Source organism: Ailuropoda melanoleuca, chromosome 6 (assembly GCF_002007445.2).
Source record: "Ailuropoda melanoleuca isolate Jingjing chromosome 6, ASM200744v2, whole genome shotgun sequence".
Taxonomy (NCBI): domain Eukaryota; kingdom Metazoa; phylum Chordata; class Mammalia; order Carnivora; family Ursidae; genus Ailuropoda; species Ailuropoda melanoleuca.
In genome coordinates, this window is record NC_048223.1 from 108,311,474 (window position 1) to 108,383,562 (window position 72,089).

Genomic DNA, 72,089 nt, shown 5'->3' on the forward strand with positions numbered 1-72,089 from the left:
TCCCATTTTTGTCTAAGAAGCTTATTTGAATTTAAAATCATCTTGGGTGACTTCAGAGTCCCAATTTCAGACTTCTATCCTCTGCTGAGATCCAGGGTGCTGGTGTCCAAGCTATCAATACAAATGAAGTCTGATCACATCAGAGGGGAGGAAAAACACTTTTCTTCTTTCCTGCCTCGACATTCTCTAATTTGGAAGCTCAGGAGATTTTCAGGTCCAGAGATGACCTCACCATTGCTGAGACAGGAGGGGAGAGGTCTGAAAACTATGTCCCAAGATTACAGCAAACAACTGGCAGGGGTGGACAAATCTTCCCATCCATGCAGTTGTCCGGTTATATGATCACCCCCAAACCTGCACCACTGAGGACCTCTCTGGAAGCAGCATTTTGTTACCCATCTTCTCATCTCAGAAGTCTGAGTCCCATCAAATCGGGACTAATCCTTTGATTTTTTTTCTCCCATCCCTCCTTCATCTACTCCTTCACTCCTGCTCTGCTCCCTGAGATCATCTATGTTTTTTAAAACAGATTTTATTTATTTATTTTAGAGAGAGAGCGAACAGGAGAGAGAGTGGAGGGGGGGTGCAGAGGGAGAGGAGAGAGAGAATCTCCAGCAGGTTTCCTGCTGAGCATGGAGTGCAATGCAGGGGTTCTATCCCACGACCTTGAGATCGTGACCTGAGACAAAATCAAAAGTCAGACACCTAAACGACGGAGCCACCCAGCCACCCTGAGATCACCTTCTAAATATATCATCTTGTCCAAATCTTTAGATCGTGGTTTGCTTTGGGAGAAACTGAACATAGGCATTTCTCTCCTTATGAACTCAGACTCTTCTAGAGCCATATTACCCCTCACTGACTGTGTTCTAAAACTTTAATTCCTAAAGCTCTTATGTTAATAGGTATTTTTAGGAGAAGGAGGATTTAAGCAGTTTTCCTCTGCAGAAGGATTTATCAGAAACAGGTGAATTGAGATGCTCCCAGAGGAGGTAGAAATTATTAAAAAGCACTTTCCAAATTTACTTGATCAGAGAATCCTTCGGTTGTGTATTCATCTGCCAGGTTGCCAGTGATTTTTAGAGCACAGTTTAGTAAATGATAATGAGAGTTTCAGAATTTGAATATTTAAAAGGTGCAAGCAATGAATGGAAAGGACAAACATCAGTGAGGTAGAGAGAGTATCGCCCACAGGAATGTTTGAATCTCCTGAAGGCGCTGGGTTCTGTCCTTGCAGTTGTGCATCCAGCTGCTATTGGCCAGCCTCGTCCCTCACTTGTCCTGAACGTTTTCTTCTCAATTATAAAGTATGTGTACTGATTCAGAACGCAATAGGTTCCTTTCAAGCTTTAAAATTCTATAACTTTATTATGGATTAATGTATTTTACTCTAAAGAAGGAGTCTAGCAAGAGGGTCCTTGATCTGAATTCATCAACTAAAGCACCGTCTGCTGTGCAAAACAGAAAAACCAACCAAATGATTATAAGCTGAAAAGGAATTTACCAGCTGACATGAATATAAAGGCAAAGCTTAAATGCTTCAGGAATGACCTAAAGTGAGACTTGGAAACTATCACCAGGACCCACTTCATTCCATCTCCTCTGCTCAGCTCCATTTTCTTCCATGGGTTGACTTCACTACCAGGCAGGAATGATCTTTGTATATATTATATATATATATAAGAATTTTTATTGATTTTTCTCAATTCTTTGTTTCCATTTTATTGGTTTTCGGTATAATCTTTGTTACTTTCTTCTGCCAACTTAAGGTTTAATTTATTCTTCTCCTAGTTTCTTTTTTTTTATTAGTTTCAGAGGTAGAATTTGGTGATTCATCAGGTACATAGAACACCCAGTGCTCATTACATCAAGTGCCAATTTCATATATTTTTAACTCCACCTTCAACTTGAAAGAGAGAGCTTGTCTTTCCCTCAGAATCAGACATATGCCCAGGGTGAGCCTCTCATTGGTTAAATTAGATCGAATTCCTACATCTGAAGTAATCACTATCAGTAGGGAGATGAGCTCTCCAGTGGTTGAAAATTAGTGTCTGCACCTTAGAATCACCTGCAGAGATTTAAAAAATACTTACATTGAGGCCCACCTTAGGCTAATTAAGGCTGTACATCTGTGAGTGGGAATCAGGTACTTTGAAGCTCTCCTAGTCTACCCAGTCTTAAGAACCGTTGCTTTGGACCTGGACTATAATGATTCACGTTTAGAGAATTCACTTGGGGAATACTTCAAAAGACAGATTCTGATTCAGTAGGTCTGATGCAGGGCCTAGGGCACTGCATTTCTAATAGGTTGTCAAGGGACAACTAGTCCACACTTAGAGAAATAAGTCATATTGTTCAGTATCTATTCCCACAACAGTGAGTAAGGTCAATTCTAACCAGAACATGGGGGCAAAGAGTGAAGAAGATATGACCCACCAAGGGAAATTTTACTTAGTTTTGATGAAATTTTCACTCCTGATGAGACTGGAACTTACAAAATTAGCTTTTATAATTATGTGTATGAGCTCAGGCACATTTTCATATCGTAACTGTCTTTCTAAAATTCTGTACTCTAGTGAATAAGAAGTACATTTGGAATAGAGACCATCTACCAGGACCCAGGAAGTGTTAAACTTACTTTTATCTCTTTCTTCTTTCCTGTGAAATAATAAAATTGGGCATGATTCTTAAATAAAACATAAATTACCAAAAAAAAAAACTTCTTTAAACATCTAAACAACAGTGCTTTATTGATAAAAGGTTAGTTTTAATGGATAAAAAAAAAAATTGCCATGTAAAATGAGTTTCCAGAGGGCATTCCGTATGTAAAGATTCTCTCTTAAAAAAAGAGAAATTATCTATTTGCAAAAGTATTTATCTATATTTGGGCAGCAAAACAAAAGAGGGCTTTAAATGTAACAGGTAGGTCTGCCCGCCTACCCCTGCATAACCATTATTAGGTGGCAGCTGGCCCTAAGGAAAACTCAAACAAGCACAGGGCTCACCCTGACCACTCGCAAACGCCTTTTAAAACCACCACCACCACCACCACCACAACAAAAACAGCTTTTACTAGCATAGGTAATCATGCCAAAATAATCCCAATAACTGACCTTGCATGGAAATGCTCTAATGCCATGAAACATTTTTTCATGGTTAAAACTGCACGATGCACCTAAACTCGTGTGTGTGTGTGTGTGTGTGTGTGTGTGTGATCAAGATCTGTTTACTTCAGAGGTATAAACACAGAACTAGGAAGGAGTGACGAGGTCGAGATACTAGTCACCTTGGCAGGGCCAGATCTAGCGCAGGCTCTGTCTGCATGTGTGATCAAGGCTGACCAGCAGCCTCGCCAGCGTATTCCTATGAGGGATGTGCATTTTCCATGAGCGTGAGGGTTGGGTCTGGACCAGGTGAGCACTGTGGCCAAAGAGCACCCCAAGGTGACTCTGTCTGCATCTGGGGCAAAGCCATGTCCAAGAGGGAAAGTATGGTGCCCTCTGGTCACCAGGAAGGCCCCACATGTTCCAGAGCAGCTGGGATGAGGCCTTCTGGTTAGCAAGCACTCCGTTCCCCTGGCCCCAGTCATTTCTGCAGAGCCTCCAAGGAGAGAACATCCAAGGCAGCCAGACTTCAAAAGAAGGGTTAAAACAGTAAAAATAAATACTATTGCAAAGTGAACAAATTTGGACCCTTTTTAAATCTCTATGTCTCCATTTTATTCTTTGTGTGAGTATGAGGAGTGTGGGCTCCTGCTGCCAGATGGTGCTGCAGCCAAACAGCCAGAGGGTGGGGCATCCAAACCCAGAAGGGAACTGGGTGGTCACATCTTATACACTCTAAGGAATCACATCCCTGCCTTGTCATCAGATGATGAGATATGCTTTTTCCTCCAGGGGATTTTTTGAGAATATTTCCTTTCCCTTAGATTTCCCAGGTTGTGAATATCAGCCCCAGAATGAATTAAGAATGAACATATCTACATTCTTGAAATGCAGTGGCTTTTACAATCAACTGACCTGTTCCATTCTCTCTCTCCCCACTCCCTAATGCATCCCAAGGTTCACAAAATGTTAAATGAGGATATTAACTTCTGGCCTGTTGCCTTGGCCTCATTTCCAGGAACAATATCACATAAAAGCAACATAAAACATGAAGGATACACAATCTGAGGCTAGTATAACACCCAGAGCCCTGATTGTATTATCTAAAAGGCAATGACCATGCAGCTGAGATCCATGCTTAACTGATGTAGTATCTCAAAAGTTCTGAAGCTGACATGAGTCATAAAGAGCCTACCAAGAGTCCTGCAGTGATGCCCCAGGTTGTTCCTGAGTCCCACTTTTGATGAGTCAGCATATTTTGTATCACGCTAAATAAATCCTGTTCAGCCCTGAATGCTAAATATCTAATATGTAATCCACATGTGTGTGCCTGGCTCCTTGAAATCTCCCACCCCAGGGGCTCTAATCATATCATAACTCTCTCTGCAGCTCTGTTCTCACAGTGCCCTGCTCTCCTCTAAGGTCTTTAAAAAAAAGATACATTATTATTAACCACGTGTGTAGTTAAGGAAAGTGAGGGTCTGAGAGATAAGTAAGTGTTCTTCAATCATACAGATAAGAAGGCCTCATCTAAACCTAAGCCTTTTCAACATACCATATTTAATGTGTTAATCTTTTCCAGATCCCTTCCTGCATGAATAATCATTGTCTCAGGTTGTGAATTCTTAGAGAGCAGCAGTTGCTTCTCATTTGCTCTGGAGTGCTCTGCACCCTGCACAATGCCTGGCCAGAATGGCCACTCACTGAATGTTTGTTAGATCAGAGAGATGGACCGTGAGTGGTGAAGATAGTCTGCTTTAGGAAGAAGATTTTAGTTTCCTCTAATTCATACTTAGGTTGGCAACTTCTTCACTGACCTCATATACCTTCAACAAGGAGACAGAAGGACCTTTATTTGTGTGGCCAGCACAGGCATACCTAAGCCCTTCTTGGTTGTTGCTCTCAGGGCAAGAGTCTGATAAGAAGAAACACAGCCAGAGCAATTACTCCTGTCCTCCCCTTCTCTCCAGGTTAATTATACTATGATGTCAGAATCCTACATATTCATTGAGTAGGAGAATCTTATTTACTTACCTCCAGTCAGGGGCATTTACTTCCTTTAAAGACCCATGCAACCTGGTACATAATAGCTACTCAAAAATACTTAAGAGTCAGAAAATGTTAGAAGATGGTGTAATGGGAAAATGAATTAGTCCGATTCCTTTATATGATTGATGACAATGAAATCAAGAAGGTGGAAGGTATACTGATTATCAAAACAATGGATTACTTTTGCTGGCTTGACTAAATTGAGACAGAAAATGACTTACCTTCCCTACGATCTATTATACAGATCAAGACCTGTAGCTCTGGAAAGTCTCTAGAGCATTAAACATATGACTCAAAGAAATTCAAATTAAGTATGAACATGTGATGGGATCCTTGAGAGAATACTTCTGCTAGACTAGACTTTCTGACCCTAAAACAGTTAGTAGTGAGCAGTTCATTAGTTAACGCCCAGGGTCAAGGATATGGACATCCAGCAAGAAGGGCTATGGGGACTGCTTTCTCACAATGAACCAAAAATTATGTGAGATGCTATAGGAGACTCAGGTGGTTGTAATATCAGGAGTAACAGCCACACAGCCTGGGTTTTGTCACTTTCAAGATTAAATAACACATACTAACCGAGAAACATCTGAGCTATGATACGTATCTTTCAGTTTTCTGTAAATGTATATGTGTACCACAATAAATGACAATGTCAGTGTGTGTCCAAATGCAGTATCAAACAGGAGGATGACATAATGGGGAATCACTGGGTGATATTTAAGAAATACCAATCTTTCTAATAAACATAATATTTAAAATCAGTAAGCTATTGACTGTCAAGTGATAGTATTTATTTTTTTAAAAAGATTTTATCTATTTCTTTGACAGAGAGAGAGAAAGCCAGTGAAAGAGGGAACAAAAGCAGGGGGAGTGGGAGAGGAAGAAGCAGGCTCCCAGCAGAGCAGGGAGCCCGATGTGGGGCTCGATCCCAGAACCCTGGGATCATGCCCTTAGCTGAAGCCAGACGCTTATCGACTGAGCCACCCAAGTGCCCCAAGTGATAGTATTTATAATGTTACATCAAAAACTCTGGATTCTATCATTCTAAACATGTACTTCCCAAAGATGATTTATTATATATCATTCTATGGCAAATATGAAAAGTCAATTATTGTACTGTCTATGAATGTTGGGGGAGGGTATCATGAGTGTTCTCCAATGATTTTACATCTCTGCATCCTGAGGCAGAGAAGTCAGGAGGGAGAGAGATTCATTCAGTCTAAGTTTTGACAAGAAATTTGAGAACTGGATAATTATAGATCTCATAGATTTGGCCAGCTTTAATATTAAGGAAGGAAACAAAGAAAATGAAGCTGTCATGGGTATTCAATATGGGCCGGGCACTGTGTCTATTCTTCACATGTCTCAACTCAGTAATCCTCATGACAACCTTGGAAGTAGGTATAACTGTCCTAATTACATGGACGTGCAAATTGAGGTAGAGAGGTTAAATACCACAAGTGCTTGATCTGTGACACAGCCTAGATTTGCTCCCTTGATTTTCTGACACATAAAGCCATACTCTTTCACTAATCTCCTTGCCTGAGATTTGCTGACTTAATGCACACAAATAAATCGACACGTTAATAGGGATACTAAGTAGCTGTAATGTCATTGGTAGTGACACTGAAATAGAGCACATCCTCACAGACGACCCCACCATATTTAGGGTACTGGGATTTCTTTAGCAAAACTTTTATGTGAAAATTACTTTTATAGATATTTACGCAATCATAGACTTAGAGTTTTTTTTTTTTTTTACCTTGAAGATACCTTTCAGATATTTTCATTCAACTCCCTCCTTTTACAGAGGAGAAAAATGATAGGTAAGAGGTGAAGTTCCTTGTCCAAAGTCAAAAGCAAGTGAGAGGATTGGACCTTAGGATGACTAATTACAATTCTGCTTCTGAGGCAGATGTTCCACGTTTCCTATATTAACCAGCCAGTTACAGAATATGGAGACAATGGAAGGAGGACAAGCAGTTCTGACTAGCGTGTTCTGGCTTCCATTACTTTACTCTGGGCAGGAATAGCAAGGATATGAGAGGTATGCAGCCGGAGTTTGGAAAGTGGGGGGGAACCTATCTATCATCTATCTACCGACATTGGACACTGGATAGACTTTTCCCTTATTCGTGAAACATATCTTTAAATAGTGGAATATGTCCAGAGGGCCAGGCTAGGGTCTGACAACACTGGGAGAAAGCAAAAGCCCCTACAGGCTTGCTCACTGTTGCGGCTAACACTTCACATTGGTAGAGGTTTTCTGGACTAGGAAATTTAATATATGCGGGAATTCCACTAAGTGCTGCAAATGAGCATTGCCCTTCCTCCAGTACTTTCTAGTATTAGTGGTTGGATGAAAGAAATGAGAGAGCTCGGTTATGTCCCTTTCGGGCAAGGAATGGAACGGGCCATACTACTCCATTTGGCAGAGGTGGGGAAGCAATCAGACTGTGGAGGTGTCCATCAAGTCTCAGGCTCAAGTGCGTGATCAAGTGCACACCCACAGGCTCAAGACTCAGTGCATTCTGGGAACCAAGCCCTTTAACGTGGCCACAAATGATGGCAGCAGGACTAAGGCAAACCTCATACTGCAAAGCAGGGCCAAGTTTCTTTCAGAGGCTTGGCCTCAGTCTCTGCTAGAGGAGGACACCCTATAGCTGAGTAACAACGCAACGAAATCAACATTTCTTTGTGGAAAGCCTAAAAAATATATATGTATGCTCAAATATTTGAACACCTGGAGTATAAGATGATACACCATTTCACAACCAGAAAACACATAAAGAAGACTTTTAAGATAACCTGAACCACCACCACAAAAAAGCGTGTGGGTAGTAAATTGTAGGTGGATATTTAAATCCTTCATCGCTATTTGCAATCTCAGGAATCATTGATAGAACCACTTTCTAAGTCATATAGCGCAAAAAATAGGGGGGTAGAGGATGTTTTTCTAAGGTGAAGTTGCTTGAAACACCACACTTTCTGAATTTTATCCAATACGAATACTAAAGATTTTATTCTAAGCCACGAGCACCCTTTTACATAATATTAAAGCAATTTTTAACCAGCCTTTAAAAATATATTTATGATCTCTAGAACTTAATCACAGCAATAACTTACTATGTTGTTTTATAGTACAAACATTAAAAGGCTTATTTATAATAATCGTGGAGACATGCTCCTCTAACCAAGTACTGCATTTCTAGTCCACCTGTTTTTATTTATTTTTTTAAATGTGATATGATGTGGTAAACCTTATAAGCAAAAGCCCATAGTGCTTAGGAATGTGGGTTTCAGAGCAAAACAGCCTGTGCTGAAATCTTGGCTTTTCTCCATCAGAGTTGTTCAAACTTGGACTACCTTCTTCTCTGTTTTCTTATGTGTGAAATGGGGTAATAATAGCCACTTCCTTGTGAAATGGATAGAAAGATCAAAAGAAAATTTAAATAAAGATCAGGGACTTGAGATTTATAAGCGCTTGACGCATTCTGTTTTTATTAGCTTTCCAATCTATCAATGACCGAGGTAATTTCACAATAATGTGTCTTGCCTAAATTGTTTGTTAGTTTTGCTTTGTTTAGAAAAAGTAACTGAGTTAGTGTGATGATTGGAGATCATTTGTAAACCCTCAAAGGTTAATTTCCTTTTTTTTTATGAGAGGGAACTACTGGGGAAATAGTTCTTTAAATGTTTGTATCTTTGTTATTAAAGAATAAATAAAAGAAAGTCACCAGTGCTTTGGCCCTGTCATGAAAGAAACAGAATTATTTCCTTGGGCTTTCTCCAAGGCTTGCTGTATGCAGTGACCATAGCAACCTTAAGTTTATTTCTGTGATTCCTTGCAGTAATGCTCTTCATTGAAGGTATCCACGAGAATCATTTTTATTACAAACCTAAGAGCCTACTTAATACACGTGAAAAGATACCCAGAGAGGAAAATTTTTAATAAAGACTCAGAGTATATTAATGGCAAGATTGTGTTAGGAACCCTTGTCTAACACAGAAAATATACATGTCCTGCTATTATCCTTGGATTGAGGAAAAAGATGAGTAGTCAAATGTATCTGAAACAAACTCTTTATTGCTTGCTAAGCAGAACGCAAGTTTGATGCAGCGCTCAGTCATTTAGAATAAAGCAGGAAACCAGCTTTATGTAGTGTTTTTGGGAAGTGATGATGGGGATTAGGAGACTGGCTGACTTCCAGAGTCAGGGAAATTAGGGTGAGAGAGGGTAATACACTTTAAGACTGGAACCTATCTTTCATTAAAATTGTATTTTGTTTAGTGTATTTTTTTGCATTAATTTCAGTAGTTCCAGATAATGCTTTATTTTTTTTAAAGATTTTATTTATTTATTTGACAGAGATAGAGACAGCCAGGGAGAGAGGGAACACAAGCAGGGGGAGTGGGAGAGGAAGAAGCAGGCTCCTAGTGGAGGAGCCTGATATGGGGCTCTATCCCATAACGCCGGGATCACGCCCTGAGCGGAAGGCAGACGCTTAACTGCTGCACCACCCAGGCGCCCCCAGATAATGCTTTATAACACTGTCTTAATTACTGAGTTATTTGGTGCCTTCTTAAATGCTGCATCTGTAGTGAGTGCCTCAGTGGCCTCACCCTTGTCCTACTTTGTTTAAAGTATGTGTACTGAAGAATGGCTGCCCTTGATTGGGAGGGGTGGGTTCACATTCAGTTCTTAACTGACTGAGCCGCCCAGGCATCCCTATCCTTTAGTCCTTTATTTATTTATTTTTAAAATTCTAATTCCTAGCCCTCTTTTTCTAAACAATATCCCAGGATAATCTTTAATGCCACAATGACTTAAAATGTGTTTATGCTAATGAATCGCAGGCTTACCAGAGCAGCCAAAACATCTCCCTGGTGAATTGCACTCAGACTCATTTGAACATTTTCACAGAAAATAGAGGAAGAAAAGAATGAGCTCATTCTCAAATTTGATGAATTATTTGATTATCTGGTTTAAATTATCTTAGTCAAGGTTATCACAAATTACTTGAGAATAACCCCTAACTTTTCTTTTACCATCATTTTTCACAGTCATGTATCCATTAGGCACTTTTAATAGTCACAGTCTTTTTTCTATGTTTCTATGCTTTCTCCGCTCTCATCACTTCTCACTTGGTCTATTTAAATGGCCTCTGGAGTAAGTACCTGACTCTCCAGCTTCTCTTCCTCTACTCTTCACTCAATCCTCCAGAGATCCAACAAGTAGTCTTTTAAAATGCAAATTTAATCACTTTGTTGCTTTGCATACGTATATATACACACATACGTGTGTTATATATGTTATTTTATATCATGTGTTATATGTATATATATGTATATATACGTATATGTGTATATATATATACGTATATATATGTATATGTGTATATACGTGTATATATATATATATGTTATAATTTATATGTGTGTTTGTGCTATAATTTCCCCACAGGTATTCTCTATTCTGACTTTAATAAACTTAAATTACTTTTGTCTGTTCTTGAAGATCATCAATAGAACCTCACAGTATGTCCTCTGTGTCCATCTTTCTTCATATTTGTGACATTTGCTTACATTATTGTGTGTGTAGGACTAGTTCATCCTGACAATGAATAAAACACCTTAGTAGTCATTAAAATTCAATAAAGTACCATTCATTAAAATACTACCTATATTTACGTGTGTAGTTTTCAAACAGAGCATTTAGGGAAGGAAGTGGAGGGAGGAAGGTGTAATTGGCACATACAATTTGTTGCCTGAATATTTTTTAGATCACGAAGCCCCCAAAATGCTTGAGAAGGGCAGGCATCTAGAATGGGGAGAGTAAAAGTTTGTGGAATCCAAAGTGAATTTAGTTTGGACTTACTCTCACTCTGAACAAACTACTCCTCTTCTTGAACTTTAGTTTTTTTCATGTGTCAATGAAGTTAATAGTAATACAGACCACCCAGGGTTGTCCTGAGGTTTAAATGAGAGGGTGCTTGGGAAAATGCTCCATAAACTAAGAGTTTCATTCAATTATTCTGCTGATTCATGGAACCATAGTGGAATTATTATTAAAAGTTCAGGTCATTTTAAGAATATATTTTCTTTCTGATATGACAGTGAAAAGCCATGACACATCAGTACTAGGAACATAGTGGTATTCCAAGCTGGCAATGCATATATTTTACATATTTTGGGTTAGGAAAATTTTCTGGAATGTTCTTCGAGGCTGGCGTGTACCATAATCATAGTCATAGCAATAGGAGCAGTTAGTAGTAGTAGTAGCGGTAGTAGTGGCACTATTAGTAGTAAATGGATAAGAGAGAAATCATCTTAATCCTTTAATGGCAAAACAGATACTAATTTAAGTGACTTATTTTTATTGGCCGAAAATTGATACATAGACATTGTAGGAAGTGATATATAATCAGACATATTTATCATAAGACATTATCAGGACTTATTGCCTATTCTCACACAATTTTTCTTTCTTTGATCACAGCATCAGAAAGAGAAATAGAATCAGGGCCCATGTTCCTAAACACCGAGTTCAGATTTTCATTCACGAGATCAGGCTATTCTTCATAGTTAATGATTTTTCCTTCGTGGCTCAATCCTTTTGTTCCAGTTCTTGATAAATTTGGCACCAGAAAAGTGGAGAATCTTGCTATCTATTAATATAGCTGATATCAGTAGCACTTACAGAATTCAGCTTAGAAAAAAAACAAACCAAACCAAACTGAAGAAAAATAATCCTTTTGTGGTCTTTTTGTCTTATTAATTCTATTGTGGCTGAAACTGGGGGATTCCTGGCAGCACATCCACCTGACTTTGTCCAGTTGGGTTTTAAATAATTCACATAATCAGCCTCGTACTCTAGCTCCTGGGAACTTGTTCTGTGATATAATAGAACTGAATGGTAGGAAGTTCTTCTTGATATAATATTCTTGGGCTCAATTCTTGAGAAAATCTCCTCTGCACAATTTCACTGTCATAAAGAAATCAGTGGGAGTCAAAAGCAGAAAAGCACATGGCAGATGGATGAAGAGAGAGGGTGATGGGATGGGGTGGGAGAAGTAGTACTGAGAGCACAGGCCAGGCAAGAAAGGAGGGGGCACAACAAGTTTATGTCAAAAGAAGGCACTGGCTGGAGAGAAAAATATTTTCTCCAAATAAATCTTATAAAGCAGCTCTATCAACACAATTAATGGAAAATCCTCTCCCTCATTACGGGCGCTCGCTCAGCAAAAAGGATTCTCAAGATGCTGACTTTAGTAAAATCCAGGGGTATGTTTGATTTTCAGATTGTTAACTTCTTTTTTAAAAAGATTTTATTTATTTATTTGAGATAGAGCATGTGCGAGAGAGAGAGAGAGAGAGAGAGAACATGAGTGTGGGGTCGAGGGGCAGAGGGAGAGAGAGAAGTAGGCTCTCCACCCAACACGGGGCTCAATCCCAGGCACCCCCAGATTGTTAACTTCAAATTAATATTTAATCCATTTAAAACCCACCTCTTTCCAGGTTAACAGGCATAACATGGTAAACACCAACTGATGGGGGCATCCAGGGTAGGAGTGGGTAAAACAATTTAACTCTTCTTCAGGTTGTAATAGAACTGTTATGTTCTCATGGATACCTACTCATCCCTACCTCTCATCACATTTCCATGACTATCTTCTTTGAATCTTGAGTCCTCAGATCAATGGATTTTAAAAAGTAATGACATGGGGCGACTGGGTGGCTCAGTCGGTTAAGCATCTGCCTTCAGCTCAGGTCATAATCCCAGGGTCCTGGGACTGAGTTCCACATCAGGCTCCCTGCTCAGTGGGGAGTCTGCTTCTCTCTCTCCCTCTGCCTGCTGTTTCCCCTGCTTATGTTCTCTCTGTGTCAAAGAAATAATTTTTTTTTAAAAAGTAATGACATAAGAGCAGACCTACAGAACCCAAGATGGCTGCCTGGAATCAGCTTCTTTTCCACCCTGCCTGTGCAAGTAGTCAAGGACAGTTTCTCTCCATGAGTGTTAACAAAGATAAAAGCATCAGATAAAATTCTTAAGGTAACTTGGGAAAAACATCTAAAAAGGAGAGAGATTCACAGCATTATTTCATCTACATGCTTTAATTAGACATGCTTTAATTCAAAGTTAAGCTGTGCCATATTTTGTATACATGTAATGCTAAAATTTCTAGACTCCAGAAAATTCAGATCCAGTTGGTCACAAGGCTTTTGGAATAAGACTCAGAATTGGCACTATGATGAGCAGGACACTGCATGATCTGGCCCTTGTCTGTTTCTCCAGATTCACCTCTAACCAGTCTTTTCTGCTTTCTTTCCACACTGGATATTTTGAACTCCTTTAAATGTGCCATGCCTCCTCGTGCTTCAGAGACCTCCAACATGCCACCATATTGGTTAGGATTTTCCTGAGTCCTCCTCTGCCCCACTTCATCCTCTTTCTCTCCTAGTTACTTTTGAGAGCATTGCTTAATTTTCACATTCTCAGGAAAATCTTCCTCAGTTAACAATAGCCCTTCAGACTAGGTCATTTATTTTAAGCTCCTATATGATCCAGCACTTTTCTTCTAAAATAGGTATAAACACATACTCACACTAGTAAATATATAAATATGTCCTTGGCTGAAATGTAAACTCCATGAGGACAGAGACCTTTCATTCATTATCATACCCCTCATGTCTTCTCTGTGCCCATTGCATTTTGGGCTCCTGCATGCTTTTGTTGAATAAGTAACTGTGCATGTTACAGATTATAATAATAAAAGAGTGCCTATTTATAGCAAGGTGTGACATAGCTGGGAGTAGCTGAATAGAACCATTAACAAATGCCTATATTAAAATAAGTAAACAAAGCCTTTCCCAAATGTAAATTAATTTGCTGCTTGCTTGAGTCATCAAAGCAATGCTCCTGACAAGTGCACATGCTTCCTTCCACACAGCTAAAACAACCCTATATAAGGGTATCGCTTCTCTTCAATGTTCTTTCCATTTAGAGTCCATGGTTTCCTCACTGTGTGTGTGTGTGTGTGTATGTGTGTATGTATATATACACACATATGTACATATATATACACATATAATATATATTTCTAGTTTAAATTGTAAACCTGTTGAGAAAGACAGCACCTTTTTTTCCCCCACAGCAGTCAGCAACTATTAAATAATGCTAACAGTACTACATAAGGATAACAACCACAGCATATGTCTTGGAAAATTTAAAAACCCCCCAAAGTACTTTTATCTTGTGCTGTGGGTAGATGACTGTGATATTTAAATCCAAGTTGACAAGTGCACTATAAGAGTGAAGAGATTCTCTGGTATTTCATAGATAAGCAAAAATCATGTATCATTCAGAAACTGTTTCATTCAAAGGGATGAGCAACAGGAAAAGAAAGACATTCCAGTGGTTCACATGCAAATAAACATGGGGGGAAAACATGACTGTTCCAGGGGCATTATTAGGGGAAAGCACATTGAAATGCAAAGTAGTGGGAGTGAATAGACTGAGGTAAGGTCTCTGAGAGGAAGACCAAAGGGCTTAGAATATATGTAAGTAGGAGCAAAGCTATTATCATCATGCTAAGTAGGGTTGAAGAAGAGCTTCTAGGGCAGACATTTGAACACTCAGAAAGGTAGGGCTAAGAAAAGGAGCTTACAGCTACAATTTTTCTAAATGCCCTAAATTGGAATATGAAGTTCAGCAGTAGCTAAAGGACATATACTCCAAACTGAAATGCCAAGACCAAATGGTCAAAGAGAAGGGTTCAAGAAGTGGGTACCAGTGAGAATGTGATAATTGAACGTAGTCCCTGAAGACCTTCTTCATTCCCCCCAAGAATTCCTCCTGCACTGCCTGCCTATTTCACTCAGATGGTCGTGAGGTTTTTGTACTTCAGGTAATCCTTACCTTTAGAGGGTAGTCTGCCTCGTCTATCCAGCAAGGTCAAGGAGACCAGTATCAGTGAGACTATGGTCCACCTTCCATTATTTTCTTGGCCAACACAGCACATGGCACAAAACACAGTGCCTATAAAATCTTAAGTTTTGAAATCGTCTTCCCATACATCAAAGACATAATTATTATTTTCAAATGCAGTTTTGGAAATCTGCTTTTGAAAAAGCCTTGGTTCTAGTGCTGGACATCCAACAGAATAGTGGTTTTCAGATCTAGCTGTCTGATGCAGATGCTCTCTGATGGAATATCATAGCAGCCACATGTTTCTCTTAGAGCTACAACAGATGAGTAGTCTTTCTTTTTGCTTCTCTCTGCTTTGAAGAAATACTGGGTCTTGAAGGTGCAGGTGGTCCCGATTTGTCCACTAGTACACAGTTAATGAAGCCTGTTTCACTGTTATACCCTTGGCTGTCTGATAGGTATTCCTGGATGCTAAGCTATATGAGTTCTAAGAGGGCCCCTCCATTTTTACATTGGAACTTGTAGTGGACTCTTCAAAACAATTGATTTTTAGAAGCTGTGGGACCAATGAATGTGTTCACTTTGCACTAGTATCTAAAATAAACTCATAATCACCCTTGTTCCTGCCTTCTACTTATGACACTTGAAATTTAATGCTTAGGTACATAATCTGGAGCTAGGATGGAGTGGGCAAACTAGCTCTTTAATTCACTTATGTTGATTCAATAATGATTAGGAACTCAACCCAGAAAAACTCACAACGTTTTTTTAATATGAGTATAGTTGACACGCGATGTTATGTTAGTTTTGAGGGTACAGCATAGTGATTCAGCTTCTCTGTACATTAAGTCATGCTCACCACAAGTGGAGCTACCATCTGTCACCATACAACACTATTACCCTACCATCGACTATATCCCCTGTGCTGTACCTTTCATCCCCATGACCTATACATTCCATAATTGGAGGCCTGTATCTCCCAGTCCCCTTTACCAATTTTGCCTATCCTCACATCCCTCCCCCTTTCTCTGGTCACCATCAGTCTCTTCTCTGTATTTATAGGTCTGATTCTGATTTTTTTGCTTGTTTAATCATTTGTTTTGTTTTTTTAAATTCCACATGTAAATTAAATCATTTGGTATTTGTCTTTCTCTGTCTGACTTATTTCTCTTAGCATGACACTCTCTAGATCCATCCATTGTCATTGCAAATGGCAAGATCTCATCCTTTCTTTAACTGAGTAATATTCCACTATACACATATACTGCATCCTCTTTATCCATTCATCTATCTTGATGTAAAAATCATAACATTTTAATTTCAAGATGCCAGAGCACAAGGTAAACTAGAATTAATTACATATCGATTAGATTTTGCTTTGTAACAAAATTGCCAGAACAGAGTGGCTTTAAACAACAGCTCCTTATGTTGGTGTGGGTTACACATTTTGGCTATACTCAGGTGGCTGTCCTACTTATTGGGTTCGGGCTTAGCTATTTTTGGATGAGGCCTTGGCAAGGCTGAGCAGGATGTTTGTGATACCTGGACTAAGTGTTGTCTCGTTCCAGGAAGCATGGGGTCTATTTAGGATTCTCTCTCTCCCTCTCTCCCTCTCCTCTGCCTCCCCTTTCTGCATGTGTGCACTCTCTCTCCCTCAATAAATAAATAAACAAGCAAACAGCCACTATTCCTATACTTTTTCTGGAATGAACTAAACAAAGCACTTGTATTTTCAATGGACATTAATTCAGGAGATTTTTGCAGATACCAGAAGGAATGATGTATAAGAACAGTGAAATATTGACTTTTTTCCCCGTGGTTCTTCTATTTCATTATTTTTATAGCCTTATCGATTTCATTTAATCTGTCATTGTGATAAGAAAAGCTAATCATCACATGATCAGTAGGGTCTATGATATTATATGAAACTCCCTGCCACCTCCGCTTGAGCAAATATAATAGGATTGACCTTCTGACATTCAGACCTAGAAAAAGGAATTTTCTGTGAACAGTGAAGTGTCTCTTGTAGGAACAAAAGTCTATAAAATGGATATCAAAAGAAAGATATGTTCTCAAATCTGGCTACTGGGATTCTGCAGACAGCGCAGACTCACTCTCCCCACCACACACACACACACACACGACACACACACGGCAGGTTCATTAGTCAGTACCCTTGAGCTGGCACTGACTTCAAGAAAGTACACAATCAGTTCTGCCTGATCCAAGACCAAATAGAACCACTGGCATTCAAGGAAGGACAACTTCTGGGTCCACTCTATATATGGCATTAAGTTATTTGGTTTACTGTGATGGATGCTCAATGAGTGGTTCCCTAAACCCCTAGCTCAAGAAGGACTGAAGATGTTTTCATGTAAGGTTGTATACCAAGAAGGGATTCAGTCAATTCCAACAACAGGCGGCAGTATTTTTATAGATACAGTCTTTGCTCCTATAAAACCCATTTAAATCTATAAAATAAATTACCTTTGCTTCCTGTTCATTCTATGACTTACTCTTTTTTTTTCTCTCTCACATATATACGCAAGAAAAACCCAGTAATCCTAAAATTGGTATGCTAGAACTGGATCCAAAAGGAATATATTCAGTGAATGCTTAAGTAACTGCTCATGCTGCCTATAGAGTGTGCCCTTTGAGATGTTTTCTCTAATAATGGAGTAGTCCTATCTTTACTTGGGTGGTCTCCACTTGCTATTGTGTGAAGATGCGATTCCCCATGACGGCAGGGTCACTGTCTCCACAGAGACTTATAAGTAGCAAAGACCAAAGAAACCACGTGTCTGTTTTCTGATTGCCTGGGGCCAGAAAGCTAGTCTCCATGAGATCCCATCGATGGCATTGGCTTCAGTAGCTTCCAGCCCTTCTACATTAGTTGAGTACATTTGGTTTCAAGTTATACTGAATCACTTGAGTGAATCTAATTTTTTTAAATGTAATATATGATAAAGATATAAGTGTTTCTGTCAGAGACAAATAAAGGCAGCTTTGATCTTTTCCCTTCAGATTGACTCACTTTGCCCAACCAAAGCTTATTGTAGAATGGGTTCTGCCACAGCTCTGTAGATGGTATTGACACAGGCAGCTTTTTAATCTCCATTCCCAAGGAAAGGACTGTGATTGACTAAGTTTGGGTCTAATACAATGGCAGGTTAATTATTTAGTCTCAATTTTATTACTACTATGTAATAGATTCACACTTTCTCCCCATTGCCATGGTCATGGGAATATGCATTCCTCCCGCAACTGAGTTAGGGCTTTGCCATGTGACTTGCTTTAGCTAATGGAAGACTAACAGTTATGACACAGGTAGAGCATTGAAATGTGTTCGCGTACGTGGACTTCTTCTCTTTGATATGATTATCCACCATGAAAGAAATATGTTCCATGTAGTTATTGTACATTTAGCTGAGGTCTCTGAACAAACATATCTGGAGTAGACATAGACTGAAACAGCGGCCTGAAGCTGAGACCAGTAGAGATCAGTTAAATGCCAGCTAGCTTACAGTCATATGAGCATAATATTGCTGTTTTAAATTTGGGGTTGCTTGTTTTGCCACAGTATTGCCATAACAATTGACCAATAGAGAAATCAGTACTGAAAGTTGTGTACTGCCATAAGAAACTTAAAATGCATTGCAATGGTGCTGACAAAGGACAATAGGTGGTAAGGAGGCTATTACAGCAGACTAGAAAAATATCAACGTATTTGCAACAAGTGAAAACAGAAATATACCTGATAAACATAAAACATTGTATGAGAGAATCTCAAGGCAAAATATTGGAAAGGTAAACTACATTTGATAAGGTTCACTAAGGAAGAGAGAAGCTCAGAAAAGTACCTCTGGCTTACAAAGACTGTTGAAAAGAGAGCCAAAAAAACATGAGGATTGCAATGCAGTAAAATGAAACAGTTTCTGGACGTTTAAAGCTATAACATTTAAATGCTATGGACTTTAGAACCAAAACCATATCCATACCATTTCTTATTTGGATTTCTGAATATAGGTGCTGCTTGTTCTGATTTTTATTTTTATGCCTTTCTAATTTTAAGTAAATATAACATGTATTCAATTAGACTCATTTCTTATATTTTATAAAGTTGTCCTTTAATCCAATTTTACTGACAATTACATTTAACTCTTCTGTAAATTTCCAAAGAACATTTATCTCAGTAGGTAATTTCTCCTAATTAGCACAATACATAGATCCCATATATTTTTACAATATCCATACCGAAAGTTAATTTGTTTAAAACATTTGGGGCTGCGCATAGCTTTGATGCAGTTACAATACCTTTTCGACTATGGCTGATGGAATTTCTGCATTCTTTTCATTGCCTAAATCACATCTGCAATGGAATATTCATAATTTTAATTACCATTTCTTTAAAGTATAATAAGAAATTGGACATGTGAAAAAATTCAAGATATCATAGATTTTATTGTTTTTTCAGTTGTCTAGCGCATATACATTTCAAAACCTTTATCTTTAACAACTTGCCTTTATCATGTCTTTACAAAGTAGATAACAGTTTTTATGCCAACAGCCCTATTTTCATATTTTTAAATCAATACTTCACAATATTAATTTAACCACACAATTCAGTAAGTGCATAATTATTGTGGTAGGCAGATTTTAGGATGTCCATCTCAATTACTCCACTTTCTGAAATTCACATTCTTGTATAAGCTCCACTACAAGGTAGTCTGGTGACTTGTTTATACACATAGAATAAGGCAAAGAGATGGGAGGTCACTTCCATGATTAACTTACATAAGATTTTAACTTCTACTGTGCTATCAGAATCTCTTTATTTCCTATGAGGCTTTTATACTTTGATGAAGCAAGCTTCCATGTTGTAGAAGTTCACATGGCTAAGAACTTAAGAAAGCCTTCGGCCAATAGCCAGTAGGAACTGAGGCTCTTAGTCCAACAGTCCTTAAGGTACTGAATTCTTCCCATAATCCAATGACCTTTGAAATTGATCTGTCTCCAGTCAAGCTTTTAGATGAGACCCTAGACTTGCCTAATACCTTTACTTGCAGCCTGGTGAGAAACTCTTAGACAGGGGATCCAGCTAAGCCATGCTTAGACTCCTGGCATCTACAAAGTGTAGGATAATAAAACTGTGATTTTTAAGGTAGTAGCAATTACAACAACAAGAATCCAGAGCGCCGCTGTTAAGACTAAGAACCAGGGCGAAGACATAATCTAGGATGTGGCTGCCAGACTTCTGCTGGTACTTCCGAAAGCATTAAGATGGCAACCTGTAGATCTCTTTAGCTGGACAAATGTATTCAGCTAGACCTTAGATATATTGAAGATATGGTCTTACAGAATCCTAATACACATATAGTCTGGACAGGAATATCTGAACATAACTGTGGTTGTGGCTTTTGACACATAGAAGAGACTTAAATTAATTGTACAAGTATAAAATGATTCAAGTCTTTAAACCACATATACAAATAAAATTGAGTAACTCCAAAATGCAATTGGAAAATGAGCTACAAATAACAGATTACTCAAAAATTTCTCCCAGACACACCCACATCTCAAAGTCTATCCTGTGTCTGTGCTGGCCCCTGAAACCTGGTATACTGTTCGCCTCAACTGGATTCCAATTCCTGGGCACCCTGGCATCACCACTATTGCTACCTTACAGGATTCCTGCTTCTATCAGTCTCAAATAGATATAGCAGAAAACAGTGTGCTTAAGTTACAAGCTGCCAAGAAAGAGACTATTATAAGAGAGAAGATAGAATGACTCACCCTTTAATAGTGTTCATGTAAATTGCTTGGTGCCCTACAGAGAACTTTAAATAAAAAATGAATTCTGATCATCAAAGTGCAAAGAAAAAGAAATGTAATCATCTTTTTCTCCCTTTCAATCATTAAATGAGAAGAGTCTCATCAATGCTTAATGTTTCCAGATCACTTCACTGCTCATGAAGGTACTGCCCTGATCTTGCAGACAACAGTAGAGTTAACCATATAGAACAGCCAAGGGGGCAGCTGTGACATTTGTGCAACAGCAAAATGCTACCTGAAATCTCAGTCTTTGTGATTTGGACACTCATAGGACTCTTTAAACTTAGGTGCTCACACAAAGTCCAGGTGGCTGTCAGTGTGCAAATCTTAGTGCAGGTAAGAGATGCTTTTCTTTGGAGGAAAGAAAAGGGCAAAGTGAGGAACTAAATTTGGAAGCTAGAGGTATGTTCTCTGGAACTGACATTCATAGGCAAAGCACAGACATTATTAGTTTTGTTTCCACCTGTAAAGTGGGGCTAATGGAACAGGAAACAAATGCTTTCACATTAAACACAAGTGAGAGGTTTTCTTTTTATTTCTGCTTCTCATAGTTTCGTGTCCATTCAATACTCCACACTTTATGCTGCTTATGAAATCTGTGATAGAGTCTCTTCTTGGCTTTCATCAGTTGCAAATTGGGTTCAAAACAAAACAGCTTCAAAGCATTTGTGAAAAAGAAAGGAAGGGACAAACCTGAGCTGGAGGCAGTTGGGTATGGACTACATTGAACACTTCTCAAAAAAAGAAAGCTAACCCCCCCTTCTCCCCCATAGACTTGCTGTACTCTGAGGGAACTTTGGGGCAAATCTGTGAACAAGCTTCCTCTCTCCGACTTTCCATAAGGCAGTAGTAAGCTCTCTTTTTGTTCCTTTATCAGGCCTTTTTTAAATTTCTCTCCTATACCCTCTTTTCTACCTTTGCTCTCTGGATATACATATGTTATCTCTTCGTAGCAGAAGGAACCAGGGTACTTGAGTTTGCATTTCAAGTCTTAAAATATATTCCAAGTTGTAGAACTTTACTTGTTTGCAAAATATTTGTAAATCAAATATCTGTTAAGGGGTTACTATCCAAAATATATTTTAAAAATCATAGAAGTTAATTAGCAAAAAAGAAAAAAAAAAGAGATTACAAAAAAAAATGGACAGAGGGTCTGTATAGACATTTTTCCAAAGAAAATATATAGATTGCCAACAGATACATAAAGGATGTTCAATACCACTAAGCATCAGGGAAATGAAAATCAAAACCACAATGAGCCATCATGTCATGCTTCTTAGAATGAATATGATCTAAAAGACATAAAATAAACAGCCTTAGCAAGAATGCAGAAAAAAAGAGAATGCTTGAGCACTGTTGGTGGGAATGTAAATTGGTGTAGTTACTATGGAAAACAGTATGGAGTTTTCTTTAAAAAAATTTAAATAGAACTACCATATGACCCAGTAATTCCATTTCTGGGTATTTATCTGAAGAAAATGAAAACACCAACTCAAAAACACATATACACCCCCATGTCCATTTCAGCATTATTTACATTAGCCAAGATATGAAAACAACCTAAGTATCCATTGATGGATGAATGGATAAAGATTATACAATATACATAAAATTCAACCATAAAAAATAATTTAATCTTGCCAACTGCTGAAACATGAAAGGACCTGGAGGGCAATATGCTAAGTGAAATAAGAAACCAAACTTATAGATACAGAGAACAGATTGGTTGTTGCCAGGAGCAGGGGATGGAGGTGGGTGAAGTGGGAAAAGGGAGTCCAAAGGTTCAAAATTCCAGTTATAAAATAAATAAGCCATGGGGATGTAATTTACATCATGTTGACTGGAGTTATTAATACTGTATTGCATATTTGAAAGTTTCCAAGAGAGTAAATCTTAGAAGTTCTCATTGTACCCAAAAAGCAAATAAACCAGTCAAGAAATGGGCAGAAGACATGAACAGACACTTCTCCAAAGAATACATACAAATGGCCAACAGACACGTGAAAAAATGCTCAACATCACTCTGCATCAGGGAAATACAAATCAAAACCACAATGAGATACACCTCACACTAATCAGAATGGCTAAGATTAGCAAGTCAGGAAACAACAAATGTTGTCGAGGATGCAGAGAAAGGAGAACCCTCTTACACTGTCGGTGGGAATGTAAGGTAGTACAGCCACTCTAGAAGAGTATGGAAATTTCTCAAGAAGTTAAAAATAGAGCTACCCTATAACCCAGCAATTGCACTACCAGGTATTTACCCAAAGGATACAAACACTGTGATCTGAAGGGGCACCTGCACCCTAATATTTATAGCAGAAATGTCCACAATAGCCAAACTATGGGAAAAGCCTAGGTGTTCATCAACAGATGAATGGATAAAGAATATGTGGTATCTATACACAATGGAATATTACTCAACCACCAAAAAGGATGAAATCTTGCCATTTGCAATGATGTGGACGGAACTGGAGGGTATTATGCTAAGCAAAATAAGTCAATCAGAGAAAGACAATTATCATATGGTTTCACTCATATGTGGAATTTAGGAAACAAAACAGGGTATCATAAGGGAAGGGAGGGAAAAATAAAATAAGATGGAATCAGAGAGGGAGACAAGCCCTAAGAGACTCTTAACTACAGGAAACAACCTGAGGGTTGCTTGAGGGCAGGTGGGTTGGGGGATGGGGTAACTGGGTGATGGGCATTAAGGAGGGCACATGATGCAATGAGCACTGGGTATTATATGCAATTGACAAAAACTGAACTCTACATCTGAAACTAATGATACACTATTTGTTAATTAATTTAAATAAAATGAGATAATAAAAAAGTTCTCATTGCAAGAAAAACATTTTGCAGCTTTTTATAAAGATGGGTGGTAGCTAAACTTGTGGTGATGATTTCACAGTGTATACAAATATTGAATCATTATATTGTACACCTAAAACTAGTATAATGTTATGTGTCAATTATACCTCAATTTAAAAGAAAATAAAAGAATGGGGGAAAAGAACTTCACTTTGATTCGTTTTAGTAAATGAAATTATTATTTTATTACATTTAAATTCAACTCTAGTGGATTTCTTTTCAGTAGACGAGGGATCCTGTTAATAATTCTTCGAACATCATGCCCTAACATATTTTCCCCCATGAGAGGTTTCAGTATAAATTAATAATGTAGCTAATACTTCAGGGTCCTTCACAACAGCCCCTTTCCAAAGCCTCTTATTTCTTCATTCTAAAGAAATATCCACTTTTATTTTTACCTAGTTTTGTATTCATAGTTTTGTGGGTTTTTTACCTTAAAAGTGTTCCTCAAATTGTTAATATTTGGGCCCCCCTAAACCTGCATCCTTCCCACCCTTACTTTTGCATAATACCTTGGCTCAGAGGGACTGGCAGAAATCTAGAAATGCCACAATGACTCTGCTCCCAATAATTTCTCCCCTCCTCCAAGCTTCCTAACTTACCTAAATGTCCTTGGAAATATAAAGCAGGAATCATCACAAATGGAGAAAATTAGGCAACCATGCTGGAAATTTGTCAGCATCAAAAAATTGGAGTGTGGGATAGAGTGGAAGCATGGAGATAGAATTCTGGGGAGAAAGTAGTTTAGGATTAATATCTTAGTGTGAAGCCTGACATAGTTCTTGACCCTAATTCTATGGTGGAAGTTAAGTAGAAAAATGAGGATTTAAAAGAACAAATAGATCATTTATAACTCAGGATGATTGGAGACATTTAAAATGAGCAGTAAAGCAGAACACACAGATCAATTACTTGCTTTTTTTCTTAGCCATCACCAAAAAAAAGAATTGTGGATTTTTTTCTATCCAAAAAAGCAATCCACAAAAAAAGAGTTAACACACAGTCAAATATGAAATGAAATTTGACAGCAAAAAAAAAAAAAATCTATCAATTTTAAGTGAAAGAGGAAAGAGGCTTCCTGATGCCCCACAGAAGTGATGACGTTTAGGAATTGAAGTAGATAATTTAAAAATACCACGGGTTGTTGTGGGCCAGAAATGACTCTTGAATCATTCACTGTGAGCCTAACCCTATCACACCTCATTACCTCGTTAAGAATTCACCATAATGCCCACTTTTTGTGGGTGAATTCTATAATTGCAATTATCTGGATAATTAGCAGGTGGTCTGACAATTTCCACAACCTGCTCTATGCATTCTCATGGATTTTCAATTTTCTTTATAAATACTCTAGAATATTTTAGAAGAATTGTGGTTACACCTCCCGTTAGTTTGGAAGACCTGAAGAAAATGAACTAAACATTCTATTTCCTTTACCCCCTCAATAATTCTATTCAGTTTGATTCTATAAAAACTTGTTGAGCATGAATTATCTTATGATTCTTTTACATTGCTGTGTTGAATATTTATGTGTCTCTTGTAATGGTGTTTAACTTTTTCATATATTTATTCTGTGACTTCTCAGCTAGATCGTTCTTTTAATGAAAGCTATTATAAAATATTTGCAAATGTTAGATACTTCCAGAAATGCAGGTATGTATATCATAGTGCTTACTCTGCATCCATACAAAATGATGCAATGGGGAATCCGAATATGTGGAGGACTCAAAGCATGACTTCATAGAAAATGCTAGCACAAATCCTATAAAAACAGTATTGATGCATTTAAATGTCTTTATTCCAAGGAATGCAGAAGGAAAAACAAAAAAACAAAAAACAGAACATAAGCATGTTCCTTTGACTCATTTTTCCTGATTTACTTGCCACAGGTTGAATAATGACAAAAATATTGAATATTACATTGCACTGCAGAGACAACACAAAGCCAGCTCACCAAACCTCAGTGACGAAAATTAAAGGTAGCTTATATGGATAGCTAGAAAGCGAGGCCATTCCCGGCCAAAATATCTTGAAAGAAGAACATGGCTATACTTCAAATCCAGGGCCTTGGGGGAAGAAAAGTGGACACAACTTTCCAAGAACTATGCTGTCTCTTCCACATAAAGCATCAGCTTTTCGGCTCAACTAGCCAAATCATAAACCAGGTATTAGGAATGGCCTACACACGTAACCTGTCCTAACTAAAAAGGCAAGACCATTGATCCTCCGAACCACTCTACTTGTTCACGTAGGTGCAGAATATGTAGCAAAACCATCATCTGTACTAAAATGGTGACTAATATAACAAAATAAAAAATTATAAAAAAAATTAAGAAAGAAAAAGAAAAGAAAATGGACAACAGAGTATCTTATCTAATTACTTATGGATCTGGAAAAGAAAATTTGTGGCCAGATTTCAAAAGTGCCAACTGGTTTCTTCAAGCAGCTTATAATAGGGTATGAATATAGAGAAATGAGACAGGAAGCAAAACAAGCAAAAAATAAAATAAAACAAAACCCCCAAACCTACTCAGTTTTCAAGAAGAAAATTTATAGGAAAATAAAGAAGCTAAGAAAAGGTTGGTTTGAAGGTGAGATTGTTTCTCTTCAGCAGCCTCACTAGGTTATCTAGGATTCTGAAATTAAGAAATTAAGGAAAAATTATTTAAAATATATATAGTAAAAATTGAATTAAGTGGAGAAATATTAATATTCAGGTATTCCTTTGGGAAAGGGAATGAGAGAAAAAATGCCTATTAACACTATCCCTGTTAAGTCTTCTACTAAATAGCCAAGCCATTGCGAGAAGTTGAGGGGAAAAAAAGACTTCTAAAGTTTAAAGGAAAACATCAAACTGTTATTCATAGATGACTTATTTACCTAGAACATAAAAACAATTATAGAAATATAAAATTAATATGCCCTTGACAAGTTTGTTAAATATAAGTTCAATATACCAAAATATTGGATTTCTATGTTACATTAAAATAAATGAAAAGTGCAATTTAAAAAAATTTCTACTAAAAATAGCATAAAAAGCAAGCATCTAAAAATAAATTTAAAGAAAGGTGTGCAAGATTACGGAACTGAAAACTACAAAATTCTATTAAGATACATTATGAAAGTCCTAGATGGACCACGTTCGTAGGTTGAAAGAGTCAAAATATAAATGTTAGTTTTTTCTTCTCAAAGGCACCTATTAAATAGAGTAACATAATCCAAAACACGTACTTTTCACCTTTTCATCATTGAAAAAAGTACTGGATCTCTTAGATAACCTATTTGAAAACACATTGAAAAAATATATGATTATTTTATATTTTACAGATTTATTTCACATCTGAATAATGGTTTACAACAAAATAACTACCATTGTAGGGTAAATAGAAGTAACAGTTTCACTATGTTGAACTTACTAATATTTCTTAAAAAGGCAACAAAATCCTAAGCCCAGAGGAAAATAAAATAAACTATAATGTACAAAATTAATATGTTTTGTTTATCAAAGGACATCAATAAGAGGGTGAAATAGCAATCCCCAAGTTTGGAAGATGATGTTTTCAAATGCATGTATCTGACAGAGGACTTGTATTCTAAAACTATAAACAATAGCTATAAATCAACAAGATTATTCTAAAAATAGACAATACCAATAGAAGAATGAAAAAAAAAACACCTTGAACAGACACTTTATAAAAGAAGATACTTTAAGTAATGAATAAAAATCTGAAAAAAATTCACGATTTTCTTAATTCATCAGAAAAATCAAAATTGAAGTTAATCAGTTTCCTCTGTACCCAAAAGAATTGCCAGGCTATAAAAGATGACAATCAAAGTACCAGGAACAACGTGGATCGTGCAGAACTCACACACTGCTGCTAGGAGTGTGTGTTAGTGCAGCCCTTTCGCTATTTGAAAGTATCTAATACAGAAGACACATCTAACATAGCCACAATACCTGAGATAGCCTTTCTACTCTTAATTTTACGCAGAGAAACACATGCATGTGCTTACCAAAATACCTGTATTAGAATATTCATAAAAGCACAATTTGTAATATACATGCAGAAGAAATTACCCAAATTCCCATCAGCAGTGAAGTAGATAAATATAGTGTGGTACATTTGGCCAAAAAAAATACTATATGACAATGAAAATTGACGGTTTAAAACAGTTTGAACACAGGTTCACAAATGCAACTTTGAGAGATAAAGAATAAAAACAGGCATAACCAGCCTATGCCCTTACACAACAGGATAATAGTCTCTATCTCTCTCTCTCTCTCTGTAGCCTGGGCCTTCTGGAACTTGTCCTTAAATCTTTCATGATGTTTCTCCTCTCATCATTTTCACAAATATTGAAAAAAAAATTCATGTTCCCTGTACCTCTTTGTTTCTTCACATATTCTGTTTTTACATATTCTGTCTTTTCCCATAGGAAAATATTGAATTTCATAGAGAAAAAATACCTGGATCCTACCCAGAGTTTCAGGATATTTATAAGGAAATACTTAGAAGCAAGTGTTGGGAGAGCCAAAGGCCTAATTAACCACCACAGATTCTTTGAGATCATGATCCTTCTGGCTGCTGGTAGAGGCACAAGCCTATGACCACAGGTTCTCCTCTGCAATCTATGCACTGTAGCTACTCTCTTTGGGTACAATTTTCAGGAAATGCATCTGGAAGAAGGCTGTTTGCATTCATAAAGGGTTGGGAGGAGAGGAAGTGGACATCAGGGAGTAGATCTTTTCCCAATCCTTGTCACCTACCATGTTAACTTGAGTTAATTTGTTATCAGATGGGAACCCCACATCCTTCCATACACATTAGTTTCCTCACAGTCTTTGAAAGATACATCTAACTTGCATCGCCCCTGCTAGTTCAATTCATCTCAATTTATTAATAATACAATTTGTAATCCCCAAATGGCCTGGATGACACTGCATGCCTGAATGTTATTTAAAAGCATGATTCAGGGGAGAAAATGCCATATATTATGCCTTCCTGGCCATTTTAATTTTCTTTTATTGCATCTTGGCAGTAGTGTAATAACTATACATTAAATAAAATAAGACATTACACACCATGTATTAATTACTACAGTGCTAAGAAACACTGTCTCTGCTCTCAAAGATGGCAAATTTAAATCAAAGGAATTTTAAAATATCACTTACCAATTTTCCTTCATTCGGAATGAAAATTATAAATATATTTCCTTGTTTTCCTAGGAGGACAACTATTGGTTTGGAGGAGGGGCACTGGTAACCTTCTGCCAGAGAATCAGGATAATTCTGGGACATACGAACTGTTCAAAGGGTTCTACCATCACTTTCATCTCTGACTTAGTCTTTGGAAGATACTCTTTTAGATTCTGGCAGGAAAAGTGAAGCATTAAGTGGCTTTTTCAGTTCACCATTGTCATTTTCCCCATATGCGTTGTCTTTCTGCAAATGCTCTCTCCACTCCTTATGTATTATGTGCTGTAGGCTAGGGGCTCTAATAGCAGGTGGTTAGTTCCTGGAACTCTGAATTACACTTCCTGAGTATTTTTTTCCTAGCTTTACTGAACTATAACTGACAAATAAGAATTATACGTATTTAAGGTATACAGAGTGATGTTTCGATATACACATACATTGTGAAATGATTACCATAATCAAGCAAATTAGCACATCCATCACTTCACATAGATACAATGTTTGTCATGGTAAGAACATTAAATATCTACTCTCTTAGCAAATTTCATATCTAGAATACAGTATTATTAACTATAGTCACCATGTTCTACATGAAACCCATAGAACTTATTTATCTTACAGCTTGAATTTTGCACCCTTTGACCAACAACTCCCATTCTCTCCCCACCCACCCCAACCCCTGGTAACCATCATTCTACTCTGCTTCTGTGAGTTAAGCTTTTTTAGATTCCACATATAAATGAAATCATACAAAGCTTAACCTTTCTATGTCTGGCTTACTTCACTTAGCATGGTATCATTCAAGTGCATCCAAGCTGTCACAAATAGCAAGATTTCCTTCTTTCTTATGGCTGAATAATATTCTATTTTTTATATATACTCCATTTTTTAATCCATCCCTACATGACTTTAAGTCCTAATTCACCTACTTACTCTATGACCACATGATTCTTCTTCTCTTAATTTTAAGTTGTTTATCTGTAAAGGAGGTTAATCATATCTACAAAAACAAGTGTTCACTGTGTACTAAACGAACAATACATGTAAATGCTTAAAAATATTATAAAACATTCTATTATAGTTAATTTATTGAAGCAATGACCTTCTTGAATTAAACAGAATCCCCTTACCTCATGTATCTATCTCCCTTCCATTTCTACCAGAGCATCATATGGGAACTCATTTTAAATGCAGTGTGAAGCTTTGATAAAACTGGGGTTGTTGCTCCTTCTCTTTGTTGAATCCAGATGTCCCAGGAAGATTTCCCTGATTCTCATGATCCCGAAGAAGTTGTTTTAACCACCACCAACTGGAGATCTAAAATCTTCCCTAAGATTTTGTCATATTCTCATAGGACTTGTATTTTTAGTGGGTGCTCCCAAAATCCTTTCAACGAGAATGAATGACCGCAACTATATTTATATATAATATTTGCATTTTCCCTCCCATCTCTAAGTGTTTTCTAATATTAACTGAGATTTTGTATTTGACCAACTGATTATTTAGACATTACTGCTTAATAATATTGTCCAAAATATTTTTATTTTATCTGTAAAATACTGTTAACTTCTACTTACATGGTATTTTCCTGGATATATCATTACTAATTTTATTAGAGCTATTCAGAATAACATGATTGACATCCTTTTAAATATACTGGTTTATTTTATTGCCTAGAAAACTGTCTATTCAAATCAAAGTATCTTGCAAATTTTAAAAAAAAGTGTTGTACTCTGCAGTTAGAAATACTGTTCTATAAGTGAAAATTACGACAAGCTGGCTTGACAGAGGAAGGCAAATGGATGTTGACTTCCCATACTGCAAGTATGTAGTTTGAAAAGAGAAAACGTCCACATTTCTCACGTATAGTCAGTCTCTTTAGCTTAAAGTAATGCCTAAAAATGTTAACCAGAAGGAAAAAAAAAAAGATATTTTTTTCTTTTGATTTTGCTGACCTAAGTAAGTGTCAATCTCTGATTAAATTTCTTCCATGGAAGTCTGACTTTACTATTGGTTTGCCCTTTAAATAATGACTCTTCTGGACATTTAAAATTTATAATAAATGAGATAGAGATGGATAAACAGACATAGGTAGATGATAAGAATTTAGATATAGTTAGTACTTTTCTGGTTTAAGGAGAAGCCCTCTTGGCTATAAACTCATAATGCTTGCATTGTAGCAAAAAGAAAATTTGCTTTTTATGCAAATTTGAGGAATTACTTGAGGTCCATATGGAAATCAGAAATATATGTTAAGATCCATACAGAACTCAGACTCACCTGCTATCACCAGGCTTTCAAAAACACTTAACAGGAAAGGAGCTTAAAGCCTTTTACTCTCAGCACATAGACACTTAAACATAGCCTGGACTGACATTTCCATTTGACTATGCAACAATCTCTAATGCAGGATTTAGGAGCGAATTAGAGCTTTTGAAAACAGCAAAAGAGGGGTGGTTCTGTTTTCAACTCCATCTATGGAGCCAGTTAAAAATAAGGAGTCAAATGACTTTTGAGTCACATTTTTTAACAAAATTAAATGAGTTAGTCACTTTTTCAAACATGTTTTTTCCAGCTAATGCTCTAACATGACTTAAAGTCATACTGACACAATAAACAACTGCAGCAGCTTTTAAATTGATGCTATAATCCTATAGATAATTTATTTTAAATGGCTTAGACATATGGATGTAGGATGAGTCACACATCTTTGCAGAAAGTAACTTTCCTCAGTGAGTTCTACCTGTTGGAATCTTATTACATCACAAATTGGGAAGACTTTCAGTTGAAATAAAAATCTGAAACTTTCTCCAGAGCAACACTTAGACCCCGCGGGTGAGACAGCTGTGAATATATTTAGGATTGTCCACTTTTTCTGAGTTTTTGGTTCCAAACATCTTATGTAAATGACAGTTAACACTGTAAAAGACTCTAGTGATACAAGTGCCTTTCATCAATTCTGACAAATTCTATTTCCCTTTGTATTAGTAGTTTTCTAGAGCTGTCATAACAAAGTACCACTAACCAAGTGGCTTGGGCAGAAATTTAAAAAATAAAGATAATAAAATAAAAAATAAAAATAAAGAAATTAAAAATGCATTATCTCCCAATTCGGCTCGAAGAGTCCAAATTTAAGGAGTCAAAAGGGTTGGTTCTTTTGGAGTGCTTGAAGAAGAAATCTGTTCCATGGTCCCCTCTAGCTTCTGGCCAGTTGCTGGCAATCTTTACCATCTCTTGGCTTATAGAAACACTGCATCTTCATATGTACCTGACATTCTCCCTGTATGTATCTCTGTGTCTAAATTTTCCCTTTACATAAAAATACTAGCTGTACTGGAGTACAGACCGTCCTCTCAGTATGACTTCATGTTAACTAATTATATCTGCAGCAACCCTATTGACAAAAAACGTTGTATTCAAAGTACCGGGGATAGGACATCAAAATGAGTATTTTGGGGGGGGCACAATTTAACATATTACACCCTTAATACATGTTGGCTTTTCTTGATGGAGTGTCATTTTGCAAGTATCTTATAGATATTTTTTTAAAGGTTTATTTTTGGGGCACCTGGGTGGCTCAGTCGGTTAAGTGTCTGACTTCAACTCAGGTCATAATCTCAGGGTCCTGGGATGGAGCCCTGTGTCAGGCTCCCCACTCAGCAGGGAGTCTGCTTGTCCCGCTGCCCTTCCCTGCTCTGTCTCAAATAAATAAGTAAAATCTTTTTTTTTCTTAAGTCTTCTTTTGCCCTGCTCTTCATTATTGCACAGATATGTACATGCTCATTGAAAAACAAAGACACCTTAAAAACCCAACATCAAATCCTGAGATTTCTGACAGGAGATACATTATGCTTCCCAAAAGCAAATAGTATTAGTCTTTCTATTATTTTTGACTTAAAAAAGAAAGGGTTTTTTTTGGGGGGGGTTGCTTGTAGAAATTTTATTCCAACTTTTACTTATTTATGTGTTTATTTACCCTATTTATTTATTTATTTGTTAATTTATTTTATGATGAAGCTACTTTCACTGAAGTTGGTACAAGGTCCAGGCAAAAAAACTCATTCAGGTATACTTGCTTGTTTTGTTTTTAGGTCTAAGTAATACACCAAAGTCTTCTATGAGAAACTTGGGACTCAAGAAGGAACATTAATTCAGAGTGGGGATCTAGTCCATGTGGAACCAAGTACTAATAGAAGAGCCAGGTTCTTCCAATGTTTCTTCTTTTTCACAATGGATACAAATTTATATCTATTCTCATGCTGCTTCCATCATAACTTCTGCTCATAATTTTCATGAGTGTTATGTGTTTCCCTCCAATGAAACAAGAAGGTGCTTATAGATAGAGAGTCTATATTGTGGCTCAGTATCACCTCCATTCTTCCCCTAACACTGTGTTGACCATGCTTAATGCCTTGAAGAATGACTTTGCTCCAGACTGGCTTGAAAGCAGTAACAGATGATCTTATTATTTTTCATCTGTTGATTCACAGGTTTGAGGGGAGTAGGAAAATAGAGTAGACCTAGTTTGTAACAGTGTAACCAGAGTTGGTGGTGAAGAATCAGATAATTCGGACTCATTTTCTGATATTTACTGGTCAGATAACCTCATTAGCCAAGTGATACTTGCTCTGACTACTTCATTGAGAAGTTGTAAAGATGCCAAAGATGAACAATGTCAACATGTTTAGTGTCACAGAAAGGTCCAGCCATCACACCCTAGAATAACTATGCCAGTTTCTATATGATGTGGAACAGAGGGGAAGCAGAGCAAACTGAAGTAGGTAAAAAGATTGGTATGCGTTATTATATCTGTTTTTCTTTATGTTTGTAAATATAAGAGAACATATAAGCTTTGAAAAAGCCAGCATCCTTCCACAAACACTTTTGGCACCTAATATATGCCAAGTGATTCTGCAAATTTTGGTATTACTACTAGTAGTAGTAGTAATAATTCTGAAAGTTAATAATTTATCTAAAGCTTACTCTGGGGAGCGCCTGGGGAGTGCAGTTGTTAAGCGTCTGCCTTTGGCTCAGCGTGTGATCCTGGTGTTCTGAGATCCAGTCCCACATCGCGCTCCTCCGCTGGGAGCCTGCTTCTTCCTCTCCCACTCCCCTGCTGTGTTCCCTCTCTCGCTGGCTGTCTCTCTATCACATAAATAAAAAACCTTTAAAATAAATAAATAAATAAAGCTCACTCTGTTGCCAGGCACCACACAGAAAAGTGCTTCGTATGTGTTATCTTAAGTAAGCCTCACTGAACTAAGATAGACTTCATTACTCTCCCTTTGTAAATGAAGAATCTGAAGCTCATAGAGGTTATAAAACTATCCTAGGTCAAACAGCTAATGAGGAAAAGAGCAAAGACCATAAAGGAATGGGACCTAGGATCAGAACTGCCTCTTTTATACACTGGCTCTCTTCCTGTTCTGGAGGCCATATGTTTTATGGGACCAGGAATCATCTATACATTAAACTATTAGTTCTTCATAACATGTGGCTCTGTGGGTACCACTTTGGTGTCTCTGCTGGTGATGTTGAGGATGTGTCAGATCAGGACAGGGTTTGACTCTCCAGCTAGTTCCCAGGAAATTGTACGGGGCTTGTGATGAGGCTAACCCCTGGCAAAATTGTCATCTGGGTCCAAGGGGTCTTAAGTAACCATTCTCTTCCTTTTGTAATGTACGTCTTATGCTTATGCATAATAGGAAATAAATAGTAAGTACCTACATGAGAGAGTTGTCATGAGGATTAAATGGAATAATGGTGTAAAGAACTTACAGAGTCAGGCATATGGTAAGTACCCAATAAGTTGCAAGTAATATAGATACAAGCATGTGCATATGCACAGTTGTTTACATTTGTATAAAGAGATTTAAGAATGGAACTGCCCTGGGAAAAGCTACCACCTCCTCAGAATTGAATCTGCTGGGTACTCTACTCCATTACCCTGACCTTCAGAAAGGCCTAACCACAGCGTAACAAGTACAGTCAACTATTATGAGGCTGAGGGGACATATAGATCCTTTAACTTTGGAATACCTAGGCTGAAAGTTGCTTTGGCCCACAAAGACAATAGACATCCCACAGCATCAGTCTGACATCTTCTGACACTGGCCTAAAGTCTCAATTTGTGTTTCTAAGGGCTGAATAAACTTGTCCTCTTTCTCTCTCTCTCCTGTTTCAATCATCTCAATTCATCTTCTCTGCTAGGTTGTATCACTACTCCTGTCCTTTCTTTAGACAGAGGAATTGAGATGTATCTTCAGAGAGGAACAAACTACAAAGGCTGAGAATCCAGACTTCAGTCCTTTTGGTTGTCCCATGAATATGGTACAAGAGAAGACTGCAGAAGCAGGGCCTATTCTAAATGTGGTGCTTTATTGTAGCTAATCTTTGAATAATCCTGGTGAGATATGAGGTTGCCTTTTGTTTAAATGTAAAGTACAAAACTCTGTGAAAATGGGCAACATGTCCCAAGAGGAAGAGCTAGAAAGGTTTGGTTTGAATGACATCAGTTAAGCTAACCCACTTCACTCTGTAACTCAACCCATTTCCATTGTGTCATCAATTTGTGTTTTAAATAAAAGTACCTATTAATTAAAAAGTCTTTATTTCTAATCCCTGAATTTCAGATTTACAGGAGACCAGCAAGAGATGGTTACCTCAGCAAGTGTTGACATTTTGCCTTCTCGAATTTCACTAAGGACTTACTTTACGTAGGGCAGCTTGCTAGAGAAAAGTTCCAGTCTCTCATTGTGTAGAGGTGTTGTTTGAGTCTTTGCCCCTTTTCCTGTCAAGAGATGTGATTAACCAGCAAGTCATCATTCATTTGTTGAGGCTGAGATGTTTCCAAAGAATCCACTTTTAGGGACATGAGTTGTAATTCTTGGTGTTGAAAAGTTTGCTTTTTACTTCAGGTGGCAAGAGAGCTTCTTTTATCATTCTGAAATAACGATGCTCCCTGTACCTCATTGTGATGTGGCAGGTATGGCCAATCATAATCACAGGAGTTATGGAAGATCTGAAGAGTCCTCACTCTCTGGGTCATCCAGTAGAGTCATGATATTCAGCTTTCAGTTTGGATTTTAAATGAAAGCCAAAGTCAGAACCATAGGTCTTGTTTCTTCAATCATGTAATCAATCATAAAGAAAAAGCAGATCTATGCTAATATGTACTGGAAGCTCTAAATCATAAAGCCACATCATTTTTCTTTTGTTGTTTTCCTTTTCTGCTGCTGATTCTCAGGTATAGTTAGTCTATACTATGCCTTGATATCTAAGGATCAAAATAATCTGACAAGAAGTGAGAAATTCAGACCTAGTCTGGATAGACTTGGATTCTGATAAGTGATTCTACTTTAATCCTCTTTAGGAAGGGAAAAATCACTAATAGCAAAGATGCTGTGACTATTTGGACTTGAGATCCTAGGTGGCCCATGTATTGCTGAGTCACAGTCTCTGACATTGATCGTGTCTTAGAAGTTCATCAAATATTGCTCCTCTTTATTAGAAGGTAAAGATAATCTCATCTCTGCTGCTCATTGGCCAAACTAGTACTTGGAAATGTTGGTTTTCCCAAGATCAAGCAGCCTTGGTAAAAAGATCTGATGTTCTACCAAAAATTCTGGCAGTAATAAAATAAGGTTAGCCATGTGTGGTAAGACAAAGAATTGAAGTAGCCTAGAGTTTTCCAGTAGACATTGCAATTCTCCAAACAATAGTTTACAATTCAGTGGATCTCAAGGGACCATAAGCAATATATCAGTGGTAACTGAGAACAGAGAATGGAGATTAAAGAGGAAGGCAGGGTACATCTTGTCATCTGGGCAGGAAGATCCAAAGCCTGAAGGCCAGCACATCAGGACAAGAAGCACTGACCAGTCAAGTGGGTGTTCAAGGAAACCTTAGGCCCATGGTCACAATATAGTCATCCAACCCTAAGGTTACTACTTGGTTTTAGAGCCAGACAGGCAGTTGGGTGGACCCTATCCAATCCTGGGACAAGGCAGAAATATTAAATTCCAAGAACCTTATACAGAGAAGAACTTGGTGTTAGATACGCAGGTACTGGGCATTTCTGTAACTAAGTGGGAATTATTTAGACTCCAGAGTTAGAAATCAGACAGCCAGTGAGCAAGCTTAAAGAGAAAGAATAAATGCTTGCTTCTGATGTAAATGACGAGATACCAAAGTATTTGTAATGACATCAAGCCTACCTAGTGATAAACAACAAACAGAGAAAGAGTAATGTTCCTTCTTCTTTCCATTATGTATGTCAAAGAAAGTTAAGCTTTTTTTTTTTTCTTGTCTGAAAGATTATTCTATTTCTTGCATTTACTGGTCTTATTTATGCTTTTTAACACCAGTGAAATTTATAGACGAGAAAGAAGGCTTATTCTCCTGGAAAATGGTGTGTATCTCTAAATGAAGGAGGTATTTCTAAACAAGAAAAGACATGGCTGATGAATCAGGGCACACGTCGTGCAGCTATTCACCACCCCTCACCCTCCTCAGGAAGAAAAGCATGCACTTATTTTGTTCTGTCTGAACAGGAGAAGTGTTCACCCAGGAATAGTGTGATATTATCTTGTAATTGTCCTCCATGCTATAAACCCGAATGGCAGGTTAAATGAGAATGGAATGGGTACTCCACGAACCATCTCCACAAAGTTGGCGTGGGTACACATGCTTATGAAATTCAGGCTCTTGGGCCATAGATGCCAAAAGCCAGGTGTTTGCCTTTCATCCACCTGGGCCTCAGTTTACTCCAAATGAGAGGATTAGCCTAAACGATGTGGGGGGGGGGAAACTTGTTCCCCTTAATTATATAGATCCATCCATGGGCCTATGAAGTGTATATTAACAATTCTAGCTTATTACTATCAACGCATTTCTGTATGTGAGAATAATGTTAGTGATGTTAATCTCTTGTAGGTATTCCAGATGTCTAATAGATATTTAATGTACGAGTAGTATTATTGCTGCCAAAATGAAATTATGTGCCTTCTGTATGCTGTTTAATGATGATGGATGAGTTTAGAAGTGTGAAATATACATGCATTACCTAATTCCCTATTTAGTTTTCTGGAGATTACTTTTGTTTCAATAGCATTATATAGGCTGTAAAGTAGCATCTAATTATATTCACTCTTTTTTGGGTAAATGATAGTCTATGATCTCTCCCCAAATCTCTCACTTAATTTCCCTTTTCAAGCTATTTTTGGGTAATAATTTCATCTCCCTACACCTTGGTTTCCTCTTTTGCTAAAATATTAAGGTTGGATTAGAGAAATATTTCCCAAAAGAGTTTTATAAAATGTACCATAAAAGAAACAGAGTTCTGTACCCAAGTGTTTGGAAAATGCTGCATTCCATGCTTCTCAGAAATCTGGCTTTCTTATCACACATTAGAAGCTCTGAGAAGTATGACAGGAAGAAACCTGTTTAACTTCAGATCTCCCAGTTTATGTCAGATTTATTTATGGAATTCTTTATTTCTGAATCATATCAATTAACAAAAAGACATCAGATACAATGACCTGGATGCACATTGAGGACACTTGATAGTATACAATTTCCAAGGTTTCTTAGATTGTTTATGTGGATTCAAACTGTAGTGCTGTCAGAGGATTTTTAGGGCAGGGAAAATATTCTGTATGATACTCTAATGAGGGATACATATCATTATACTTTTCAGCAAACTCATAGACTGTACAATACCAAGAGTGAATCCTAATGTAAACTATGAACTTTGGGTGATAACACGTGTCAATGTAGTTTCATCGGTTAACACAAATGTACCACTTAGGTGGGAGATGTTGACAATGGGCCAGGCTATGCATGGGTGGGGCCGGAGTATACAGGAAATCAGTGCCTTCTCAATTTTGTTGTGAACCTGAAACTGCTCTAAACAATATAAAGTCTATTTTTGTTAAACTTTGATGTTGTTGTCATATTAGGCTGCCCAATTATGTAACAGGATTTATAAATCCTCACTATGAGATAGCCCTTCCCTACCAACTCTTCTCGTATTTTAGGAAACAAACCAAAAACAGGTTTAATAATTTGTGTATAGCCTCTTTCCTTCTACCTACTGGCAGAGAAGTGTGTGTGCGCATGCGTACATGCGTGTATGTGGGCATGCATGTGTATTTGTACAAAACGTTCCTACATTTTAAGGTGAGCTAGCAGAGAAGAGAATGAGGTTGGGAACTAACTGCCTCAGATTGTGTCTGGTCATCACAATAATCTAGGCAAATCAACCTCTTCATGCGTTAGTTTTCTTGCTTGGAAGATGGATTCAATAGTAGCTGGCCTGCCTTACTTATGAGGATGTTAAGAATAAAATGTGTAAAATTGGGCTCAAAACTAAATAGGTTCTCATCCTAGAAAAATGAAGGCAGAATGAAGAGCTGAGCTTTAAACTATAACGTATAGAAAATTCATGTAAGAACTCAGTCCTTTTTATTAACTTCTGAAATACAAGACCTATGGAGTCCCTTTGCATTTCAAAAGAGAGAATTTTAGGAAATATATAAATGAAGCAGCTGCATCAAGCTGGTTATTTTTGAGATCTTCCAAGCTGTAATTAAACTAAATTTAATGATGATAATACAGCTTAACCAAGGGATTGCAGACTCTAAAGGATGACACCCCCACAGTAGACTCTTAAAGATGCATGGCAATGTTTAAAGACAATATTTATATATACTTTTGAAAGCAGAAGCTAGAGAGTCTTAGATCTGGAAAAGATCCTTCCAAGAAATTGAATATAGCATGTCCCTGCAAGTCTCTTACAATCCAGCACACATGTTGTCAAGAATGACATTGCATCTTTCCTATAATACACCCTTGTTTTCTCTTGAGGGGGGAGAATCTGCTTTAGTCTGTTCCACTGTATTCTTTTATCAAGGACTTGGTGAAAAACATCGTGTGTGTTCTTCAAACACAAAATGACTGATTTATACAACACCTGTCACTGGTGTGAATTCATGACAAGAGTCATCACACTTAACATTAAAAAAAAAAAAGACATACACCACAGAACAACAACAAGAAAGTCCTTTTGTAGAACTTTAGGCTCTTGTAAGGTGTTTGAAGTAACTAGGCTTGAATAGAATCATTTGTCAAATCAATGGATTTCACTGCATCTTGGAAAGAAGAAGGAAGAGCTCAATGGGAGGATTTATACTCTGTGCTTGTAGAGTTGGTTTTGCCTCACACATTATTTCCTCCATCCTTAGCCATATTCTGGGAGTTAGGCTTTGTGTGTACTTTCACTCAAGCTGTATCTTCATTTCAGACCATTTCTTCTCTATTAAATGCTGAGACTTCGGTCTGAAGTCCCCCATGTGCCTTCCAATTAGACTACAAATCTTTCGAGGACAAGGACTATATCATATTCTTCTTTTGTTCATTTTTAGCCCTTAGAAGATGGAGTAGAACAAGGAAAAAACTCTGTAAATATTTACTGTGTACAAGAAGAAGTGGGCATGTGGGTAAGTAGATGGATTACGAATTTATTTTAATTATTCACAAACTGTTTCAGAGGTAACCACATAATGAACTTCACACTATTGTTCATGTGCACATCATATTTACTTTTTATATACTGATTCCTAAAAAAATGGTGTTTTTTTCATGTTTTCAAAATTATCTATTTTTCCTTTCTGCATCTTACATTTACTCACTTCAGAGATTCTAAAACATTTCTTTTAACTGCTCTATGATATTTTATTGTATTTAATTTATACATTCATAGCGTTTGATTTATACATTTTTATATTGATAAAAATTTGGGGTTTGTTCCCATTTTTTTTACTTTTAACAAAATGCTACTATAGACATTCTTATACATGTCTTAGGTTGCACAAAAAGCAGGTTTCTCTAGAGAATAGCCCTGGGAGTGAAATTGCTATTCCATAAAGTGTACATATATTCAGTGATACCAGAGATTACCAGGTGGTTATTCAATTTATACTCCTATGAATCCTCATTTTATAAAACTTCAGCTTTCTAACACTAGCCTTAGCCTTTGGGCACTAACTTCTACAAGAAGAAAGTCTTTGCCCCTAGGCTTGCTTAAGGAGCTATGTCTCAAACTCCTAAGAGACTCTGTGTGTATTGAAGAGCAGGGAATTGTATCTGCCATGGTCCAGATGGGTTCCAGTTTCAATTCACGACTTGATGTCACAGTGGTGCCCTGTATCTGGAGTCTAAGATTTCTTTCCTTCTTATCTTTAATGGTTGCAGCCCATTTATTATAAACAGAGTTTCCAGCATGGCTGAAGATTACCATTAGTGGCAAAGAAAGGTTTGGATTTGTCTAAATTGATCTGTGTTAACAAAACTGATTGTGTTTCTACTCACTTGATTCTGGTCTTTCTGTGTTCTAAGACCTTCAATATTCTGTGATATTACACTGTGGCTTGATAGCACCGCGGGGCAGCAATATGGCTGCTGAGGTTCTGAGGTCTGGGAAACTGCACGTTTCAATTTCCAATTAACTCTCTCTGTGTCCCATTTATTAAATATCGTAGCACCTCAGAATAAAGTTTAATTTTAAAAATCAGGTTCTGAAGTGTTAACACGGCCATATTTCAAAAGGCAGCTTGCATTAGGTGATCTTTTAATTAAACATTTGATAACAAGAAAAACCCATCCCATTTAGAGCTGTGGTCACTACTTGCATATCTTTATCTTCTAGCAGTTGCTTTAGCCCTCGATGTCCTCTGAGAGTAATAATCCCTCAAAAGAAATGAAGATTCATATACCATTTTACATTTTTTGGTTGTCTATTTGCTTATTTTCCATGCATTTATACCTGCCTTCTTTTAGAGAGTGCATTTTTGTTGTTGTTTATTTACCTTTAAAGAAAAAAATTATTGAATAAAACATGAATATAGAGAAGTGAANAGAGCTGTGGTCACTACTTGCATATCTTTATCTTCTAGCAGTTGCTTTAGCCCTCGATGTCCTCTGAGAGTAGTAATCTCTCAAAAGAAATGAAGATTCATATACCATTTTACATTTTTTGGTTGTCTATTTGCTTATTTTCTATGCATTTATACCTGCCTTCTTTTAGAGAGTGTATTTTTGTTGTTGTTTATTTACCTTTAAAGAAAAAATTATTGAATAAAACATGAATATAGAGAAGTGAGAAATTCATAAATGCACAGTTCAATAAATTTTCAACAAGGGAATACAGTTTGTAGCCAGAGCATGGATCAATAAATAGAACATTCCCCACCCCGGCAGAGCCCCCCGGTTCTCTCTTCCAGGCACTCTCCAATGGCCAAACCAAGTGTTTATCTGGGTTTTAAATTTACACAATACATCAAATAAACATTTTACATATGATACCAGTAAAGCCAAGAAAAAAGAAATAATTCATTCAGGGTTACACAGGAGTAGAAGAATCAGTACTAGAACTGCATTGCTACATGTGCTTTCAAACAGCCAGGGAGGAATGACAACAAAAGTCAAATACACATAAGTTATATACTTCAAGGATTGACAATTTTCAGAGCATATGCTGAAATATAGACACATTCAATTCAACCAGAATTCTTGCCTTTAAGCTGAAAATCCTTTCCCATAACATCATATGTCAGTTATTAAATATTCCTATGAAATGTGATTTTATTATTTTGTGATGCAACAGAAAGATTGAAATGCTGGAGACCAACATCTCAATTTGTTTCCTCATGTATTTCTTAGTCTAGTTACCTCAGTTCCTGAAGCTTTGTATTGTAGAATTTTGCATTCTATATCTTATCTGTAGAATATGAATAAAAATCATCTTAGAGCATTGCTCATAGAATTCTTAATAATGTAATAACAGAGCTTGATTCCTTAAAAGAATTCCACATATGAAAACTCGATCTAAACCCTGTAATGAGACTATTCACCTTCCTTGTGATCATTTCAAACCCATGTCCTAAGATTACCACTGGGCTAATATTCTCTACTTTTAGCATCTACGGCCTTTATGATAATATTATCTTTATTTGGACAAACAATGATACTACCCTAAGGCATATAGCAAGGAAAATTTTCCCATCTCCGGGTGAGGAGTCAGCCAATAGCAGGGAAGGCAATGTTCACATAATGAATAAACCACGGAAGGGCAATTCCTCTCGGAACACCTTCATTGGATTTTTAACAAAAGCTATGTTTGGCTGGAGAGTGACCAAAGGGCTGTGTCCAACTTCTGCTCTGAGTGGTTTAGGAATACTTACCTGAATCAAAGTGGCAGCCTGACCTGCTGGGGCCTTCAACACTTTCCTTAGGACCTCATGGCAACATCTGACCTCCTAAGATGGTTCCCTACCACTTGTCCATATAAACATCTGAGTACGTCATTGGCCACAGATATTTTGCCCACAGCCCCTTCCCTTTCTTTCTTCCTCTTCCATTACATGACTTCCTCCCTGCCTTCACAGTTGCACTCTGGAGCTTACAGGCCAGTTAAGGGCCCAGCAGAAAATCAAGAATCCCAAAAATGGACATAGGCTTAGTCAAAAAAGTCATAGCGACTGACTAGAGTTGCAAAGTGGCATCTGCTCAGGGGCTGAGGATGGAATATTCATTTCCCACCATGGCTATCCCTACTGTGCTTTCTCTGGGATACATCCCAGAGCCCAGATACATTGCAAGAGCTCCAAAGGAACCCCAAAGATTCTTCTCTTCTGGTTGTTTCAGCCTCCTCCAGGCTCAGTTTAGAGCAGACTGAGAGCCTGAGTTATTTCTCAGTATTTGCTGTGTGGAGTCTTCACCTACTGAGAGTTTCTTCTCCTGCCCTCTAACCATATTTCATTCCACCTTTCAAGAAACAAGGGGCCACCACAGGATCCTACCACTTCTGTCTCCTCTTATTCTGTCTGTAATCTTTCTTCTATAATCAGAAAGACAGAATACTAAGAGCCTTGAATTTAAAGTCTGAGGATCCGGAATGGACCTAACCTCTGCCAGTAGCTTGCTGTTTGTCCTTGGGGGAGTTTAATCAGCATCTTTGAGTCTCAGGTTGTTTATCTGTAACGTACGAACATGTCTCAATCCACTGGGTAGTTAAAAGGTATGAATGATGACTATGAGTCTGACATATAAACGTCAATCAAGTCATTTCTCTGCTCAAAATCCTACAATGGCTTCTCATTACTTACACAGAGTTCAAATGTTTCTAGCTGGCTTTCCAAGTGTAAGTGGTTTATGACCTGAGATTTACTTCTCCCTAACATATATGTTCCTCTACCTGGCTGAATTCCTCTCCCTGTTAAGAATACCTTCTAAGCTCACTTCAATCTCATTATCCTGACTCATAATCCACTCCCTCATGAGGAAGAACATTCTACCCCACTCCCAGCCACAGTCCAAATCTTATCCATCCTTTAAGACCCTGATTAGGCTCCCCCTCTATAAAAGTTCACTATGTATTCCAACCAGCACTGACCATATTCTTCTCTGAAATATTTTTTTGCTTTTAATAATGGTGAGGACACTTAACATGAGATGCATCCACTCATTAGATGTTTAAGTTCACAGTACAGTATTGTTACCTATAGGCGCTATGTTGTACAGCACACCTAGAACATTTTGGCTTGCATAGCTGAAACTTTATACCTGTTGAGAGCAACCCTCCATTTTCTCCTCTCTCCAGCTCCTAGAAATCTCCTTTCTACTCTCTACTTCTATAAATTTATTTCATCATATGGACAATTCCAAACAGATCCTTACTTACTAATTGGCTCATTATTTCAGATGCGTTATTTTTAACTTTGTCTTTGTATATTTTATTAGGACAAGGACATAATCATTTATATACTTCCCCAAAATATACATATTTTACTAAAAGATCAAGGAGGGACTCAATAAAGCTTATTTGAATGGTTTCTTGAGCAGGAGACTGGAATGCCAAAAACTCCCATCATTTCCATAATTTTAATAGGTGGATGCTGTCTCTCCCATTCATTTATTCCCTGGAACAGATTCTTTCTAGTCACTTTTATATGCCAGACATTCTGCTGGGAATACAGATCTAAATAGGATGAATATAGTCCCTTCTCTCGTGTAACCTATAATCTAATGAGGGAAATAAGCAAGTGTAATGAGCTGGAGAAAATCATATTATTTTAGCAGCTATGGCAGGTTTTCTTTTGGAGAGAGAAATTGATGGATGGAGTTTGGATAAGGACTTGGGATAGAAGTTGAACCTCTCTCACCCACCCTCGGTGCCCAAGTGCTGGCTGATGCTCTGGTTTCACAGGGAGAAGGTGTTCTGAATAAAAAAGAGATGTGTTTTGGTTCCCTAGAACAGCTGGAGGCACAGGAGATGAGCAGCAGAAATCTGCTTGGTATATGAGCCCATTCTGGGAAGCTCTCCCTCAAAAACTCTTCAATAAAGTACAATATATACATACATGCTTTTAATTAGCATTGTTTTGTTGTTGTTAAAAGTGAGCACTGGCACAAATTTCAACGTAGGCCCAGGTAGTGTAGGACACTTATGTCCCCATCTTCTCACCAATTCTAAGCCAGGAGAACACATGTCCACTCACAATCCTTTCACTTTTTCATTACCAACCAACCTGTGGAGGGATGAGGTTTCTCAGGCCATGGTTTCAAGAGGTTCAACTCAATTTTACTTAGATTTCAAGAAACAAGAAGGCCCCCAGCTGACATTGGTGTCATACAAGCAAATCAGCAATCAAGTGCAGAATAAATATTAGCATTAAATTAGATGATATAAAAAGCAGGGCCTAATGTAGTATGAAGAAAGAGAGGATGGTGGAGAGGTGTGGTTTGAGGGGAGAGAGGACCTTCCAGAGGAAATGACGTATATGCTGAGGTCTGAAGGATGAGTAGAAGTAAGCAAGTGAAAATGGGTAAGTTTTTGATATGTTTAGGTTTTCAAGTACAGGAGCTGGGAAAGGAACTGGGGGGGGGGTCAAGAGGAGAGAGAGGAGGGAAAAATGGAAATAAAGGGGAGAATTGAAAGAACAAAAGCCATATAGTGCCTATAGGTAAGTGCTAAGGTCCCAATATATGACTCCCATCTGCCCTCCACCAAAGTTTCCATTAACCCTGGTATTTTTTCTTGTGTGTTGGAAAATAGAGATAATTTGATAATTACATTCCCTTTGGGTCATTAACAGCTGAATAAAGTATTCTACGTCACCTGCCTAAGAAGTGTAAGCTTTCAAACATGCATGTCAGATGCTGCAATAGAGTTAAGGAAAAGAAGCTTTCAGTGGTACAGGTGGGGGGGGACCCATCACATAGACGCTTATTTCAACTTTTGACCATTGAGACTGAAAATGAGTTTCTTGTTAGTGGAAGATCCTTCCCTGTTCATGACAAACCACAACTATACACATACATGCATGCACGCATGTGTATATACACTGAGATCTATGTCTGTTTGCACTCCACAGGAAGCCAGGACCCATCTCATATCAGCAATCCAGGCTGTCTGATCCATGCCAGCAGATCAGGCCTAAAATTATGCACTGGAGCTTCTCAGCCCAGCCCGGTTTCTCCACAACCCCTAAGTAATTGTTTGAGAGAAAATTACAATACACATTAAATAAAGTCATTTATTTCCTAGATAAATCTCAGACTTTAAGCATTTTAAGCTGGTAATTTTTTAATACAGTAATTGTGAAATTAGGAATGCATTTTTCACTAGTCAGTAGTTATTTTTACTTTGAACATATAAAAATGGCTTTTTAAAAGAGGGATTTAAAGAAGGGTTATTAAGAGTTTTACAGGATCAAATGAAAGTTTCAAGTTTTATTAGCAAAGAATAAAAAGACTAATTTGATTTGGTTTATGGGTTTACATGCTAATTCTCAATAGAGGCACATGATGAACTGTGAGGGGAAGAAAACGTGGCTGGATTCTCACTAGCATCCTCGCACAGCACAGAGCTGGAATTGGACTGAGACGAAGCTGGTGTTTGTTCTCCTGCTTCCCTTCCTCCCCCAACCTCATCCCAGCCCTGTTTGTCAATAAGAGTTTGCCTCTCCTCAACTCCACCACCACCCTTGTCAAAGCACCCCTGCTCATCTCTTGTTGGAACTAGTCTGCCAGGTTGTCTCCTCCTTCCTCTCTTGTGCCTGCTGACCGTTCTTCACAGTGCAACAATGACTATCTTTCCAAATCGGGACAGTGACCATGGCAAAGGAACTCTCTTCTCCTGCAAACCTGCTAATAAGCCCTCTCCCCTTCTTTAATTCTTCAGATAAAAGTAAAGATGAAGATATTCAAATCAGCCTGGGGTCTGCCCTGCCATACACCTCAGTTAATCTCACAGGATACTCTGAATGCTCTAACAGCACTGTCTTTCCTTTTTCTTTTTCTTTCTTTTTTTTTAATTTTTGAAAAATAATCTATTTCTGGCCATCTGGGGTACTTGCATGGGTGTTGCCTCTACCCCTGTTGGTTGGTTATTTCCGACCTGTTATTTTAACCATGGTGCAATCATTACTTCTTCAAAAAAAGGCCTTTTTTGAACCTTGTGTTTAGGTCATAACTTTCATATAATCTCTTTACACCAGGTACTCTCTTTGAGAGCCTAGAAGATGGCATGAATTGCTTATTTATTTCTTTTTTTAAGGATTACGATGTCTATTTATGCTCACCATTTTAATTAAGGAGGTTACAAAGAAGAATATGAAGTACACATTAAAGTCATAACATGAATGAATGATTGAATGAATGAATGAATGAATGGGCAGATGGATGGTCGGCTCTCTCAGTAGCCTTTAATTAAGATGTGGATGTTGATATCCTACTATTAATTAAAGGCTCTGAAGCCCCCAAGGTATATATATTTAGGAAGACTATAATCAACCTTAGCTCAACATTAAGGGTTAAGTACGTATTTACCTCTTCTAGTCTGCAAATGGTCAATTATAATGATAGTGCTCGTTATTTCTTGGGATGCATTTTCAACAATTGGAATAAGGTATTGATATTTCTAGCTTTCATTCCCTCGCTGTGTATTTTCTGAGAGTCATCTATGCACCAGATACTGTGCTAGGTGCTGGGAATAAAAGTGTGTAAAAGGCTCAGTTCTCAGCTATGTGAACATTTACCATCCTTTTTTTTTCACTACCCCACATCTGTATTTCTTTCCTGTATTTGGTGAATTGCAGAGTTTGCCTCCCTCTCTAGAAGATGAGGATGCAAGACACTCACACTCCTTGAGTCCGTCACAGGTAGGTCACAGATATGTGACCTGACCTCTGTCAATCTGAGGAGCCCACATTGGACCTTGATTCTGAAGTCAGGGAGTCAAAAAAGCAGAGACTTTGCACAATCTATTTTGATGAGGGCTACAAAGTCAGAAAAATTCACTCAAATCCCTTTAGAGGTAAAACAGCCTATCCCACTTTTCCTGCAAGTCACGTAAGGCTTGGCAACAATATTTCAACTTCCTTTCCTGCAACTAAGATGGAGAGGTTCATGGCAAGAGGTGAAAAGTGCTGATATTTTGCTTTAAAAATGTGAATAGCCACATGAATAAATTTCTATTAAGTTTAGTCCTCCTTAATTGTTGTAACTAGTCAATAATGTGCTTTTTATATAAAGTGCATTAAAGGGTATCTGGCCCAAATTAAGAACTTTATAAAAGTGTTGGCTAGTTTCTCTCTGTATTTTATAGTTATATAGAGTCTCATTCTTTTTAAAGTTTCCAAGTTCATTATCACTTTTATTATTTTACTTTTCATTTTCTTCTCAAAATCCTTTGTGAGAAGGAAAAAAGATATGTTAGATCTTGGTGTTTAATGAGAAAACTAAGACTCAGGAGAGGTAAATCACTGCCCTACTCAGATTATTGGAGATTTCTGAAGCAGAAATGAGAAGTCTTTCTGGTTTTCTGACTTCTGAGGCAAAGCAATATCTTCACCCAAGGGGCTGGAAGGATGGGGAGATGCGTAGATCCACTGACTGAGTTTCCTACTTTGCTGAGGATGTTTATCTCTTTAAACTTATGTCTAGATCCATAGCACAGCAGGATAAAACCTCTTGGTGGTAGGCAGATTCCTGAGCCAGACCCTAACGTTCCTGCTCTCTTGCATACACACTCTATATGATCCTTTCCCTTTGGTGTGATAGGACCCCTGACTATAATTGCGCAGCCTTTTCCCTGGATTGGGCCGTGTTATAGAAAACTCTTTTGTAGCGGATTGGAGAGAGATTTTTGTGTTGGTTCTGGAGAGGGACACTCATATTAAAAGATGGCCACATGACCAGAACCTAGGAACTGAGAATGACCCTTGGCCAATAGCTAGCAAAACAAAACACAACAAACAATCAACAACAACAGAAACAGGGTCATCAGTCTTTCAGTGACAAGTGACTGAATTCTATCAACAACCTTAATGAGCTTGGAAGAGGACCCTGGTCCCCAGGTGAAAATGCAGCCCTACCAAAATATTGATTTAAGCTTTTGAGACCTTGCGCAAAAGACCCAGTTAATCTGTGCCTGCACTCCTGACCTCCTGTGAGATAATAAATAGGTGTTTAATATTTTAAACTACTAAGTTGATGGTAATTTGTTAGATAGGAATAGAAAACTAGTATGTCTTTAGAGGCACTAAACTCATTCTCAAAAATAATATGGATGATGATAACAATAATAGACATACCTAACGCATTAAAGAGTAATAGACCTAAACATGAAAAGTCTGCTTATAGCAGAGTTGTGCTCCATTAAGTCCTCTGCTCACATGCCCCTTTCCCTGGTCATATTAATAACAGGGCAGATGGACTCCATTCCTATACTGTTGGTCTTTGGACAACCATCATTTGTATTTTATATGTAAGCTTTTAAACAAATCATTCCTAGACTATTTCAGGATCTTTCAAAGGTATAACCTAACTTTAAATAATACATTTTTGTAAACACCAGGAGCAAAGTTTGGACACAGATTTGGGGTGAGGCGGTGGGGGGGGGGTCCTGATGGACTTGAACACAGTTATTGATGATTTTCTCTGTCCACTCCTTTTACTGCCATTCTCAGTAACAGTCACTGCTGTGCTTTGTGTGGATGTAGCACTGTGCAGTGAAAACACTCCTTACCTGACAACCGACCTGCATTTTGTTTGCACAACAGCATTATGTATTAGACATCTTTCCTCCCGTAGCTATCGGCATTGAGGCCATGCAACATGATGATTGATGTATGCATTATGAAATAACCAACATGATCAAGCTAATTAGCACAAGTGAGATTGCATCAACATCAACTGTGTAATCTTAATCAAGTCACTTCCCCTTCTGGGTTTAGATTATTCCCCTGAAAAGTAAGGAATTTAGATAATGAAGCCCTATGTCTCCTCTACCTTTAAAATATTGAGCTCTTAATATTAAAGACTTGTCTCATTCTGTATTAGGTGATAATTTCATAAAATGTTGCTAAATATATTTATACAAAGCCATATGAATCAGCCACAAATATTAATTGGGCCTACTATCCCAGAAGTTCTGCATTAGATATTGTAACAGATGGAAAAAGCACTTAACACAGAGCCTCTAGGAACTAATAGCCTAGTTAAGGAGATAAGACAGCATTTGAGGAAAAGGAGAAAGTTACCAGCTCAGTAGATAATTAATATTCAGTGGAGAAGAGAAGTTTAGTTGTATTTTGTGGAATGGGAGATAAGGCCAGGGGGAAGGCAAAACATTCTGCATGGGATGTGCCAGAGGTTGTGCTGAGTTTAGAGGATACATTGGATTGAAATATAGTAATGAAGACATTTCATGGCTCACAGTGACCTGGGGGGAGAAATAAGGACAGAAATGTCCCATTGAGGCAGAGCCAGAGAATAGTCTTGGTCAGGTTAGGTGGTAGTGCTGGGAATGGTAGAGACCCATGCTACCCAGAGGAGAGTTAGGCATCTCCTCCTGCCCCTATGTGGCACTCTGCAGATGCCAGGACTTCACTAGTGTCATTCCTCCAGACCGGGACTAAGAAAGGATAGGGGCAGTATTTTCAGTCACTCATAGCTCTTTTGTTCTCAGACTGGAAAGACAAGTTGGAAGGGTATATTTGCTATTATGCTTAGAGGTCAAGTCCCTTCAGTAATTGAAGAACTGTGTTAGAACTTGGCTTGAAATTGGGGATTTCTTGTTTTTACCCTAAGCTTCAAATATCCATAGATTGCATCATTCAAGTTTCTCTGTAGAGACACATTATTTAAGTATTCTACTCTGAGTACCCCTAAAGGAGAAAGGGATTGGGGATCTATGAGCATGGGAAGATTTGGACTTGGTCACATCTGCAAAGTCCACTTTAACACTGCCCACCCCCTGTGGAGAGTATAGAGGATGTGTAGAAGTGAGGAAGAGGAAGGAGGGCATGTTCATGAGCTCAGGGATTTCCATCTTCAAATGAGTGGTGGATGCTGACATCTTCCCAGTCAATTCTTGAAGAATCTGATGAATATCATTAATATAAAAGAGATGGCTGCCATTTATGACCCCCAAATTCATATTGCTCAAGAGAAAGCTGCAATCACTTCAGTATTAATAGCTTAGACATGTCAGGTTTGGTCCCCTGAAAAGCAGATGCCAACATGAGTTGAGATGTGTAAGAGGTTCATTGAAGGAACACCCGTGAAACGTAGTGAGGGAGAGAACAGGAGTAAGTGGAGATAACCTTCAGACCACACTGTAGTTCTTAAACCTATGAGGGGAGAAGGAAGAAAGGTGGTTTGGAAAGAACAGCTTCAAACTACAGCATGGTTCTGAAAAAAATCTCAAGTGGGACCGGCTTCTATGATGACAAAGAAGGAGTGACGTCACCATGATGGCGACATAGGTCATTCCAGCCTTCACTCCCTGTCACAGGAAGGCCAACTAACAACTACTCATGGACAAGACACTGTTGTGAAAATCCTATGTTGACAAAGAATATGGAGAATCTAACTAAAGTTTCAGTAGAGACTACTTGTCAAGGCTTGGAAATTTGACTGAAATTTTTAGGGTCATTTAGAAGTTTTAAGAGCTGAACACAATATCATTATCAATCATTATCACAAATACACTTGGAAAACCCACCAAATTCTCTCTTTATACATCTCTCCTAGAGAGTGGATGCTTCTTCTTCTTTTTTTAAAAAGATATTTTATGTATTTGAGAGAACGAGCACAAGTGGGAGAGAGGCAAAGGGAGAGGGAGAGGGAGAACCAGACTCCCAGCTGAGCATGGAGCCCATCGTGAGGCTCCATCCCAGGACCCTGGGATCATGACCTAAGCTGAAGTCAGACGCTTAACTGACTGAGCCATCCAGGCTAATTCTGTAATGATCACACAAAAAAAGGCATTAGTAACAGCTAGCATTATTATTTTTTTTAATCTACATCTTTGGAAAAAGATGTAGCCTCTTGAGTGATAATTTGATACTCAAATGTATATAAAATTTCCCCTCTACATTGCGTTTGCCTTCCATGTAATTAGATTTGAGTGCATTTTTTCCAACCCTTNTTGGAAAAAGATGTAGCCTCTTGAGTGATAATTTGATACTCAAATGTATATAAAATTTCCCCTCTACATTGCATTTGCCTTCCATGTAATTAGATTTGAGTGCATTTTTTCCAACCCTTAAAAAAAAAAAAGATAGAGACAAGATCTCTTTTACGAGTTCCTTCATTATCTCAGAGTATGAAAGATGTTGCTTGTGCCCAACCAGTCATTCTAACAGCAGAAGCTGTGTCCGTGCTGAAATAAATGGAAATAAAGAATCAATAAGCAAATAGGATGATGTTGATGTTAAAAAATTAAACATCCTCTGACTTCTAAGACTAAGATTTAGAGATGTGTTTGAAAATTCATATTAGCAGAGTGACAGTGGACAGATGGCTTAATCTCTATAAGATTCAGTTTCCTCGTTTATAAAATGAGAATTGGACGATATATCTAATTTGGTGTAGGTTTCAGATGGAAAAAAAAAAGCTTACCGTGTGCTCAAGAGCCAGTACTCAATCACTGGCAGCTGTTACAGGAAAGCAGTAAAGTATGGTGGTTATAATGATTGGCTCTGACTCAGATTGCCTGGGTACAAATTCGTGCTAGCTCTGTGACCTTGAGAAAGTTGTTTGGTATTGCTGAACTTCCACTTCCATTTCTGAAAAATGGGGTAATGCCATAACCTATCTTACACTGTTAAGGAAGTTAAACAAGGTAGTATGTTTAAAGAACCTAGAAAAGTACCAGCCATATATTAATCGCTTAGTAAATGTCAATTTAAATGATCATTATTGCTATAATTGCTGTTGCCAGAATAAAAATACATTTTACCCACCAATAAATGTTCAGTTGGAGACTATCTGCAAAAATGAGGTCCTTGCTTCAAGTTGAAATGTCCTAAAATAAAAGAAACTATTGCTGGAGAGGAAAGGCCTCTCTTCTAAATAGAAGTCACAATAAGCTCTTAAACTATTTCCAACACTATTGTTAACACTTGGACCTCCACATCTGCTAAGCAGGGGCTCCTTAATGTGCAATCCCTTGTTCTCCCCAAAACCCTACTTTGAGGCTGAAGCAATGACACAAAGCTTCCAGGGTGGGAGAGATATCCAGCTATGGTATCTGCATCTGTTGGACTTGCCATTTTTAAATATAAAAGTTCCTACATTATTAACTTTTCTCAAAGTGAGATTTGATGGTGAAAGTAATATCTGCATGAAGTATTAAGTGATTTTTTTGAACAAAAGCCAAGTAATCTGACAGAGCGTAATAATTACACTGTCAAAGAATACAAGTTTCCACTTTCTCAGAGAAATCTATATCGCCCGGTTTCAGTTTCACAGGCTGTCATCAAGATGGTAAGATTTATTTCTCCTTTAATTGCACCATGGCAGGCATCTTGTGGAAAATGTATATGCAGTGCCTCCTTTTCAGAAGGGTGCCAGATCCATGGCATTGCTTTTATATTCACTTATGTGCGCCATTAAGACACTGGCTTGCATCCCAGTGGAACTGGAGAAGAACAGGCATTAAAGTCCTGTTGTGCCGGTCAGATGTGGTAACATATATCACAGTGAAAATTTATTAAGAGTGGGAAAAGACCAAAAGTGCACCTTTCCAGAAGAGCTTTTCCCTGAATTGAAGCTGGAAGTAACTGTCTACCCAAGAATGTTAGCTCTATGGCTAGTTCAAGGTTTGTGAGCAGTCTCCCCTTTTAACCCCAGGAATTTCACATATAAATCATAAAGAGGCAGACAGCACTCTAGAACTGAGGGCGCAGGGGCTGGAGTCAATATTGGCATCCCTCCTTGGATCAGCAACTGATGTCATTATATGTTAATCTCGTTAGTCTGCATTTATTCCAACTCCTCAAAATCCATTTCTGTTTAATATCGTGCACTGAAAGAGATTTGGAAGGTACAAAGCTGGTGTCTCATTTTGTGCTGAGCCCTGACATTAGTAAGCAGTCAGCATAAAATGTGTCCCATTCCTCAGAATCCTTATAACCACACTGGAAAATTAAAAGCTGTGTTTGTGAAAAACTTTTACATTTTTAAGATTAGATATTTAAAACTCGTGTTTACATCCCAGAAATCAGAGCACAGTATAAGGATGGGTTTCCCAGGGAAGCAAGGAAATTGCCAGCATAGAAAGTGCCACAGAGACATCCTACATCAGTTGGGAGACATTTAGAAGACTTGCTATTCTTTCTGACAGTGATATTCCATGGTTCTATCATGCTTACAGCAGCGACCTACGGGATGAAAGTGATGGAATTAATGAGTTATTTCTGGACCTTGCCTTATTTCTGGACCCTGCACCTGTGGCCAAAGGCATGTCCTTCCCGCTGTCATCCTAATTCCCATTCCACCATCTTTATGTGAGGATTCAATGAGCTTATTCCAGTGAAAAGTGCCTTGTATGTTGTCTCAGACACTGTAGAAGTAGGATTTAAACAAACACAAAAAAAAAGATACATTTGATAGCTAGAGCACAGAGTCTGTCTGGGTACAAAGTGGAAAAAATAGTCCAATTTCCACCTTCATTGTCCATCTTTTCCACAACCACTTCCACTCCTATCTATGACTTCACTTCTTCTCCCTCTCAACTTACTTCTTTTTCTTTAATTTTTATTAAGTTCCAGTTAGTTAAGATACAGTGTAATATTAGTTTCAGGTGTACAATTGAGTGATTCAACACTTCCATAAAATACCCAGTGCTCATTACAGCAAGTCCCTCTTTCATATCACTTGGTCCTTCAAGATACAAACCCAACTTAAAACTTTGCTGTAAATATTGTTCAACTTTACCCAACATTTAGGCAAAAATAAATAATCCCTATGTCACCATACATGTCATAGCCTCTTCTGACCCTTTCAATGATGTCCTCCATGCCACTGAGTGTCCTTTCTCTTTCCTCTTCATATGTATATGAAATATGCCATCGCCTAATTGCATTGCCCTATAAGTGTATATTTGAGTTTCTTTTTCCAGGTCAAAGTAAGAGCCATGTCAAACTCCTGTCCTAGCACAGAATTCGGCACATAGTAGATGCTTAATAAATGATGGTAGTGTCTCAATAAATGATAGATAAATGAGTGGATGACCAAATGAATGAATGCCCCAAAGTTGTAAATTTTAGCATTGTATGAAGTTAACAACAATTATTTCCTAGTAGGAGCTCACATAAAAGACTACTTTCTCTCCAGTGTCATGGTTCTTAAGAAAGGCTAATGTCTTGGGGCACCTGGGCAGCTCAGTCGGTTAGGAGTCTGACTCTTGGTTTCAGTTCAGGTCATGATCTCAGGGTCATGAGATTGAGCCCTGCATCAGGCTCTGCTCTCAGTGCAAAGTCTGCTTGAGAACTTTTCTCCTCCCCTTGCTCGTGCTCGCTCTCTCTCTAAAATAAACAAGTAAATAAAATATTAAAAAAAAAAGAAAGGCTAATGCCTTTCAGAAATTCCAAATTATTTTTCATTCGGGTGGAAAACATACCGAGCACTAATTTGTGATTGTTTTTACCTACTCAAGCTTCCAAGTTTCTGTTTGTTTGATTGTGTGATTTGTTGTTGTTCTGTTATTTTGTATTTTTCTATAAAGCAGATTTCAGAGTAACAGTATCTCTTCTGTGGTAGATGGGATTGTAAAATTGCCCTTGAGATTCCTAGCCCAATGTACATATTCTGTATCATCTTTTCCCCTCAAGTTTAAGATGGATTTGTGAATATGATGGGATAGTTATTCCCTTGATTGGTGTACATTTCGTGGCAAAGGTGATGGCATAATCATTTCCTTGTTTATGTTACTATATTATATAAAACTCTATTGAAGCTGACTGTGGAGATAATCTCCTTTTGGCTTTGAACAAGCAAACTTCTTCTGTGAAAGGGTCACTAGGTTAGGACCTGAGGGTGGCCTCCTGTTGCTGAAAGTAACCGCAGACAACAGCTGGCAAGACAGCAGGGATTTCAGCCCTCATACCACAAGGAACCAAATTCTGCCAATAACCAGTGAGCTCAAAGCCCCAGCTAACACCTTGATTTCAGCATGGAAACAGCCTGATCAGAGTGTTTTGACTTTTGTCCCACGGAAACTGTGACGCAGTAAAATGGCCATTGTTTTAAGCTGCTGAGTTTGTAGTAATTTGTCACGTGGCAATAGAAAACCAATACAGCTTTCAAGGTATAATATAGCTTTCAGGTAGTTTTGACACTGGATTATGTAAAATATTGTTATAAGTAGAATGACCATAGCTCCCAGTTTGTCCGGTGTATTTCCCAGCTAAGCTGGTTGTCCTAACTCACTACCTTAAACTCTCAAAAGTGTTTTGATTTGGACTATCAATTTCAATTTTATGATCACCCAGTTATAAAGTAAGTTTGACCTTTAAGGTGGTGGAAGGAATCTAAGTGTAGTATGGTTAAGATATCCAAATGAAGCAAACGTTTGTCTACAAATGATGCCCCTAGGTTATTGTGGCATTATTTACATGATGCATGTTATAAATCCTATTAATAAAATATATTTTGTGAGGGTTTTCCATGTAATAAGCTCTGGATTCTATGAAAATAATTGCATTTTCCTCTGCCTAATAATGTTCTTCTCTTCTATTCCTACACAACTTTCTTCTTTCATCTGGGACCATATTTCCAGATTTTACTTAAATACATGGCCTAAATAACTTAAAGATCAAAATTTCAGGAGATCTCAGAAACTGTTTTGGAGAAAGTAACAGAATTCCAATTCTGACTAATACGTGGATTGTATACTTTGTACACAAAACATGTCCAAGCATGCTTTCTAAATACATACCTTGGTTTCCAACTGGATGGTCATTAATATGGGAGAGCCCCAGATATTCACTGGGGATGCATATGTGTGTGCACATGCACCCCCGTGTTCTCCAAAATTTACATATGTATCCTAGTAAAATAGGTAAAAAGTTTTAAAAGGATGATCTTCCAAGGAAAAGAAGTTATGAATTAAATCCTAATTTATAGAAAAGGACCCAGGGGTGCCTGGCTGGCTCAGTAGGTTGAGCGTCTAACTCATGATTTTTGCTGGGGTTGTGATCTCATGGGTCCTGAGATTGAGCCCCACTGTGGGCTCCCTGCTCAGCATTATTTCTCCCATGGGATCAGGTTAAATTTCACAATGCAGCAGACTGACAATAGAACCATTTCCGCCATTACAACACCACCTCATAAACACTCAAGGCTTTACTCACAGTGAGAAGAGAGGCTTGGAGATTGGAATGAGGAAGAGGAACATACTATGGCTCCTTCGAAGAGAATGCACCATCTTTCTCTCTCCACTGTGGTCATGTCCCTAGCAAGGAAAGACAACTGAAGAATATGTGAATGCTCTGATCACATGCTTCATTCTGAAAATTGTTATTAATTTGCCTAATTGCTTCTCAGTGGTGAAATATAAACATTGTGAAATTCCCAGTGCTTCACATAGTCTATGAATATATATTCATATATTTTTTGACAATTATAATCACTTATTCAAGCAAAACCCAAGTCAAGAAAGAAATCAGAGTTTTCATAAGGGTGCAATCAGCCCTTACAAAAGCATAAGACATTTTTTCTGTATGAATTAATTATAATAAAATCTTAATACAAATATTAATATTAAGAAAAAATAGAAATAAATAAAACAGAAATAATTCATAAACCCTCTACCTAAAAATAATCTATAAACATTTTTGTGTATATGCTTGAACACATTTTCCTTACCTGTATTTTTTTCAAAAAGAGGTTTATGTTGTAATATTTATTAACTTATTATTTCTGATGCATCATGACAATTTATTTTTTAGAGTAGATAAGCTACTATGACTTGATTACTGGAACTAATGGAGGAAAAGTTTCATCAAAACTTGAATCTTTCCTATAAAATTTGAAACACATAGAAATACATAAGAGACATTGTATTTATTAATCAACTTTTAGAGTTTTATTCAAAGTAAAATTTTTCTCTGGAGCAAAAATTTAGTTTGGGTTTTAAAAGTATTACATGAACTCTAATTAATATATTTTTGCTTTTTGCTGTGTTGTGGATATTTTAATTGGTGTTTTGATGTTTTTTCCCTTTTGCTAGTGTTTTTTTGCATATGATATTTTTGTGATATAATTGACAAAACATTATATTATTCCAGGTGTACAATGTAATGGTTCAAAATTTGCATATATTGCAAAATGATCCCCACGACAAGTCAGTTAACATCCATTACCAGACATAGTTACACACTTTTTTTCCTTGTGATGAGAACTTGAAAGATACATTCTCCCAGCTACAAATATACAATGCAGTATTATTAGCTATGGTCACCATGCTGTACCTTACATCTCCATGGCTTAACTTATATTTTAATGTAACAGTTTAATATTGACGTATTTGTGCATCAATAAATTCATTTGGCAATGACATGTTTAAAGATAGATTGTATTCAATTAAATTTATGTTTTGTTTTGCTTTTACCAATTCTCTAATCTACATAATGATTTTTTGAGTTTTTCAATATTATCGACAATGCTCTGGTGAACATTCATATAATTATATTTTTACGGTTTTGTTTTTTTCTTTTAGAGAGGGAGAGAGTGGAGGGAAGGGCAGAGGGAGAGGGAGAGAGAGAATCTTAAGCAGACTCCCCACTGAGCATGGAGCCCCATGCAGGGCTCGATCTCACAACCCTGAGATCATGACCTGAGCTAAAATCAAGAGTCGGACACTTAACCAACTGAGCCACCCAGGTACCCCTACTTCTACCGAGTTTTCAAAAGTATTTTTCTTGGTTAAACTCTTAGGCTAGAATTCTTGAGTGAAATGGTATTTGACATGTTTTCACTGAAATAACAGCTTGATAAATGAAGGCTAAAGAGAGGGTAGTTTAGTATTTTTCAACCTTTACCATTACCTGTTTTTATAGTTTTTGCCATGAGCATGCTGAAATACACATTCACACAAGCCATTAGAAACAGGACTGAGTCTTAATTCAATTCCCATCTCAAGTAATTTGTCACTTACCTTTTATTATTCTGTTTCCCAAATTGAAATTGCTTTTGAGAAAAATAACAAAGTTTTCTACATATGTTCTTAAAGTGCCTTGTATCTTAGAAGAAAATGACTACACACACAGCAGAAAGAGCTTTCAATAGTATTTCTGCAAAATGTCCCCCAAATAACACACATTTATGTATATATACACATAAGCCTTCATACATGTATATATAAAAGCAGGAGTATATGTACCCACACAAACTGGTAAACATAGCTAGGACAGGGTAAGATAACTGATCTTAAAGAATTCCCTTTTTTTGTGACTAAACATCATTGATTCCAGGCCATTGTAAAATACGCTAATGAACGATTTGGAAATGCCATTGATGATACGTGATTTGAATTGACCTTTGAGAGTGGGTTCATATTAGCAGCATGAATACGTCACGTGGAACCATGTAGAAGTAAAGCTGCTGCATTTGGAGCAAAAGGCTGACCTAAGCATGGAAGAAGTTTCACAAAGGAAGTTTCAGGAAGGACCACCATAGATGTTGCTTGGTCCTGGGTGTGCCAGCACCAGAGAGAAGCAAAGATGGGTGGGCCGGGCACAGTCACAGGTGTGGGCTTTAGAAATTGTCCCCGAGAGCTGGATGGACCACACACTCACACACATATGTGCAGGGTTTCATATGTGCTCCACTGTTCAAAAATAGCTTTCAGGGGGACTCCTGGGGGGAAAAGCCTGGGGAAATAATGTGGTAGAGTGATTAAGACCCTTGTCTCCAGGGTCAAAATGCCTGGTTTATACCTTGGGCTCATCGCCTATCCATAGGTAATCTTGGGTAGTAGATTATAATAACTTTTCAAAACCTCAAATCTTGGTGATTCTAGCTCTTTAAGTCTCAGCTGCTTTTCACAGCTCATTATCTAGGAAGACCTCATGGCAGAGAGGTTAAAGAGATTCAACTGCTGTCCTGGCAGAGTCCATTAGTCTCTGAAAAGGAGCAGATGGAGAAGAATGACTCAACTCACAGCTGACTTTTCAGAAATCCTAAAATCTTGGACTGCAGTGAGGACCTTGCTTATGAGATACGGATTAAAAGGCCGACAGGCTCTGGGGTGTGAGGGTTGTTGCGGGGGAGGGGGGGAGAGCTAGAAATGTTCTGTTCAGATGAGCCTATTTAAACAGTTGTGCCAAGTGTGTCATCCGTGTGAGGCCTCGTCCAAAACCCACAACAAGTGTTTCAGTTTAACAAACTGGCAACTACTCTGAAGTGGAAGGGATTGGAAAAGCAGGGAATGGGGGCGGGGGGAATAACACAACCTGCCGTTGTGGGAGGTCTCCCGCTCCTGCTCCTGCTCTGCCCAGGACAACCGCACCACAGCTGCTCCCAGAGCGAGCAATTACCAGGCAGTCTAGGAAAAGGCAGTTGATGAGAAAGGCCATGCAGAGCTTCGAATGTCTCTGTGGCGTGCCCCAGGGCCATGGCACTAAGGGGAAAGGGTTCTTTTACACTTTCACAAAATTGATGAATTAAGCCAAAATGGACAACTGAGAACTTGACTCCCTCTTGTCCAAATCCCAGTCTGTCTCTGGCATCCATGGAGCTGCACTAAGTTTCTTAGAGGTAAAAAGCGAAAACAAAACCCAACGTAGGTATTTGCATATTGTCTTTAATAATCTATTGAAATAGAAGGAAAAAGAGCAAAGGTTGCTTGGGTTCAGCTTAACTATATGTGAGTTATTTACAGAAAGAACTCTATTTTAAAATATTTAACATACTTTAAAAGGCTTGGGGGAAAGATATATGGTGTTTGGGCTACAAAGCAGAATTTAGTATTCTTTGTACCCAAGGCCTTCCTTTTACCTTTACCCACAATAAACACATTGCTTGTTTGAGCATTAACCAGGAGAGAAAAAGCAAAGTTTGTCAAAATAAATTCTTTGGAATTAGCAAACTTTATAAATAAGAAAAGAGGCTTGCAAAGAAAGAAAAGAAAGAAAGAAAAGGAAAAGCAGCCAAAAAATAAAAATTAAAAGAAAATATCAAAACCAAGAAGGCAAGGACAATGAAAGAAGAGTTCTGAATTTAAGAACAGGTAGGGGTGCCTGCATGGCTCAGTCCGTTAAGGGTCTGCCTTCAGCTCAGGTCATGATCTCAGGGTCCTGGGATGGAGCCCTACATGGGGGCTCCCTGCTCAGTGCGGAGTCTGCTTCTCCCTCTCCCTCTGCTGCTCCGCCTGCTTGTGCTCTCTCTCACTCTCTGTCAAATAAATAAATAAAATCTTAAAAAAAAGAACAGGTAGTGACTTAAAATGAAAAATGAGCGTGTCCATTTGTATCTCAAAAGTAAATTTGATGTGTTCACATTTAAAAGAAAACCAAGCAGCATTAGGATTACAATCAGAGAAGGATAGGGATCACCTAAGACCCCAAACCACTTTTACATTTTAATAACAGTAATATAAGGAGTTGGATAGACCTAATTTATTGGGGAAAAACTGTTAAGTACCGAGGAGGACCAACCAGATGGTGGTGCACATTGACTTCAGAGGAAAGCTGAGTGGAACATTCAAAGGAGTGTAAGGTTTTATGTAAGTATATAAATCCAAGTATGTGTGTTTGGGAATCTCTTGGGTAATTTCTCCCGCTGGCCTGGCTGCAGGCCACCGTAAATAAATCAGCACTAACAGGTGCTCTCTGTTGCACCTACTCAGTATTCCTGCAAGAACCGTTTGCCTAGGAGAGTTCACGTGTCGGCAGGTGGTGTGAGCTGAAAATGGATTGCAGACCCCATCAGTGTCTGCTGCTACTACCAGCTCACCTGCCTCCCCGAGAGGCTCTGACCGTAGAGAGGAGGGGTAGAGAGGGCCTGCTAATATCTTCTTTTTTCCACTTCCGTTGGTTGCCTGTCCCTGAGCACAAGGTGGTGAATTTTCTGAACTCCAGTTATTAGATGTTGGAAAATCAAGATGAAAGAAGAAAAAATCAAGAGGTTGTTGCAGCAAGAGCATTTGGAGAATGATTTTCTCTGATATCTGTGGATTCCTCCCAGCCTTAGTGTTCTCTGCGTGGACTGACACCCCAGAGTCCACGGACATCAGAGAAAGGTTGGTTCTCACTCCGTACCTTACATATACATTTGTTCCTCTGGTATCTGAAACATCACTGTGAGCTATGATCCTGAGTCATTCTTTCTTTCATGTATTCATTCTGGTCTACAACTGAGAAGGGCTATTTAGAGTTTACTTTGCCTGGTGGCAGCAGAAGGAAATCAAGTAGTCTCTCTACAAAAGCTTGCAGCAAGGAGAATGGTAAAATGTTAACTTTAGAGAGGACCAGAGCAATCACCTAGTCCAACCACTTCATTTCACAGACAGGGAAACTTGCAGAAAGTTGCATGAAAGGAAATGTTACTTTCCCTTTCTGATTCTGAGTCACACAGTTCATTCATGGTCTTAGGAAAAATTCCCAGATGCCCTTATTATCAATCCAAATCCTGCAAGACAGCAAATATTTACTCTCAAAAATCTGTACTGAAGGTTAAAATCTGTATCTACCAATTTAAACCCATTTTGTGACTGTAGTCACATTATACATATTTATAGACGAAGTTAAATACTTTTCCCATTGCACAGAGTGTACTCTATATGCTGAATATGAACTTTATGTGCACAGCTAAGATCACCTGGCACAATGCATGACATCACAGCACACGGAATAATATCAGTCTTATGGTCATTATTGTTATCATTACCAGTATTAGAAATCATCTGTCTTTCTTCAGTGTAGCCAACATCTACCAATAATCTGCCTTTAAGGTTCTTTCTTGTATTTCCTTTTCATGTACACTGGGAGCATGTTTCTTCAGTTTGATTCCCATTTCTGAACTGTGTTGGCGAAGAAAAATATTTCCTCCCCCACCCATCCCTGCTCCAGAGTTCTTCTAGCTGGTTTAGGAACTAAATTGACATGAGCAGATTAACAAGAGAGGAAAAAAAAACCCAAAACCTCACCAAGTTTTATTACATGCACACAGAGGCCCAATAATGAAATCAAGACCCAAAGAAATGACCAAGGCAAGAAGTTTTTATACATTTTAGATGGAGACAATAAATATTGAAAAATTGATAAGATAGAGAAAACAGGTGTTTGGGAGCTTTCATTAGTAAGGGATTCTAAGCAAAATTTAGGCTGAGAAAATAGATTAGAAAAAAATAACAAGGTTTGTTTCTACAGCTTTTTCAACTTTGAAGTTTCTGTCTCTGGTGTTGAGGATGTCATTTTACTTGTTAGAATAGGGATGGTATTTTTAATACAGGAGATGTTTCCTGTTTTCAGGAGGACAGAAGAGGGTCAGAGTGTCCTTGCACTGGATGTTTCCCGGACATTCCCAAGTAGCTTCAATTCAAAATAATCAATATGCCATTTGGGACATGTTGGGGCAGCCTGCCCTGGGCCGCTACAGCCGCAGTTTGCTCCCCTTTTAAAGTCATTTCCCGTTTGTGCCCCATCATCCTCTGCCTAGCTTCTGCATTTCCTCATGCTTGTGAGTTACAGCTATTAGAGGCTAAATTACTGCTGTGAGCAAGTGGCAAGTGATGGTTTGCAACCTTTCATCATCACGAAACTCATTCTATAAAAACAAAAAGAAACATAGCAAAACAGGATTTCAAGTCGGTGGAAAGTATATATGTTTCCATTTGTATTCAAGTTGTGGGATCAGGGGAGTTAATGGGAGGGAAATAGTTTCAGTTAATGAGACAGATTGTTTTGGAAAACAGGATGTCCCTGTTGCTTGCCACATAAAATAGTGGGTTTGTTATTGTTGATCCCTGGCTACATTAACAGAAATAGCATTTGATCCTATTGAGATATTCCTCAGAGCTGCATTTTTGCTAATAAAGATAAATTTCTTGTGGGTCCATCAGATGATATGTTCCCATTCTGGGGACCATTCCAACAGTTTCTTGGCTTTGGGATAAGGTCTTGCTGGACACGTATGCCCTGTGGTGATTTGCCTCCTGTAGCTTCACTGGCATGTCAGAAGCCCAGTGAGTATCCGGAGATGTGTCTGGGGCTGCCTCAGTAACTTCTTGAGATCTGACCTTGGGAAATTCTACAGACAGGGAATCAAGAGGTAGAAATCCCAGAGTTGAAGAGCTAAAAGTAAAGCAGCATAAAGGAGCTGGACAAGCATGTAACTTCTCACTTTTTCTTCCATTTTTTGACAGTAAAACTGATTTTCAGAATTTTCTTGACGTTCTCCCTTGTTCCTTCCTCTGCAGTCTGTTTCTGCCTACTTCTCTACCGAAAGAGCTTTCCTTAAGATAGAAGGGAAGGAAAAATTCTTCCTCCCTCCTTAGGGTCTTGCAACTGGACTAAGAATTAAATTTAAATGAAACAGATTAACCAGAGAAATAACCAAAGTCTTACTACATGCATACAGAGACCTAGTAATCAAATTGAGACATTAAGAAATGACCAAGGCAGGCACTTTATATGCTTTTTAGACAAAGAGACAATAAATATGTGGGGAATTGATAGTAGAAAGAAAATGTACCTTTGAAGCGTCAATGAGTAAGGAATTCTAAAGAGAATTTGGACTGGGGTAGTAAATTAGTAAAAGGTAACAAGGGTTCTTTATATCTCCCTCTTGGCTCTAAATTTACCATTTCTGGTGATAAGAATGTCTCTTTACATTCTGGTACCTTTCACTTGGGAGATTTATTTCCTGTTTTCAGGGGAACAGAAGAGGGTTTGAGGGTTCTTCTTACACAGGCTCTTAAGTAACTTTTATTTAAAACAATCAATATGCTTGGGGGGCCTGGGTGGTTTAGTCAGTTAAGCATCTGCCTTCAGCTCAACTCATGATCCCAGGACCCTGGGATCTGGCTTACTGCTCAGTGCGGAGTCTGCTTCTCCCTCTCCCTTGGCCCCTCCCTCTGCCCCCCTCCCCCGCCATGTGTATTCTCTCTCTCTCTCTCTCACTCTCTCTCAAATAAAGAAATAAAATCTTTAAAAATAAAATAATCAATATGTCAAAGTGTTACATTCTGGAGCCATCTGCCCTTGGTCCCTACGAAATCACTGATATCTCCCTGCAGCTAAATAAAACTAATGTTTTTAGCCTTCCTTTTACTTGACCTCTCTGCACTACTTTATTTAGTGCAAGGCCAAGATTAGACCTGATTGAAGAAGGCACAGCTTTGGCTTACTGTGCGGAAGAACAGTTTTTGAGATGTTGTATCCCAGGAACTTTCTGGCAATGTGTCTTCTGGGGTTTCAGGGGAACAGGCTTAGGGAGGTGCCCTCATTAAAACTCATTGAAAACCTACCTGAATTTCAGCCTGGAGAAGCCCCTGGGGGTGCCCTGCCTGCCTGAGCTGCAGAATGGCACTGTGAGGGGTGTCTAGTTCAGGAACCTGTTGAGAGAGAATACCAGCACTGGGAAGACAGACCCCTTCCTCCTCCAGGTCCTTCCAGGTCCCTCTATTTCATGCTTGAAATTGATCCAGCTGGCAAACAAGAAATAGTTACAGGGTCGTCTTTATGACAAGTAGGCAATAAAAGGTAGATTGGAATGGGAGAAGCAATACACTAATAAATAACCCATTGACCCAGAGAACTCTGCTGAGTTTGGGATTCTCTTGAGCAATTGTCACATGGAAATTGGTATTTAGAGATCTAAAAAAAAAAAAAAATGAAAAAGAAAAAAGAAACTACAAACTTAACATGTGCCGGACCAAATGTATAATCTTTCCCTCCAAACCTGGTCTCCTTTCAGCTCTACCACCTCCATTCCATTTTTTGATGCCAGAAACATAGGAGTAAACATTATCACTTCCTTCTCTTTTATATTTCATATCCAATACACTATCAGCTCTTACGTATTTTATTTCTTAACTCCTATTCTGTTCTCTTCACTATGTGGTGATAATGTGGTTATAATATACAACAACTAAAATTTTGATTAATTAATATCCATTTAGTAGACTAAATAATCCCTTCCAGCCCTCTCCCCCACTCCCAACAACAACAACAAAAAACTATACCCTAATACCTGGAAACTGTGAATATTATTATGTAGTAAAGAATTTTATTTTAGTCAAAGAGAAGTCTGGTCTTTGCCCTTGGCTTTTGGGAGGTAATCTATTTTATACCTCATAGGAGAGTCTTTGTTTAATGTTGGCCTGGCCATACTACACTTTAGAGTAGAAGCTGGCCATGCTCCTGTGATTTAGAGTGGACATTTTAAATCATCTAGTATCAGTCAACCTGGAGACTGTGTTCAGCCTCATGGATAATCAATCATGTGAACACTAAAACCTGGATGTCACTGGACACCAAAAAATACTAGACAACAACATTCTCAACACTAAAACTTGAATGAACTTCCCTGGTTAACAATACTCCATGTGTGCTGTCACACATAGGTGCCTGGAGCTTAACGTATCCGGAGGACAAAAGCAGCTTCATAGTTGGAAGCTTCCAGACTCTGCCTTTTGTGTCTCTTTTCTTGGCTGATTTTGACCTATACCTTTCGCTGTAATAGTCATAACCATAAGTGTAATAGATTTTAATAGTTCTCTGGGCCATTCTAGTAAATTATCGAAACTGAGGCTGATTTTTGTAACCCTCTAAACTTGTAGTTGATGTCAGTCTAGGGAGGTTTTGGTTTCAAACTTTCAATTTGGCTAGTTCTTTGTATTATATGGCAAAGGGACTTTTCAGATGTGGTTAAATTAAGGGTCTTGATTTGGGGAGATTATCCTGAAATATCCAGGTGGGTCCTAAATGCAATTAAATGTATCCTTATAAGAGGGAGACAGGGAGATTTGACACACATTGAAGAGGAGAAGACAATGGGACCAAAAAGAGAGATTGGAGTGATGTAGCCATAAGTCAAGGAATACCAGGAGCCACCAAAAGCTGGAAGAGGGAAGGGATAGATTCACCCCTACAGCTTCCAGAAGGACCTGTTGATGGATCTATTGGTTTTGACCTAGTGAAACTAATTCTGGACTTCTGGCCTACAGAACTGAATAGAATAAATTTTTGTTGGTTTAAGCCACCAAATTTGTTTGAGTGGCCACAGGAAAATAATACACCCAGTTATGAATAGTCTACTTCATGCTACCATGTTCTTTGTCTAAAAAAGGCTCCACAAGTCTCCTGACTTGTCTCCTAAATCCATGTTACCTCCAAACTAATCAATTTCCACATTATTTACTAAGAGTCCTTAGTAAAAAAAAAAAAAAAAAAAAAAAAAAAAAAAAAGGCTGTCTGTTATGCCATCCTCTTTCTTTAGTTTATACCACTTCTTCAAAGGTTTCTCCTTGTTCCTAAAATAGATAATAGTTATTAGGGCAATTACATAACATACAAGAGCCTTCATGGTCTAGCCAGTGCCTGTCTTTTCAGCCTTCTCTCCTACTTCATAATCTTTCTCTGTTTTACCCAGACACACCCATCATACACACCTGCTTTATGCCCTCTATACTTGTTACTGTTCCTGCTTATTATCTTTTCTCCCTGCTGTCCAACCACACCTAGAAACTCCAAAACTTCCCCTAAGTTCCAGATCATTTTTCACTTCCTCAGGTATCCTCATACATCCCAAAGTCAACCCACCCTATTTTCTGGTCTCCTAACACAGTATATCCCAGAAGGTAGAATTTTAATTTGCATGTTTGTTATGTGTTTGCTTGTGTGCACATCTGTCTACCTGTCTGCTCTCTAAGTGCTAGCTTTGACAGTGTAAGATTCATGATGGCAAAAATAATATAAGCTTATCAGTTTCATTGATCTCCTACCTATCCTAAGGAAGCTCAATCAATTGGATAGGTTGCATACATGTAACTAGAAGCCTGCTGTCCCAGGTGTGGCTCTGCCATTGACTATGGTGCTTACAACAAAGAAATTTCTGTCTTTTGTTATTGAAATGTATATACACACAGTACAAATACCACCCATTGAGGGCCCATACATTTGGGAATAAGTCCTTTAAGGAGTGTTCTCAGTCTTTTGAAGTTTGAATGGAGGAACTTAGAATACAAACATTGTCTCTGTCTCTATTCCCATTTTTCAGATTAAGACACTGAGAATTACAGAAGGCAGTGGTCTATTCTGTATTACTCCTCTAGTGGGCCTGGTTTCAAACTCAGCTTTTTATATAATACAATCACTATGTTTCTTTAGAAATGGTTTCCCTCCACTAACTCCAACAGGTGTGTATGTATGTGTGTGTGTGTATATGCATATATTCCCTCTTTATGTATGTAGATGGATAGAAGATAGATAACAGACTATGTTGGAAGAACATATACACACACGTACACAAACATATATATATAGATACATATATAGATATATATCTATGTTTATGTGTGTGTATGTAAATACATATTGAGAGAGAATATACACCTAATCTCCCAGAGCAGACTATAACCTCTTTGGGTGAGGGGGAACACTAGATACATGTGGGATACATGGAACACTAGGACACTAATGGGAACACTAGATACAAGTGGTCTGATATTTGTAGAGTGGGTCAAGTATGAATCTAGTGACCAAGGCAGTCAGACCCGAAACCCTTGATATCAGAGAAGAAATGATGATGGTTAGACACTTTGGGGCAGAGATGATTTACTCACTGCTTGCTGGAGTGGTTAACTGGACCACCAAGTCCCCTTATATTCCACATCTACCACAACACAGAACATGGCACTCCTAGAGAAATACAACATTAAATTACAAAACTTTATAGGGGCGCCTGGGTGCCACAGCGGTTAGGCGTCTACCTTCGGCTCAGGGCGCGATCCCGGCGTTATGGGATCAAGCCCCACATCAGGCTCTTCCGCTGTGAGCCTGCTTCTTCCTCTCCCACTCCCCCTGCTTGTGTTCCCTCTCTTGCTGGCTGTCTCTATCTCTGTCAAATAAATAAATAAAATATTTAAAAAAAAAAAGAAAACTTTATAATAACAACAAAACAATCAAGATCTGCTTTTTAATTCCAGTGTTAACTAAAGCCAAACTTTACTTGGGAACTTGAAGGATCTGTTATCCCTTCACCTGCTCTATTCTTATAGAAATAAGAAGATGGATCCTCAGGTGCCTAGGCTGAAAGCAAAGTTTAACCCTCTGTAAGCATGGTAGGTTGGGTTGTGAAAGGACCTATTTACTCTGATTTCCTTCTTTAATTGGCTTCCCCAGTATAGTCATGCTGTTTTTCCCTTGGGAATAATGGGCTGGTATAAGAACTCAATATTTAATAAGCAGTGACCTCTATTATTTTCAAGAAATGGCAGACAAGCAAAGAAAATAAGGCACAGATAGTTTCAGAAAACATATTGCTTGGGAGAGGGAAAAGAAGAAAAACATGCACTTTCCCTGTGAAACTTTTTTTTTTAAGATTTATTTATTTAATATATATATATAGAGAGAGAGAGAGAGAGAGAGAGAGAGCGTGAGGGCTGGGGGAAGGGCAGAGGGAGAGGGAGAAACTTAAACAGAATCTGTGCTGAGCACAGAGCCCTACATGGGGCTTGATCTCAATGCCCTGAGATCAGGACCTGAGCTGAAACCCAGTCGAACATTTAAGGACTGTACCACCCAAGTGCCCTGCACTTTTCCTGTGCCACTCTTGATTTTACTTGTGATGTTCACTAATCCTACCTTGGTCCAAAGCCATTATGGATAGACTCTCAGATGTAAAAAAGTTGACTTCAACAAAAGTAACTGCAGGGTAACTTTCTTGGCCTAGACATTAACTTTATACCTGAATAGTGAGTGATTCTGAAAATACTTAAAGTATGTATGGACTTTTTCTCTTGAAGAAGCAACCCCATTGGGTCATACTACGATCAGCCCTTCCAATTCTGCATATCCTCCCTTTATGCAAGAGTAACAACCTATTCATGAATAGTCAACTTAGAATTTACAGACAATTCCACTTATAAGCATTAGAGTAACTCAATATTGAAGTTACTTTGCAATGTATTCTCAAGAAATTCAAACATTCCCTTTATGAGAAAATATGGCTCTCAAAATTATGCTAATTGGTTGTGTAAGTTTAGCTTGTTATATTTGTGTAGGATTACCTACAGCTTGCTTTTAGTTCATCTTACCATTATTTATGATGATATTTTGTTTTAAATGGTGAGTGTTATTTTCATTTTGTGATCTATGTGTCTTTTTTTTCCCCGTGAAATCAATCCTTTGGTTTATCATCTCTAATATTGCTGTTCTAAATATAGGTTATGGAAAATGCACTGTTCCAAATCATGTAGCCAATTAGCACTGGATTTGTGACAGTCTGACAACAGGAAAGAAGAAAAGAAAAAAGAATCAAAACTGTCCTAACCACATCATTAGTAATACCCCAGTGCTAGCTCTGAGATGAAGAGAGGTCGCTCATGGCTAGGGGAAAACAAACACTGTAATGCAGAATCCCAACTAACTGCAAAACATACTCCAAAATTTATTATTCTTAATAAATTTTCTTTTCCATTACTTTTTTCTGGTGGAAAGGAGATAAACATAAAAGCTTTCAGGAGAACTGTCATTTCTGAATTGTTATACTTAAGTCTAGAATTATAATATTTGTAGAGCAAACTTCTGAGAGAGACCAAATATATTAGTTTCTTTATTTTTCTTTTGGAGCTTAACTGCCAGACATCTAGGATTTCACCAAAATAAGGCAAAATTTCTGCAAGCTAACTTGAGGGAAATGAAAGGTCCAAAATTGAAAGAAAAATCAAAACACAAAACAAACAAACAAACAAAAAACTTTAGTCTTTATAGCAAGAGATTCTAATAATGCCTGACCCCTTCTCCACATTAACTCGCATTGTACTGAATCTTTCTAGATCTTTGCTTTGAGGAATACTAAGACTCAGATCTGTTAATTAAGGCTTAACAAAGCAGAAAACACTATTTTAAAACAAAATAAAATAAAGCAAACACACAAAACAGTACTAGAGAGGCCAGAAAAATATTTGCTATGAAATGCAATAGATTTCTGCCACTCTACAACTGCTTTTAAGAAGACGTTAGACAGTTGGCATCAGGGATGGGTAAGGATGAGGCCTTGATAACATGCTTTCTTCTCTTCTGGCATGGTTTGTAACCTCTGTTGCAAGGGAAGGACGAGATCTCAAAGCAAGGAGCTTTTTGTTGTTGTTAAATCTAGGCCACAAGCTCTTAGCCAGCTGGCTCAATTGAAACTACTCCCGCTGCTTGCATTGCTAGTGATACTGACTCCCTAGCCCAGGTGAAATCAATTTTTATAAAATCTTATACCATGTACTTCTATTTAATGTATATAACAGTTGTGAACATACATGCAATACCATCAGCATTTGATCATTTCTGTCTTCTCTAGTAGACTATAAGCATCATTAGTACAAGGACCATAGTTTTGTTGTTGTTTTCATTTTTGTGTGTCCTAACAGCTATTCCTCTTAGTTATGTATTGCTGTGCACCAAGTTACTACAGACCCTGGTGACTTACCACAACACATATTTAGTAAAACGGTACAGACAGTAGAAACCAGTATGGCAATTACTAAAATAAAATAAACATACACATAGAATTACTACTTCTGGGTATATATCCA